This window comes from Orbicella franksi, chromosome 1 (genome assembly GCF_964199315.1).
Source record: "Orbicella franksi chromosome 1, jaOrbFran1.1, whole genome shotgun sequence".
Classification (NCBI taxonomy): Eukaryota; Metazoa; Cnidaria; class Anthozoa; order Scleractinia; family Merulinidae; genus Orbicella; species Orbicella franksi.
Window position 1 is genome coordinate 16,502,409 of NC_138145.1, and position 69,747 is coordinate 16,572,155.

At 39.4% G+C, this 69,747-nt stretch overlaps 7 protein-coding genes across 11 annotated transcripts in view; 4 read left to right on the forward strand and 3 right to left on the reverse strand.

Moving 5' to 3' along the window:
• The window catches only part of LOC145493334 (uncharacterized), an 18,029-nt gene extending 2,742 nt beyond the window's left edge, over positions 1-15,287 (reverse strand). Inside the window, exons 1-8 of one of the 2 annotated variants that reach the window (XM_081472786.1) lie at positions 15,253-15,287; positions 14,839-15,153; positions 10,499-10,580; positions 7,349-7,950; positions 2,787-3,044; positions 1,965-2,039; positions 1,229-1,303; positions 1-632 (exon numbers count right to left, since the gene is read on the reverse strand). The exon at positions 1-632 is cut by the window's left edge and continues 2,742 nt beyond it. In XM_081472786.1, coding sequence (XP_081328912.1) covers positions 1-632; positions 1,229-1,303; positions 1,965-2,039; positions 2,787-3,044; positions 7,349-7,950; positions 10,499-10,518 — 1,662 coding nt within the window. In that variant the 5' untranslated portion in view covers positions 10,519-10,580; positions 14,839-15,153; positions 15,253-15,287. Of the gene's footprint in view, positions 633-1,228; positions 1,304-1,964; positions 2,040-2,786; positions 3,045-7,348; positions 7,951-10,498; positions 11,787-14,838; positions 15,154-15,252 lie in introns of those variants that run through there. The other variant, XM_081472795.1, reaches the window with a different exon arrangement.
• Positions 15,288-15,935: 648 nt separating this feature from the next.
• Positions 15,936-21,847, reverse strand: LOC145493354 (WD repeat domain-containing protein 83-like). Its single transcript, XM_081472819.1, has 4 exons — positions 20,772-21,847; positions 18,523-18,701; positions 17,559-17,735; positions 15,936-17,168 (listed from the first exon to the last, which is right to left on the reverse strand). The coding sequence occupies exons 1-4, from the start codon at positions 21,075-21,077 to the stop codon at positions 16,910-16,912; spliced, it is 921 nt and encodes a 306-aa protein (XP_081328945.1). The 5' UTR covers positions 21,078-21,847; the 3' UTR covers positions 15,936-16,909.
• Positions 21,848-22,730: 883 nt separating this feature from the next.
• Positions 22,731-26,053, forward strand: LOC145483420 (uncharacterized). Its single transcript, XM_081461930.1, has 4 exons — positions 22,731-22,813; positions 23,608-23,669; positions 23,810-24,496; positions 25,676-26,053. Exons 2-4 carry the CDS (start codon positions 23,633-23,635, stop codon positions 25,957-25,959), a joined length of 1,008 nt encoding a protein of 335 aa, XP_081318056.1. The 5' UTR covers positions 22,731-22,813; positions 23,608-23,632; the 3' UTR covers positions 25,960-26,053.
• Positions 26,054-28,077: 2,024 nt separating this feature from the next.
• LOC145493365 (uncharacterized) lies at positions 28,078-34,864 on the forward strand. 2 transcript variants are annotated; one of them, XM_081472831.1, is made up of 8 exons: positions 28,078-28,141; positions 29,032-29,052; positions 29,783-29,899; positions 30,989-31,207; positions 32,240-32,359; positions 33,059-33,178; positions 33,589-33,948; positions 34,193-34,864. In XM_081472831.1, exons 1-8 carry the CDS (start codon positions 28,087-28,089, stop codon positions 34,468-34,470), a joined length of 1,290 nt encoding a protein of 429 aa, XP_081328957.1. In that variant the 5' UTR covers positions 28,078-28,086; the 3' UTR covers positions 34,471-34,864. The 2 variants fall into 2 exon arrangements, with proteins under 2 accessions (XP_081328957.1, XP_081328961.1); XM_081472835.1 differs by lacking the exon at positions 32,240-32,359.
• A 955-nt stretch (positions 34,865-35,819) lies between these two features.
• On the forward strand, positions 35,820-38,741 carry LOC145493400 (Golgi-associated plant pathogenesis-related protein 1-like). Its single transcript, XM_081472871.1, has 6 exons — positions 35,820-35,850; positions 36,666-36,741; positions 36,846-36,908; positions 37,355-37,638; positions 37,876-38,034; positions 38,658-38,741. Exons 1-6 carry the CDS (start codon positions 35,845-35,847, stop codon positions 38,724-38,726), a joined length of 657 nt encoding a protein of 218 aa, XP_081328997.1. The 5' UTR covers positions 35,820-35,844; the 3' UTR covers positions 38,727-38,741.
• An 805-nt stretch (positions 38,742-39,546) lies between these two features.
• On the reverse strand, positions 39,547-48,357 carry LOC145493381 (uncharacterized). Of its 3 annotated transcripts, XM_081472845.1 has the most exons (12): positions 48,240-48,357; positions 47,969-48,064; positions 46,350-46,798; positions 44,284-46,012; positions 43,900-44,013; positions 43,318-43,380; positions 42,794-42,913; positions 41,441-42,307; positions 41,054-41,107; positions 40,431-40,729; positions 40,097-40,240; positions 39,547-39,642 (listed from the first exon to the last, which is right to left on the reverse strand). In XM_081472845.1, the coding sequence occupies exons 2-12, from the start codon at positions 48,027-48,029 to the stop codon at positions 39,547-39,549; spliced, it is 3,996 nt and encodes a 1,331-aa protein (XP_081328971.1). In that variant the 5' UTR covers positions 48,030-48,064; positions 48,240-48,357. The 3 variants fall into 3 exon arrangements, with proteins under 3 accessions (XP_081328971.1, XP_081328984.1, XP_081328976.1); XM_081472858.1 differs by lacking the exon at positions 41,054-41,107; XM_081472850.1 differs by having other exon boundaries at positions 47,969-48,357.
• Positions 48,358-51,311: 2,954 nt separating this feature from the next.
• On the forward strand, positions 51,312-56,264 carry LOC145483430 (uncharacterized). The gene is made up of 5 exons (XM_081461940.1): positions 51,312-51,702; positions 52,449-52,613; positions 52,985-53,200; positions 53,807-54,690; positions 55,271-56,264. Exons 1-5 carry the CDS (start codon positions 51,609-51,611, stop codon positions 56,237-56,239), a joined length of 2,328 nt encoding a protein of 775 aa, XP_081318066.1. The 5' UTR covers positions 51,312-51,608; the 3' UTR covers positions 56,240-56,264.
• Positions 56,265-69,747: the final 13,483 nt, after the last annotated feature.

The window sequence follows — 69,747 nt, forward strand, 5'->3', positions numbered from 1 at the left end:
GTCAAGAAGTGTGTCACAGTATCGCCGTACCTCCGTTCCTGCCTCGTGTCGTGATGTTAACATCAGATAGGTATTGGAAAAGACCTTGCCTTTAATCAAGGGTAGGAAACCCTCCAACAGATCGTGACGCAATTCATCCAATCCATCAAGAACCAATAAGATTTTAGATTGATTACGACGAATAAACTCGAAGAAGTTCTCCTTCTCCTTCTTGTCTGCATCTTGTGGTAGCAGCTGATCATTGATAGCTTCCTCGATGTCAGCAGTCTTCATGTCACGGCACTTCAGAAGGAGAAGTATCTTCACTTCAGGAAACGAAGCTTCAGGTGGAATTCCCGCCACGGACCAGTCATATGCAAGCTTCTGACAATAAGTGGTTTTACCCATTCCAGGCTGCCCCTCAATCAGCACCACTCTTGGTTTGTCACATTCTTCATGGGGTGCGAAGACATCTGTCATATTTACGATGTTGTCCGTTTGCCTCGCGCGTTCCTTTTTCTTGCTGATTATCACCAGTCTTGTGAAGATGTTGGACAGTTCCAGTTGAAGCTCATCCTCGCACCATGGAAATGGACAAAGAACAGCACCTTTGTAGTCTCGTTTGATGAGCTCTACAAGTTTCTCTGGACAGGCTAGAAAAATAAATAATTGTGTCATAGAAAATCAAATACAGCTATCACAATGAATAAGATGTACACTAAGAGTAAGTACAAATACTTCGGTCTCAACCTTAGTTTGATATTAAATAATCATGATTCCTAACAAGGCCTGAAATTTAAAGCATCAAAGCTTTCGACCGTATCTTACGGTCCTCTTCAGCAAAGTGAGCTCCGCATTGTCACGTGGCTTCATGTATATTCAGTCACGTGACAACAAGTGGTTAATTCCTGATTCGGGGAGTATTATTTAGGAGGACAGCTAGGGATTCGTCCAAGGCAGCCTATGAGATCGTATCGCGTGAAAGTCCTTGAGAAGGAGACCGTAGACATCAATAGGAAAATCAAGGAGGTCATCCACATCTTGGAACGAGAATTGCTCTTATTTTTATCCAGAGAAAGCAGAACTTAAAGCACATCAAAGGGCTATTCAAGGCTTGCTTTCCTGCAACGTAAGATGGAAAATACCTGAAAAAAACACATGCCACTGCAAATCGTATTGACCTTATACTTTTTTCCGTTTACCTTGTTCCAATAAACCAATTGTAGTGCAGAATTGTGACAAAACTCACCAGTTAGCATGGGAGTGCCTTGACATGACGCAGTTTCACCGGATTTTCTCGATAATGTTAAGTCTTCCATTTGTTCTGTGAGATGTTACCCAGAAAAAAAAATAATTATTACAGAAAAAAACCTTACCAACCAACTCATCTGCATCAAATGTGAGCACATTTTAACAAATGTACGCATGTCCACGATTGCCGTGTAGTTTCTTGTAGATTAAAAGACCCAGTGCTCAACTCCAACACAGTTGAGGGAACAATTGCCAGTTGATGGTAAAATCCATTCACCAAGAATTGATTGAGTTGGCGGCTTTTGACGATTTAGTTTGTAAGCAACGGAGCACGTCTTCACTGTGACACACTAGCGGGTCAGAGTACTTTTAGTTGTCATCTTTTATTGCGTATTAATAATACTCTTTGAGTACATTACTGACTGTTTGTCAAAAATGACTCGGAATTTAAAGCCAAATTGTTCTGTGGTTGCACACCAATACTACAAAGAATGGTGGTAAAAATGTGGACTGGCATTTATCAGATCAGACTAAAGAACGTGCTAAAGAAAACGGAACCTCACCTTAATAAATTTTCTTGGTGGGGTAGGGTCGGGATGGGGTCGGTGTATGGGTGGGGTAAAAACGTGATCATGACCAGAGTATGTAAAATGTCTATTCCCCTCAAACAAATTTAAAATAATTCTCTTTCAATTTTACGAGGGAAAAAGTTCTCATTTAAATACTTTAATCACCTTGAAGATGATGCACTTTGTCTTCTGTGCTCTGCTTACTGCTCTCAAACTTCTCTATCCTCTGGTTTACAGCTCCTGTATTTAACATAAACGTTACAAAATGTAAACATGACATGAAAAAGAACACGTGCAAAAAAATATAACTCTGAGAGCAACTCATGAAACAACTAACAGTTTTTTTATATAAACAAGTACAAAATTACACTACTTTGTTTATTTGAAAAAAAAAATACAGCTGTTGCTGACAGAAATTAAATAAACAAACTAAGCTTTTCCAGGTATATTCATTTGTGCACAAGCCATGTTACCCCCTTTCGGCTGGCACAAGCGTTCTCAAAGGAAGAATTGTCCCACCTACACCCCTGGTATCAGGTTAAGCAGCTTCTTGTTTCATTTTGAGTCAGTTTTGCAAATTTGGGTTGGTTGTGTTGGTACTATTTTGTCTCTGAATCCAACTCATCCACCCATCCTGGGTGTTTATTTTTTAAATTATTGTAATGAGGATGGCAGAGAGGTTTATTGGGATTTTTTATTATTAATTGTTGTTTAGTAGTTCATCTTCCTAACTACACTTCACTCTGTACCAAAACAAAATTGTGTGTTGTTTTTATAGGATGTTTAGTTTGGTGAGGTATCTTTATTTATCAGTGTGTTCATACACGTTTGTGAGCATCTTCTGCATGCAGCATTTTGAACAGTTGTCATTTAAATACAAGTTGTTTCAAGTTCCTAGCTCCAGCCTTATTTACCGGCTTTATCCAACATAGTATATTTTAAAATATTTAATAAATAGTTATCATTACTTAAGATTTACTAAGTCACCTTCAAAATTATCCATTCTGTCTTCAAATAATCCACTACGATACTCTAAGGTCTGCTGACCAGTCTCCAGCATTTGCACCCTCTGTTCCACCTCTTCTAGAGTTGTTGCAAAATTTTTCAGTTCATCTTGGACCTTTCTCTTCTCATCTTCAAGTTCAATGGACATGTTCTCCACATTATCTTGTAGTGACTTAAGTTCTTGTTGAACCAGTTGTAACAGGGCTGGGTCTATAGGGGAATTCATGCAGAGATGTGTTCCTGCCAACAAGGAAATAAAGAAGATCACCGCCAATTTAATGATTACTAGATAACAATGGTAGTTTAGAGAGACAACTTTCTGTCGAAGGTATTATGACACAGTCACACCACACACCTGTGTTTTCTGCCCAGAAGGTATTTAAAATATTTTAGGGTAATAACCTCTTTGAATAGGTTTTTCTTTTCTGGAAGGAGGGGGAGTGGGGGGAGGGGGTAAATTGGGTGGCCGAAAAAATGGGTTGCACCTGCCATGATTAAAACTGATCCAAAAAACATCTTTGAGACCTAAGGGAGTTACCTGATCACCCCAAATGCCAAATGTAGTCACTCGTGGGAGGTGGTCACTTACAAGAGGTCAGACTGCACAGGGCCTAAATATGAGTCATAACCTGTAGCCCTTTCAGAGGCCTAATTGATACACAAATGCATATGTAAACCCAAAAAGGCTTTCAAAAAAACAGATTGTCTAAATCAGGTTCAGTAAACTCGATAAACTCAACATAACTTTATTTTGACAACAAGAGCTTTGCTACATGGCTATGTTGTAAACTGAACTGACGACAAGAGCATATGGTCATTCTTAACACTGATTGCCTGATTTTGACAATTGACATTATTTTCACACACATCTTGACTTATATAATAACTAATAAGAAAAGATTTCATTGCCTCCAGTGTGATTTCCAAATAGTGATACTAATTGAAGGCTTTCGTGCAAAAAGGGCATATGTACCATTTTGGGTCGATTTTTATTTTTTACAGGATCGAGCTAATTTTTGGCAGACTGACTTGTTTTGACATGAAAAGCATCGTTGCATAATTATTTTTGTTGATTTGCGCTTCATTTTCGAGAAATAATGTATGCAAAAAACTCAGTTTTCCAAGGGTATCTTTTGGAGATCTTTTGTTGAGCAAAAAACAAAAGAAACCTATGTTTTGCTAAACGATGAAGTCACCGAAGCGTGGTAGTTGCCGCTAGTTTTATTATTTATTTAATTATGCAATTCTCTTACAGTTGCTTCGTTAGGACAAGTGGATAAGGCGCTGAACAGGCCGCATCCGGGTTTCTTTTGTCGTGACACCAGTTCGATACGAGGTAGGTCGATTTTTTTCTGGTCTATTTCTCTACTTCTTTCAAAAATCAAAACATCTATTTAAAAAGGTCGTGCTGTCAAAGCTGTTAAACGTAACCATTTAAGTTCGCACTGCGTCAAAATCCACCTTGGAAGGATTCGCTCCAAAAGATGCCGCTTGGAAAACTGAGTTTTTTTGCAAACACTATTTCTCGAAAACGAAGTGCAGATCAACAAAAACAATTACGCAACGATGCTCTTCATGTCAAAACAAGTCAGTCTGCCAAAAATTAGCTCAATCCGGCAGAAAATAAAAATCGACCCAAAATGGTACATACGCCCTTTTTGCACGAAAGCCTTCAATTGCGGTCTTAATGAACCAAGAGACACCCAGAAACATTGAGTATGAGAAATAATTAATGCCCTCGTGTGAGGACAAACTTTATCTTCATATAGGAACTTGTAAGGCATCTTGTTACCCAGTTGCTGCCTATTGTAATGTCAATATCAAAAAGACAGTCATGAAAGCCCTTATGAAAGTCATGAGTTGTCTGCAAAAATTGGTTGTATATGAGAGGTGCCAACTATAGTGATTTTGACAAGAAAAAATTTGGTATTTTGGAAGAGCGGTTGCTTAAGAGAGGTGATCATTTAGATTAGAGAGGGTATTCAGGGAGGTTTCGTGACTACCAAATTATGGTTTCAAACTATATAAAATTATGTGTTAAATAATTTTAGAACTTTTACTCTTATTTATCAGTCATAGTGCAAATTGCCAGTTCTACTATCAGTTCATTTGCATGTATATGTATTTGTTGTAGCAGATGATTTAGATACATGTATCACATATTGCAGTCAAGGCAGTATTACAACCTTTTTGGTTTACACAGATATACAGTGACTGTACATGTAAAGCCCATAAGATAAATATCATTATAAATGCATGCATGCACATACATCCTTTATTTAACAATGTAGGCTACTAATACAGGCAGCTAAGCAGGAGAGCTGATGCAAACCTGCCACTAAGTTATCAAATAACAATATATATCATTAATAACTGCATTGTTAAATGGAGGTTGGGTGCTTGAGAAATCCAGGAGCTCATCCACCATTGGCAGCCAGCTCTGAGATGGAGACAGCTCCCACAGCAGGCTACTCCTGCCAACCCAGCCAAGGACCCTGACACAGAGGGGAAATACAGGCACCCATCACACTAATAAAACAGTAGAATGTGAAGGAGAGTATGCAGTGGTGGGGGAAGAGCCTAAATTGAAAAAAGTCCCCACATTTAAAGAAATGCTCGTGCTCAAGGAAACTCTCACTCCAAGCAAACCACTAAAAGGCACTTTGATCCAAGAGCATGTGGAATCTTGGTGCACATGCACATCTAAATACCACTGACTGCAAAGGTAAGGCTGGTAGTCTTTGTTGTTACTCCATGAAAATGCATTAAACTGTATCAAAAGTAAATAACTAACTAATTAAAAAGACTTACATTCACTCAAAAGAGTTAGATTAACATATTAATTTTACAATGAATGAGCTAAAAAAAGTTCTCCACCAAAAAATCAGTAGTTAAGCTTGGTCATTAATCACATTTCTCACACACGCTTAACTTTTTCTAACATGCAGTGGAATTCTGATTTTTCAAAACTCCGAGGGAAACAAACATAGGCACGCAAGGCGTGCAAGAGTTATTTTTTTGTGTGAAGTGTTGGAGATAGGAGCATTCATGGTACAGTAATGATTTGGTTAACTTGACATTTTTTCTTTGGTTGCGATGTTACATCGGTCATGGTAAGATCACTAAATAGTAAGCCATAAAATGTTTGACTGAACAAACTACAGTAATCTGACATGTCTCCAGATTAATGTAGATACCATCTTATTTTCTAACAGGTAATTTGATTCGTTCTTTGATACAACCCAGTGTGACACGCGCACATGCATAACTCCCTCACTCACCGATCACATAACCCTTCCAACCCCCAAGAGGAATTTTTGCTCAAAAATACTCAAGATAATTTAGGGACTTTTTCGCATTTTATACGAGACGTAAGTTTACCTTTTCACACAACACAACACAACACAACACCACTTCACCGAAAATAGAAAGAAAGAGAAAAAAACCTCTGACACTCTGACACTTTAACTTGGTGCCGCGCAGTCTTCAAAGAACATTTGAACAGTTTTCATACTTTTTACCTTAAGAAATATCGGACTGAAATGAGTATCATCAAATAAAACTATTAAACTGCTACTGCAGAGACGTAAAAACCGTCCAGAAATGAAAGCTTTTTTGTTTAATATGCTGGAAACAATAGCCGATAACTTGTCAGCTCTAATTGAATTTACTCCCATATAAAAAACAAAGGTGTTAAGTTACCATTTGTTACTAAAGATAGCAAACATCTCGTGGGAAAGAGTGGTGACAATTCGTCCGCTCTAATTGAATTTACTCCCTTGTGAAAAACAAGAGTGTCACATTGCACATTGTAACTAAAAAACAAAAAATATCTTGTTATATTTGCATGCAACAAGAACAAAACAATCGTTACCCGCACTTACTATTGTAAACGTTAGAACTGTTTCAAATCTAAAGTCTCGTCCCCTCTAAAACATGTCCTAAGGACTAGAAGCAACGATCCATGACCTCTAATTGAATTTACTCCTTGTGAAAAACAAAAGTATCAAGTTACCTTTAACTAAAAATAAAAATATCTCATTGCATTTGCATACTACGAACTCACGAACTGTTTCAAACCTCAAGGCTAATCTCGTTCATTTAACTAAAAGCCTCAGCCTAACACACAGAAAATGTCGAAGTAAACCCAATATATGAATACTTCCTCCTCTTTTATAGAAGAATGAATACGGCTGTTCTGAACTTTATTGGGATCAGATCTTCTCACATACCATTTACCTTTACAACAAGAAATTTGATTGACTGTTTATAGTAGATCCAATCTTATTGGTGTGACATACATACATCTCTCACTCACTCACTCACTCACTCACTCACCCATTGACCTGTAACATATCCGACACGCCGACTAAGAGGTATTTTTTTACAAAAAAATAACTCAAAAGTTAGTTTGAAAATTTGGGTAGTTTGAGAAATCGGGGAGAATTACAGTGTTCGATAGTGGAAGGGGACAACTTTTGGTTCAAGTTATTGGGTGGTTCAAGATATCAGGATTCACTGAGTGTACATTTTACCTACATTACCTCTAATTTCCCAGTCTTTTAGTTCCCCAAGAAGTTTTCCTTCATCTGCAGCTGGCAGGGCCATGACTCTCACTAGGTGTTCCATGTCAATAAAACTTTGTTGATACCTGACGTGATCCCATTTGCTGAAGACACAGTGTGCCCAATCATTCCTCCCCATTCTGACACCAGCTGCAGCAGTTTGTACAGGTGCCAAGAATGCAGGGACCCCACCAAGTAACGTCAACACAGCAGATGCATCACAGTGGTCATCAAAGGCATTGAAGTGGGCCATGTAGTTCTCAACATACAGCCTGGCAAAGTCGACATGAGACATCACTCGACAGTCAAACAGAGAATAATTGAATCTTCCACCAGGAAGTCTGGGATGAACATTATTTCCATTGATGTTCTCATATTTCAACATTTTTCTAGCTGGCCACCGTTGAAGACGTCCAGATGTGCTCTGTCCCTGAATATTGTGGCTGGTCTTGAGGTTGTTGTATTCAGTGTTGATGCCTTGTTCCACAAACGGACGTATCTGTGGTATGAGGATCTTGTTGAGTGCTATTCCAGCCACAAGCCATCGTTTCTGATTTTCAGTCACACCAAGATGGCTTGGCCTGAAGGTATAATGTTACACATTAGCCAGGGGAGTACAAAATTCCCAAAAGATGGCAGTTTCTCAATAATTTATTGCCATGCTGGTTGGAGAGAAGGAATATTACCTGATTACTTTCCAAGTAATTTCAAATGCAAATTACTTATAAAACTCTTTAGGGATGAGTTATTTAAACAAAGCGTAATTTAATTTAAGATTTGGTTTACTTGGCTAAATCAAGGTTGAGGTGACTTGGAGTCCTTTGTCTTCGGGTTACCAAGGTCAGATAGATAGATAGATAGATAAACTTTATTTAAACATGATAATAATTAAAGCTAAAAGCTTGTGGGGTTGTGTATTTAAATTTAACTTTGCTAAAAATTTGAAATTACGATTAAAATGTTTAGATTACAATTCCTAGATTTACAATAAATTAATTATTTAATTAATTGCTAACTAGAACTATTACTAAGTTAATCTACTATATGATTACAATAACTAACTAAAACTAATTGTATATAAAGTCACTATGTTTGTAGCGGGTTGTCGAAGCCGACAGGGCGGTAAAGTTAAAATCTTTAAAATAGGCTCTATTTACAGACTGCTTTCTAAGGTGGAAAAAGCTTGAAAAACTTTTATGTTGTTCGTGGTATAAAACTATGTTCCAAAGGACAGATCCCTTATATCTAAGTGAGTCTTTCATAAATCGCGAGTTAAATCGTGGTATAGAAGAAAGTACTTTCCCTCAGAGCGAATAGCCGTGGCTGGAGTTTTCAAGTATCGATTTCATCAGGGGCTCGGGCAGGCTGTCGTTGTTTGCCTTATAAAATAGTCTTAGGATGTCGAGCTTATAATACAGGGAAAAGGTAGACCACTGATCATATTTGAGCACGCCATTTGCCGACATGTCCTTGGGCAAGTTGAAAATGATTCTTGCCGCCCTACAATGTAGTCTTTCTATAGAATCAAGTATGTCGGAGTTACAACACAATCCCCACAAAACTAAACCATATTTTACAGATGGTAGTATTACTTTAAAATAAAAATCCTTTAGCACACCCTTTGGAAGAAATCTGGATCGTTTCAGTAAGTTCAGCTTATTAGCAAAACTTTTCTTGGTCTCAAGTGCCTGAGGTACCCAGCTTAGATTTCGATCGACAGTCATGCCTAGCAGGCGCGTTTTTGTAACGCATCTAAGAATTGAGGTTCCTAGTTGAATTGGTGCATGTGGTCCCATCGGGGTTCCTTTACTAAGTAGCATCACTTCACTCTTTCCTGGGTGAGGTGTTAAACAATTTGTTAGACACCACGTGTATACTTCCTTCAGGGTCTTGTTTAACTGCGCAATAGCAATGTCCATAGTTTCTCCTATACAATAAGCCGTTGTGTCACCCTCCTCTATTGTTTTTCCTGGTTTTCTTTACATGCAAGATAAGATTACCCTAGGAGGGGGGTAACCCTATTTTGCTTGCTTTAAGTGTTGCCCTTCTAGGTTAGGGTCAACATTTTATTCATTAATTAATTAAACCATGTAAAAGCCTATTTTTATGTTGCTTTGTTGTTCCTAGAAGTCAGTCAATTTGAAAGACCAGGTTGATAACATGTGGTCTTTTAATTCTTCGTATCAAATTGATTCGTGAACGATACATCACATTTCATCATGAAAAGAAGCATAAAATTAATATTTAAACACCGAAATGTATCCCTTAAAATATACTCAACCAACCTTGTGAAGAATCATTCTCCTTTGACCTCTTTTGTTTTGATGCTGGGGCGAAATATCCTAATAAGAATTGCCTTTTAGCAGCCATTATTATTCATGCTTAGACCCAGTTTCCTTTCAATTTCAGCTGAAGTGCATTTTTTCACCTCCAATTGTTTTTTCTTGTACCTTTCTTTTTCTTTACCTATAACATAAGACTTATTTTGCCTAATCTCTTGAAGAGAATCCTTAGCCGTGAGAAAATTATCTGATCTTAGTTATTTGTGTTCAGCTACCCGGACAACTACAAGCGGGTGGTCCGCTCATATTACAAGGGGTAGATCTACGTGCTATCCAGCTATTATTGAAACCCCTGGTCTGGGTAACAGTTTGGCAGCTGGAATAGAACATTCTCCTGACTAATTAATAGGCAAAAGTAAGTCTTGTCCAAAACAAAGGTTCGACAGATGAAGGTCCTTCTTGATCAGCCACACAATAAATCAAAAGATAAAAAAAAAACCAGGCTCCTCTTTGCCAAGGAAATGGCATGGACTGCTTCTCAAATATATCAGACACAACAAGATGAAATGCAAATTCAATGGTGTCAACTTAGTGGCTGATCTATCGAGCATATATACATGTGTACAGCTATGTCAGTAGAGATAAGTCCCAGAGATAACTGTACAAACCCAACACATGTAAAGGAAGCCCTAGAAGGGTAATCCCAGCTCCATGTTAAAACAGGCTTTATTGGAAATTAGATTACTGGTTTCAATTTCCATCATATGTACCTAAAAAAAATTGAAGTCTACTACATGATTTTCTAATAATAACGTTACAAGACAAACTGACCATTCCTTTAACTTACCCAGAGGAAGCTGTAGCCATCTCGTGAATTTTATAATGATGATGAATTACATGTCTTTGACCATCACATTAACTAGCAATGCCTAAATAACAAGATACATTAATTTTGTTATATGATATAAATGACAATCATCTTAAAGTTGATTTAACGTGATTTTTAACTACAGTTGGACCCCACTAATTTGAACGCATTTATTTCGAACTCCCTCAATTTCGAACAATTTTTTGTTTCCCCGACGAGTTCAAAATAGCAGGGTTCAACTGTAGATATACGTGTAATAAAACCAAACCAATTTAGTAGTCCCCTAGTCCAACAAAATTGACAAAAACAACACAACAAACCAATCCAACCTCAGAGCAATATACACATGACTTAAGCACAAAATATGGGAATAGACACGTAACCAAGTCACAATGGCTTTTAAGTTTGACATCTGATTGGTTCAGAAAGGCATGAGTTTTGAAACCAATCAAATAAAGAGCACAGCAATTACAATAAAGCATTTAACCTATGCAAATGCATGTACTTTCAACTCTTGATTGAAAACCACTCTTATCAAATACTTGCAGTCAACTCTCTCTCTTAAGTGACCACTCCATGCATGTGCAGCAAAAAGACTGGTGGTCTCAGTTTTGAGAAAAATATGGAAAATAAGCCAAAAACAGCCTGAGAATGGATCCACTGTAATACAGAATGGGTCCACTTATACAATTAACCTCTTACTTAAACCATGTGTGAGGGCCAATTACTCAGTAATATTGGCCTGAGGATGTGGCAGTACAGACTGAGCACAGTGAGGTTTGTACAACAATGACCGAGGGCCATTTGAATATTCCTAATTAGTACTGCACAAGCAAGCTTCAATAGGTTTACTTAGTTAGTAGTTTTTTATATGGCACTCTGGCCTTAAATTTACTGGTTTTCAAAAACATAAAATACAGAGCTAATGACGGCCTTTCTATAGGAACAGTCTGTATGGCAAAATCCCGATCAAGAAAGAACCAATCAGAACACTTGGATTTTCTACCTTGCTACTACCTTGCCATATAATAAAGCCAGGTATACCAATGCAAGCCTTATTAATTAAAATGAAGAAAATATACAAAGCTCCTTTGAGAAAATTGTATAAAACACATCACTGTCAGTAAAAGTTTTGTATCGCAATAACATGTATACACGGCTCTAAAAAAGTGCCATCCAGTTGTCTGGGACAAGATTGTAGATTCTCCTTCTGGGCAAGTAACCCTGCACTCTCACTTGCTCAATGCGCAAGGGATCAGGCAAGTCATCTGCCAACTAACCATATAATAAAGCCAGGTATACCAATGCAAGCCTTATTAATTAAAATGAAGAAAATATACAAAGCTCCTTTGAGAAAATTGTATAAAACACATCACTGTCAGTAAAAGTTTTGTATCGCAATAACATGTATACACGGCTCTAAAAAAGTGCCATCCAGTTGTCTGGGACAAGATTGTAGATTCTCCTTCTGGGCAAGTAACCCTGCACTCTCACTTGCTCAATGCGCAAGGGATCAGGCAAGTCATCTGCCAACTAACCATATAATAAAGTCAGGTATACCAATGCAAGCCTTATTAATTAAAATGAAGAAAATATACAAAGCTCCTTTGAGAAAATTGTATAAAACACATCATTGTCAGTAAAAGTTTTGTATCGCAATAACATGTATACACGGCTCTAAAAAAGTGCCATCCAGTTGTCTGGGACAAGATTGTAGATTCTCCTTCTGGGCAAGTAACCCTGCACTCTCACTTGCTCAATGCGCAAGGGATCAGGCAAGTCATCTGCCAACTAACCATATAATAAAGCCAGGTATACCAATGCAAGCCTTATTAATTAAAATGAAGAAAATATACAAAGCTCCTTTGAGAAAATTGTATAAAACACATCATTGTCAGTAAAAGTTTTGTATCGCAATAACATGTATACACGGCTCTAAAAAAGTGCCATCCAGTTGTCTGGGACAAGATTGTAGATTCTCCTTCTGGGCAAGTAACCCTGCACTCTCACTTGCTCAATGCGCAAGGGATCAGGCAAGTCATCTGCCAACTAACTCATCAAAACACCAAATAAGAGCAAAGTTTTAGAGCTACAATACTTGTTCCATTAGGGCAAGCTGGAATTTAATTTTTACTGCTGTCAGATAATGAGTTACCTGTGTCAGAAATGAAAAAAAAATTGGGTGTCACCAACTTCATTTCAGAGATAGAACGTGTAGAAAACTACCCTGATTTTGAAAAATTGGCGCACATAGTTCAGCATGGTCTACAGGAGTTTATAGTTTAAAAAAAGTGTTGCAGGTGAGTCAAGGGAGGCAAACGATCTTAGTCATATTTTGTAGATTGAATTCCAAATGTTGCCAAGGTTTTCACAAAACTTAACCCCTCAAGAGGCATTTGAAACCACCGCACAGATAAACGAAGAGCTAAAAAGAACAGAATTCCATGGTCCACTTTGCCAAAAATTCAAACTTATAATCGATAGTTTTGCTTCATATTTTCGGTAAATGTAGAAAATTAGTAGAAAAAATTATCCATCAAAAAAAAAAATAGGGGTCACCGAACGTCCAAGATCATTATTAAGTCCAGGCAAAGCTATAGCAATGGCCATCTGCCCTATCATTGTTCATTTTATTATGTGCACTCCATGCATGACGTGATGTGTGAATTTGCGTGTGCAGTAAGGACGCATAGAAACAATTAGCGCGAACATCCTTAAGAGAGTGGTCATTTAGAGATAGTTTCACTTTTTCACTCAAGTCCAAGTGCTTGATTTCATGTCAGAGTTTGTAGAATACAAAAACAATTCATTTTTTAGCCCCTCCCTCAACAAGTATAGGCCCACTTTTGTAATGGTAGGCTCACCCACAGATTTTTGTCAGGCATAAATGTACTATCTTGTCAGATCAATTATTGTGGATGATGTGGATTTGACAAAATATGTGACATGCAAGAGAACTTAAGAGACGTTTAGGATCGAAAGTTTAAAAAAATTTACATTGGAAAGCATCGGAAAAGTTGATTGATGCATTATGGCCTACATGTATTCCTTATTTTAGCCAACAGGGTCAGGAAAATTTGAATGATGTGGTGCCAGAACATCAGACAAAGAACAAAGTCAACAAAGAGAGGGATAACCTAAACATCATGCTCAAGAGACAAAACACTCAATCAAACTGATGTATAGTCTTCTGAAGAAAAGTGACACCAGTCTCTGACGAAACCAGATCGACACAAGTGAATTTGAACTGAACTAGAAAAACACATTAGGCAAATTACAGTGTCTCAACTTAACAGCAGGAACCATGCAGGCCTACATGTGACATTCTGACATGACATTTGCTATATACTACAATCAAACAGCTCTGCTCCACTTTAAACATTTTCTTAGAACTCAGACAAATTTCGATGTTTTAATATACACAGATAAGAGTTTTAAATAGCTCTATTTCATTGTACAAATGCATACAAAATTGCAACTCTTCCAGTGCAATATCCCAGTTCCCAAAGTTGGAAGTTTGTCTCGTAAAACTATTCAAAGTTTTTGTGAAGTATAATTTCATAAATTGCTTCCGTTGAATGACAGCAATCTGTCCTAAGCTACTTACAAAGGTTACAATTGATAGTCATTTCTTTCCTTTCCTGAACTGACAACAAATTCTAACAAGTTCTCTTCAAGAGTGATGAACATCTCATAAGTCAAGAGAAAATCAAAAAATACATCTAGTACTATAAGAAATGTAGAAGAGACTTGCACTACTTCTAAAAGTCTGAAAACAGAGTTTCGGCTTTTGAACTAAGTTTAACATGGGTTGTCGAAAATCGCATATTTTAGTCTCATTTGGTCTGTTTCAAGGGAAGCTCCACAATTTAACACAACAGAAAATGTTTTCTATATAAAGGACAGTCGGAAAGTTTACAGCCCTTAAAACGATAAGTTTGCAATTCAATTAAGCTTAAGCTTAATATATGAAATGAACTTCAAGAACTCCTAGTTGAAGTTCTGTTTACTTCCGGGACAATGGAGCTGAGGACTGAAGCGTATAATGGAACAGTATTTCGACCTTTTTGAGCATGGACTTACCAGTAGAAATATGCTTGCTTTAACTTATATTTCAAACCACAAACATTCAGAGAACGGAATTCTTGATTGTATCGAATCATTAAGTCGACACGGCCCTGATCAGCCCCTCTGGATTAAAAGTTAATCATTGTACAGTTTAATAATTGTAGAGCGATCCTTGTACCGAAGGGTCTCTTTAACCAACGAGTAAACAAGATCCCAAAAGCAGGATTCTTACCATGTCTGGAGACACTTACCGCTGAATTATTGCTCAAAACTGCATCAAATACCATCATCGTACGGAGTACGAGGGCCACGGATTTTCAACTTGCAATTTTCATTTCCTTGTAGTGTCACGTGACCCATTTTCTTCCCCAGGGTCCGCAGGCTCAGCAGGCGAATAGCGTCGATTAGTACGTTATGTAAGATAACGTATAATGTCCCGAGAATATGGCTGTAGCACTAGTATACCCCTGTATACCTCTTTATACCCTTGTATACTTTTGTATACCCTTGTATACCCCTGTATACCCCTGTATACCCTTGTATACCCTTGTATCACCTTGCTTACCCTCGTATACCTCTTTATACCCTTGTATACCCTTGCATACCCCTGTATACCCTTGCATACCCTTGTATACCTCTGTATACCCTTGCATACCACTGTATACCCCTGTATACCCTTGCATACCCTAATTTACCCCTGTATACCCCTGTATACCCTTGTATACCCTTGTATACCCCTGTGTACCCTTGTGTACCCCTGTATACCCTTGTATACCAGAGTACACAACGGTATACAGGGGTATACAATGGTATACGGGGGTATACAAGGGTGCACAAGGGTATATGTGCAAGGGTATGCAAGGGTATACAAAGGTATACAAGGGTATACAGGGGTATAAAGGGGTATACAAGGATATACAAGTGTATACAGGGGTATACAAGGGTTTACAGGGGTATGCAAGGGTATACATGGGTATACAAAGGTATACAAGGTTATACAGGGGTATACAAGAGTATGCAGGGGTATACAGGGGTATGCAAGGGTATACAAGGGTATACAGAGGTATACAGGGGTATACAAGGGTATACAAGGTGACACAAGGGTTTACAGGGGTATACAAGGGTATTCAAGGGTATACAGCTATATTTTCAGGACACTATACATAGTCTTACATGAAGTACATACCATGGGTGGTTTCATGGGTGGTATTGTTTTTCTGGCTAACGACCCTGACATGCATGGTCATGGGTTCAAATCCATTGATATCGGGAACTCGGGTTTGTTTTTAATTTGCGAAAGGGTGCAACATGCTTGACATTTTATCCTTCACAAAACACTAAACTTTCAACAAAGTGGTCAAGTTTAATTTTTTGGCCAACAATTAGTAACATCCCATATGCAAGGACCCCATATGATGAATGTCAAAGCATTGTTAGTCGTCAAACTTTGAAAATTAAACAGAGATAAAGTATGCCAGAAAGAACTCTGCATGGCAATCCGTTTGAGGAGAGACCAAATTAAATGGTTTTAATTATTGTCTCACATACAGGTATTATGATGGTAAAAATAAGTTTGTGTGATATATGTAATAAGTCTGTGCAGTAATTAAAAGACAAAATTATGTGATTTGTGGATTGACAAACAAACCTGTTACATTTAAAAGTGTGTGAAGAGTGAATTTTGTCAAAATCTGTGCATGAAACAGGATCTTAATCCCCCTACCCCTAACCCTGGCAGCCCCCACCCTAACCTGATATTCCACTATATCACTTCTATTTCAACTCTCCCGATTTCATCTAAGTGACACTGGCACTGATACAGTTATACAGTCTGCTGCTTTCACATGACACATCATATGTAAGTATTGTTTCCAGGACCAGCAACAAAATTCTCTATATAAATGGTTATACATTTTAACATTCTGTTTGGGAGAATTGTTTCTGAACACTACACATAATGTACTGGAAGAACATGCAGATATCAAAGATGCCAGACCAAAAAAAAACAATAAATCTGGGAAATCATCAAATTTATGGAGTGCAAAGGTATATTTTCAAAGGCAAAAGGGGGCTTTGAATTCCATTGAAAAATATATAAATAAACACCCATTGTTTTGTCATATCCAGGAGATTTGACCACCTGTCATTATCCACAAGCATTGCAGGTGTCAAACTGAATATATGGGCTGAAGACACCTTTTCCTTGCTTTGACTCCATTTTAAAATAGCTTATCATAATTTGTGGCAATGTACATGTACAATGTACAAATCAAGAAACTGAATGCTTGCAATCTTCTGTCAGTAAAGTGACATTAGTCTTCTCTATTCAGGCTCCCACTTTGAGTCACGCCAAACTTTGACTTTTCCATCTGAAGAAGCAGACAGAAGACAAATTTCTGTTGGGTGATAAGACAAAGAGTACACAACAGATTGATGAGCTTTCTCCAGGGTGTGGATTATCTTGGCTTCCACCAGATCCCAGAAACAGATTCTGCCATCCTCTGAGCCACTAACAACCTGAGCATCGCTGCTACTCAAACAGCTGTCTACTTTGTAGTCTTTGTTCACATGACCTGTAAATCTGAAATATAATTTGAAAAAGTTGTTAACATTCAATGATAACTACATGTATGTCAATTACTGCCAGAGGTTTCTGTATTAGCAAATTAAGCCAGAGGCAAAATTGTGTTGAGTTGGAATTTAAAAAGAAGAATTATACCATCCAGTTTAATTCAATAATTTATTTTCAAGAAGACCAAATAAATGTTTTGAATAGCCAGATCTGTAAGCCTTAATTTGATCTAGGGTTTAGGGTATGAGTGATGTAATTGAAATGCACTACACCACTTGGACTGGAGACACCACTGAAGGTACACGGTAACCTTAATCAATAGGTTTATGTTGGTTAGGCATGTGCTTACTAGAGTAATAAACATTTGTTATACCAAGAGGCACAGTTTATATAACTTACTCATTTAGTAATTCCCCAGTGTCTTTATCCAAAAGACGAATGGTATCATCTAATGTTGATGCCAGCACACACTGACCATCCCTGGTAAAGCTCACACTAGTCACTGGCTGGCCAATACAATCTGCTTGCAACTTACCCATGCGGATATCATAGTTACGGACCTTGCCATCGACAGAACTTTCCAGAGAAGGGTGAAACGAAAAGAGGAAAAATAACACCATGAAAGTTAGAACTATTGACAGAACTAAATCTTGTGATCTACTAAATCTTTTATTCTTCACTTCATTTTATCCACTAAAATCTGTGTTTCAGTCAGCATTATTCTCAAAACAAACACCATACACTGTTACTAAAAAGCTCCTTAAGGAAAAACCTCCTAAAAAAAGACCTCCAAAAGGAGAGACCACAAATGTGATTTGAAATAACATTTAATGATTGTTAAATTATAAATCCTGTAAATAGTGATCCCCTTAATATGTAATAACACCCAAACACCAAATTAACTGTGCATGGGTCTAAATAAAAACAATCTTGTTTTAGAGACCCCTAAATCTGGTAAAATAGAACCAGTAATCTCCTGAAAGTCATGACACTGTGGAGAACATCACAAAACTGGCCCACACTTTCATTGTTTCACAAAGATTTATATTGTCAACTGAAACAAACTTCCTTCTAGACAGATTCTAACCACCTTATTCTTTAATCTTACAAATATAAAATATACACAGTCATCTCTAACACTCAATACATCAGCAAACAAATATGTTATTTTCTGACTGGTCTTTAACTCATACTACATGTATACACCTCAATATATTCATACATAAACTCACACTTGAATCTTCTTATCACACCTCGCAGTTATATTAGCAAAACAAAGAGACACTGCATCATTTCATGCTATTGGAGAATCCATGACAACCTGTAGGTGAATGTAATAACCCTCAATATATCCAAAACATACCCAGAGAGAATTTCATGCTGAGAGACAGCCAGTGAAGACACACTGTCCTTAGCATCATCAAGGATCTGTATGGGTTCAAGACTGCGAGATCTACAATCCCAGCAGCGCACTGTGGCGTCATATGAACCAGATATTGTAACGGTGCTGTCTGGCTGGTTGAACTTTACACAGTTTACTCTCTGAAAGTTGACAAATAATGATTTACAGTTATTTGGGAGAGTGGTTTCTCCAGAAGATGTCCATATACAGTTTCAGTTTCAGTTTTTTTATTATTGCACACTATTTACAGAAAAACAAATTAACATAAGATGGTTTAAAATGATATAGGAAAAATAAATACAGATAGAAATTAACTAGAAGAAACAATATTTAATTGTGTACAGTGACCAAATCAGCCAAACTGTCTGATAATAAAAGGAGACTACTTTATGGTAAAAGGTTGGCACATAAAATATAAATTGGCTGCATTAACAGCCTTATGCAACATCTTTTCAGCAGACAACTGAACTTTTGTCTTAACCTGTCTAGATAAAATAGTAATATTGGCACTGGACACTGTCACTAGACAATGACTATCAGTCAGAATAACCATCACTCAAATTCTCCATTATGTGCACTTTGAACTGTGACAACAAAAAGTAGTCATATAAAAACTTGGCATTGTGAACTGAAGGCAATGGGCCAAACTACAGGCACAGATTTTGAGGACTTGAGGAGGTATAATTTTAGTGAAAAACACAGAAGAAATTCTCTAGTGGAGTCAAAAGACCATTGGTGAGCAGATAGAATTCTTTGGTGAAGCAAACTGAGTGGAGGGGGACAGGGGAGTGGGAGACTGGGAGAATAGGGGGTGGGAGGCAGGAGAGGAAAGGGTGAGAGGAGTGACTTCTGAGAGGGTGGGAATAGGGAGAAAAAAGCAAATATAAATGCCAATTTTTGTCACTTGTTAAGCATTAAAATACTTTCAAAAACAAGAACCCAAAATGTTTTAAGCTTGTATTCAGCATATTTTGAAACTTCTGGACCAATGAGCAAACAAAAATTCTCCCCTGAGCTAAAAAACTAAGGCCTACTTCTGGTAAAATTGGAAACCCTCTTATGGTAGTTATGTCATAGGTCATGAAATGTCGTCGCTTAAGCTTGCAAAAGATGCCAGTAAGATGAGCAAGGCTGAAAACAAAGGAACAAAATGAAAAAGAAACACATATGTGAGTCTCCTTTAATATTTACAGGGGATTGGAGCAGGATGGATAAGGGCAGGAGTAGGGACATGAAGGTGTGGAAAGTAGGAAAGCAGGGTACAGGAAGCAGACGGTTCTGACCCCCTTGTCCCTCCCCCAGTCCCTTCTTTCCCCTCCCCATTGAGTGCAGATGCCAAAGTTCTTTTAAGGTCATTCCTCACATTTGCATTGCGCATCCTTACTGCGCATAATTTATGGCATCATTAACGCACACTTGTGCACGCGCATATTGAAAACATGACAGATTTGCCTTGATATTGAGCTCTGTCAGCTGAAAATTGGCTCTAGCTCACCAATGAGCACAGGCACCCCAATTTTTTTTCCAGTCATTGTAATCAACTAATCATAAGCTTTGCGTGAGAAAAGACTGATCTAATTTCCATTGCTGAAAATTGAATAAAATTAATAAGAAAAATAGCAGATACACTGTGGTCTTTTCTATTTTGCAGTCAGTAACCACGTCAAGAAATTTGGTTCAAATTTTTAATCAAGGATATATATTTAGCTTTCTGCCTGAATCAAACTTAAAATGTTTATTTGTGTCCGACACAACGTATTGACTGTAGTTTAATGCGTGTTCTTATGAGTCTGGGTTCACAAAGGTTTTACAATTACTGGGAATGCGTTCTCATAATAAACTTTAAATAATACCAAAATGGGGCATTTTCAATGCCTCACTGCTCCTTAATGAGCACAGGCACCCCCCTTTTTAATTTCAAAATTGAAGTTATCATATGACAAATATTCAGTGGACAAACTTTGAACAAAAATCTATTGTCACTTTTATTTCAGAGGAATTACCTTAATTAGTCTTTGAGGGGTTTTCAATAATGATGTTCCTCAACATAAAGGCGGGTAGGGACTGTGTCAATACAAATGTTCATGTACCAGTCATTAGGCGTGTCAGTGCTAAGGGCACATGTGGTCTGAGATCTACTCTGTTTGCTTTCCCTGAGACCCTTGAGATAGTCTACGTATGTTTCTGGTCGTAGCCACATGTACACTTACACTGGTGTGTCCTCTGAAGCGGCGTATAATCTGTCCAGTTGCTACGTCCCATTGCACTACAGTCTTATCACCTCCACAGCTAACCACCCTACTGTTATCACTGGATCCTACAGCATCCAGCACCTCATACCCGTGTCCACTGTACGTCTTTAGCAATGTGCCTTTGTGAGGGTTCCAAAGCTTCAGCAGTTTATCGCTTCCACATGTAAGGCAGTAGTTGCCATCATAATTGAATCTGGCCGCCCGAACAGCTCCTTGATGACCTTCTAGATTTCTTGTTTCCTTGCATGGAAGGGGTAAGTCCATTTCTCTACTACTCACTGGTCATTTTCACCCGTCGATTCGTACGTTCTTTCAACGAACTCATCCGCCATATTGTTTTGCTTGGTAACCTTTCCTTCCCATTTGTTCTTGTTCCCAGGACTCCATGTTGGTCAAGCGCAGCTAAGTTGTAATCAAAGGTGGTTTTGTGCTATCTTGGTGAACAAGTATTACCTGGCAGTTCATTTTTTCTGCAGTATAACTTGGTTTTGACAATGTTATTGTTTGTCTGATTTTCTGACTTCCGCTCTGATCATAAATCAAAATTGCATTTGCCAATAATGATAGTTTTCAATCAGCCATAGGTGTAACCTGTGGTCTCCGAGGAAGAGAAAAGAAAAACAAGGCGGCGCGAGAGAGGGAAAGAAGGAGACTCTCACGTCCGCAGAGCTGCGAAAACTCGACGGGAGCTTGGTGATGGAATACCGATCAATATGCATGGTGGCAAAGCGGATTACCTTCCCCACCTACCCCACAGTCCATTATGTTCAATCAGTAAGGCATTCCATTTGCAAGATACATGACCATGTTCTTTTCATTCACAAACAAACGTCTGATCTGATCTGAAGCCTATCTACTCCATTTCGTCTGTCCCTAGCAAGGTATCCCATCTCGGTCCAGGACCATTTCCTTTTCATAATGTGTTGTTGCACAGGTGCTTGTCGTGTGATCTCCCACAAGGTAGAATAACTGATGGTAGAGTGGATCTTAGAGTAACTTCAACTGTTTAACTATTCTGGGAACGACTCGCAACTATAAACTCATATATACTTCCACGATTCGAAAATCGACGAAGAGAAGATAACAGACGAACCTTAAGTAAGTATCGTTAATTTATTTTATTGAAATTATACTTGGCTCTAATACCTTGTTTGGGTAGCTTAATTCTTATTAGAAATCTTAATATCTTGATAACCTCTAACAATAGAAACAGAGAATGATAATCCTGTAGTAATAACGACCACATTATAATGAACAGTGGCCAAGTTATGTAACGGAGAAATCTACTGGAGATTTCATCGACGAAAAATGTCTGAACCCTTAATGGAAAGCATTATCAATTCGCACAGTGACATTTCCATGGCGTATAGAGAGGCTGGATCAACAGGTGTTACTATGGAGGGCGAGGTCTTGTTCACGAACCTGAAAATATCGAATTCTTTGATTTCAGTCCTACGCAATGCAGCTAGACCAGGACACGAGAGAAAAAAGTACTGACATTGAAAGAAGAACACGAGAACACGAAAAGCAGGTCCTTACGCTTAACTCATTTTTTGTCGATTAACGGTTGCAAAATCTTCGGGTCCAAAGGTAATTGACAGGTGTCAAAAGACCATCCATGAACTTGACAAATGTCATTTATTTTTCATATTCTAGTCAAAGAAGTAAGTTTGCAGACCGTTCAAAATTCAGCGGGAATTAAAACAAAATGCGCTATAACTTTATTTGATTAAACACCAGCCTAGATACTGTGTTTGTTCTTATTCAAGTGTACAAAGTATACCATTATCCAACTAAAACCGTGTAATTTCATTTTTTATTTTCAGGAAATCCAAACTCTGTGATGCAATCGATGGGTTGATCAAATTAGTCATTCAATCGTGAGTCAAAATGACCTCAAGTTTTGGCGATTTTCGTAATAAACCTGAGTGAAATCTAATAGGAGCAGATATCACTACCATCAAAGAAAGCTATCTTGACCGCATCACACGACAATTCAGGTACCGTTTATTGCTTATTGTTTTATACTTTCAAGCTTGCCTACAGCTACTTCCTTAAATGCGATGTTTTCTTTGAGACAAAGCGTACGATCCCTCAGACAAAGCAAACAGTAATATCATTGTGTTGTCTAAAACAAACAACAATGCATAAAGATATTTCATCTTACCTAACTAAGAAGCTTAACGTAAATTCAGTTCCGTGACAGCCATATGAGAACCCATTTCCTTATGTTTTATCATTCTGTGGATTCTTATTTAAGCTTAAACTGAATAAGATATCTTACTAAACTCAGTGGCACCTGCTCTGAGATAAAACTAGCTTCAATTTCATTAAGTGAAGTGGAGAAATTAAGGTTTCATTTATCTCGTTTCAATTCAATGAGATTTTCAACGTATTACGTAAGTCCATAGAAAGCATAGAAAATCGCAGATTTTGGCCTGAACCATTAAGTCACCACGGTTTCTCCAGTGCAAAATATGACCAAACCTTAAAGAAGAATAGAATGAACTTTATTCATGTTTATTTAAGTGTCGGAGTATTTAACTTAACAAATTGTGAGCACTCCCTGCTGCTACACTCGCAGGCCGGCCTCTGGAGCAGCAAGAACCAGTCACGGTCTCTTAGTGTCAGCTCCTTCAGCTATATACGTATTGTAATCATTTCAGAAATATTTTCTTCAATCTAAAACGTTACTATTCACCAGAAGAACGATAATTTTGTCTTCGATATATTGTCTTGAGCTATACGTTTCTGCTCAAATGCGTAACTAACAATGCCTACAATTTTTCTTTAGAGGTGATACTCGGTGAGATAGTAACATGAAGGCTATACTCTGGTTGGCAGCCATTTTACTCGGTAAATACAAAGTTTATTAGCTATGTTAATAGTTTTTGAATTAACCGCGGTATGTTGAGAAAAATACCTGGATGTAGGACGAAAGGCTTTTTGGTTTCCCTCCGAGTCATTAGGTATTTACTCTTTTTATTACTTTGCAGTGGCTGTGGCTGATATCTCGGCTAAAAGCATAAAACACCCAAAACAACATAAGTCAGAGAAGAAGCGCCATCACGACGAAGGCCATCGCCGACAACCACCTGCGGTGGCTCCTACTGCCGCTCCTGCACCTCCAGGTCCCACTATCGGACCACCCGCTGCTCCAGGCGCCACACCTGCAGTAGCACCAGCTGCTGCTGCCCCAGCACCTGCTGCACCAGCCCCTGCTCCTGCTGCACCAACACCTGCAGTTGCACCAGTTGCATCTACTGCAGCCCCAGCACCCGGACAGGTGCCAGCAGTAGGAGAACCAACCACTGCGGCACCTGCCCCTGCCGCTGCACCTGCAGTTGCCGCTGGAGCAACACCTGTTGTAGCACCAGGTACATCTACTGCCGCACCTGCCCCTGCTGCTGCTCCTGCCCCGGCTGCTGCACCCGCAGCTGCCGCTGGAGCAGCACCTACTGTAGGACCAGGTGCGTCTACCGCGGCACCTGCTGCCGCCGCCGCCGCCGCCGCTCCTACTCCAGCTGCTGCTCCTGGACAGGCACCAGTGGCAGGAGTAGCTACTACTGCAGCACCACCAGCAGTTGGTGCTACAACGGCCGCCCCAACACAACCTGCTGTCGAAGCCGCCACCGCCGCGGGTGCACCAGCTGCAGCCCAACCTACCACTGCTGCGCCTACTGGTAAGCTGATAATTTGATAAGCTGATATTTCAATTTTCACCGGATATTTTAATCTTTATAATTCCGCTGTGTAGAAGCTCTTTTCAGGAAGCTGGTGTCAATTATGTCAACACTGATAGATTATTTTCTCCAGGTTGAGACTATGTTTTTGAAATTGTAATATTTCTGTTTTTCAGCTCGTTGGCTATATTTTAATGTATCGAAAACCTGTTAACCCGACCCTAACACTAAGTAAAAAACTCAATACAAAACGAATCATCATTGCTACCGTCTAAACCGTGGTAGTTCTGGAAATTTATAAAGACATCATGGGAATTTCACCGAGATTGTGTTTTTCGTTACGTCTCCTTCCTGGGAGGACCCTCTATAAACATGACAGGACGTTATCTCTCTTCCTTTTAAAGAATAAACTTTGTCGGTAGGCACCGCTCAGGGTAGTGCTTGAACCTAACTGACTGCTGTTAGAGTCACGCTCTCATCGCGATAGCTTTTGGCGTCATCGGATGAATTTTCTTTTCTATTTTTCCGGCAAGCACCCTGCTACTTTTTTTATGGGAGGATTCTCCTCTCCTATTGTTATTGATATTGTACGGAGAAACAAATGTTGATCACTTGGGATTCTTTCAAGTCGCAGTCGTAGTTTAAGTGGGCGTTAGGTCTTGTGGCCTGCAAACCCAGCCAGTCATTAGATTGTGAACAAGCTTTCCTTTCCCTCCCCTTCCCCTCTCTTTGTTAGGCAGCCTTATAAATGCTTAGCCTGTTCATGGGTTTAGCAGAGATTCAAGCCAATGGTGATTTTGGTGACGTTTTTGTTCTCCACTATTTGAAAACGTGATAAGATTCAGTTGCTAGTATACATAATGACGTGCCTAATATCTGTTTAACAATTAAACCTCTGAAAACAATCACATATCAAATAGTGATTGCAAAACAAGGACCATTAACCAATCAAAGCCTGAAGATAATTTGTGACTGGTAAGCGTGGGGAAGGTTAAGTAAGCCAATAGCGTTAAAGGTCAGTTTAGTTCTGTACCCAATTCGCTAAAAAGAGAATATCTTCACTCTCATAGGGAAACCATGTTTACGACGTTTTTCGTCCGATTTTATAATTTTCTACCGTCAATCGTCAGCTTCTCTATGAACAAAAGATAGCTGACTTTTTTTGTTGTATTATTACAGTTCCGCCCGAAATCACACCAAGCCCTGTTCCCGCCAAAGACAAAGTGAATGATAAGACCGAGGAAAAGACGCACGCTAAAACACAGGACAAGAACAAGGATAAACACGAACACAAGGAGGACGAATCTGAGGAGATAGAACCTGAAAATAATGCTGAGGATGAATCTGAGAAGAAAGTAAAGGACAAATCTGAGAGTAAATCAAAAAATAAATCTGCGGAGAAGGAAAAAGACAAACCTGAGGAGAAGAAAAAAGACAAGACTGTTAAGAAGAGTCGTCATTGATAGGACAAATATTTAGTAATATCCAAATCAATGATCCTGGCTTGGACTTTAGAACAAAACCACTAATAAATATAATTTTGTCTGTTTTGGCGTATATTTTGTGACTGTTCTTTTCTGAATCACCAAACTGATCGAAAGAGAAGTAAACCTTTCATGATCGATTGGAAAAGAGTGACTTACGAATGCATCTTTTATTTTTACACATAGCATTTATTTACATAATGCAAGAGGCGCTAGTTGGGACAGCAAAAATACGAAGACAAAGATCATTGCATCGCGTAGTAAAGAAATGGTATAAATTAACACCACGAGTTCTTTTTCCAGTAAAAAACACATAAGTATATGGCAAACTAGTCCAATATGAAAAGGAAAACTCTGATTGGCTCCTTGAGCTTGAATTAAACATGTTTAACTTACACGAAAGAGACCTGTAAAAAGTGAATAAATGCTTTACAAGAAATAACAAGAAAACCTGCGGTGATAAACATGAAGATAAAACGAATTGTTGGAAAACAAAAATTTTCTTTTATTACTTGACGTTTCGTATGTTTCAACATATCTCTTTAGAATGCTTTAGAATGCTCAGCTTTGGCGCAGGCGCGTTTACCGAGAAAGGATCGCGGGAGAGTCATCGTAATGAATACTCTATTAAACGTCCGTATTGGGAAATATTGGTTTCGTTCTTTTTTATGCAAGCTCCTGGCGCGTTCCATAAACTAGGCTTGAATACCAGCTGCTGTTCGGGAAAGGAGCCCGCGCTCCTCTCCCGAAGGGATTTCTCGGAGAGGAACGTAGACCGGACTCGATAGAGCGGCGGAAATCGAGCTTATTCATGAACCGAATTGGACGTAATTTAATCCTTGCTCCTTTTCTAGAGACAAAGCGTAACTTGACTGCTGGAATTTTGCTAGAGTTTTGTCGCGTGAAAAGCCGAACTCAGAACAACTTACAGGTAACTGTCGAGAAACCCACATCCAAAGTAGCAACTGAAGCACTTGACCGAGACAAATTGTCATGAAGCGCGCACAAGCTAGGCTTGGTGTTGATCAGCTCAGTTTGTTTGTGATTGGTTAACAGAGCTCCATGTTAACTGTCATTGGCCAGAGCGCATCACGGCACATTTTTGTATGACAACAAATGTAAGATCATTTCGTCGACAGTGAATCGAAAGCTGCACTGATCAGTAAGCTATCCTCCCTCATTTTCGTCTCTAAAATAGAATAATTACGTACAAAAACAACGAGACTAGTCGATCATCGGGATGCAATTGAGGACCTCAAGTTTAACAAGTTGTGCATAAAGAGGAGTGATCCTCACTGGAAGTTATAATAACGATATTTTGTGAAAGCTCTCTGTGACCTCTCAAGAACTTTCAAGTTTGTAGATTTCCCACTTTTGAAATATGTTTACCGAGTCAACCTTACTACGTTTAACAGTGGTTGAAATCTTTAAGCAACCTACTTTGTTTAACGTCCGTTCACCCAGCATAAGAGAGAAGGTATATGGCTATTCCCTCTGGATGGGATGTTAGTCCATGGCAGGTCACTCCACAGTCAGGGCAGTTTAAACCACTTAGACCTTCAAAGCCGACTTACAAGCTTCTTTAAACTGTACAGTTCCACAACGTTACTTTTAAGGTTGAAACAGAAAATATAGGCCCACAAACAACCCGTTCACTCATGTACATAATATGACAAGGCAGCAATTTCCAACCCTGAGTTTTTCTTGTGTTCAGATTGTCTTCTGACAGAGTCGGTCACACGGACCACCAATCACGCTGCTCCAAGAGCAAGGAAATTCTGACCAAGTCTCTCGCTCTTTTGATTATCGGATGCGAGGAGAATAAATCCCTTTCGACGAGCACGTCTTCTGTGGCTGTAAACAATCAAGTAGCCTATCAACATCAGACTCGTGGAATGACAAAATTCGACAACTGGAATCAAGGTATCACCTCGAAACTGTAAAATAGTTTCTCCTTTTTTTGTTCTAATTAATCCAACCTGTAAGCCGACACCGTGTGTTTTTCTTCACGACTATCTAGCGAACTCTCTCGTTTACCACGCAGTTATTTTTGTTTTGGTTATTGTCTTTTTGTTCACAGAAGCGCGAGAAGTGTTCCAAACAAACATGAAATACGCGTGTGCAGTTTGTGTTATTTTATGTTCGTTTCTTGCCCTAGTAGGTAAGCTGTTACATGTGATCATGAATGTATCTTTGTGTTTAAATATTGATTGTTGTTGGGTCAAAATACAATGGTAGATGACTGCTTCACCACAAGATACATTTTGTGTAATGAAAAGGAATGAATATAAGTGTAAACGTGTTTGGTTCTTTTACTGATTGCTCGAAATGCTTTGTTTTTAAATGACCTGTGCGTCTGATCCAATGATAGGGACGGGATTCCGGTGAAAAGTAAGTTAAAAAACCTGTTTTGATAGTGGTGTGACAATTCTTTCGACGCCACTTTTTCAGTATTTTCGTCCTCATTTTTAATTGTCCGGGTATCGTAAAAACGCAATTACATGCCCTGATCTTCTACAAATTGAGAGTAGATTTTATACGAAAAAAACCTGGAAGACGGTGAAGGTGTGTAGGAGGAGGAGACGTAGAAGGGAAGGATCTATATCTGGTAGTTATGAACAGCCTGTTGGGAAAAATGGCATGTAGTATCACCTTAAAATAAATTGATATGGTAAAATAGTATGTGATACTGCCATTCCTTTTTTATGTGTCATTTTATTATATTTTTGAAGTTGACAACGCATAATATTGTGTGGCAATTATTCTTAACTGTCCGATTGGATCAAATAATAAAGATAATCCACGATCGTAAGTTGGAAAGTCCAAAATTACAATTTGTCCTGCCAGTTGCTTAAATTTTGTTCTAAATAAGTTGAGAAAATGTGATAGGATGTATTCAATTTTACGACAGGCTCCCCACTTAAAGAGACTCATTTGCAAGGACACACGTGCACATACAAGAAAAAACTATTCGTTGAGTATCATAAGTACTAACTTTGTGATTTATAATGTTGCTTTTTTTTTTTATTTATCATATATTTCTTGTTTTAGATTGCCGTGCAGCACCCAGAGGTAAGGAGTAGGGAGATTGTAAGAAAAATTACTGCAAGTAAAAAACTGTACATGTAATCAACTAAACCCAAAATATTCAACAATGATAATGCTTCCCCAAGTGAAGGAATAGGGGGCCTAAACCTGAGATACTACTCCATCGCAGATTATCCCTCCCAACCCCTGAATTTTGTCAATGCGCCCCAATACATGACGATACCCCTAAACCTGGGCGGAGAAAGTCATTATGTGAGTGGGTATCTTGCCCCAGAACACAGAGGAAAGAAAATCAGCCAAGCTCGAATTCGGATTCCAATATAGCAACCGCGCCTCCGCTCATAGAGTCATGAAAAAGCCCGCCTGAACCAAACCCTTCTGTTAAAAGTAGTAAAACAAACAAAACAGAGCCCAAGCAAAAACTCAGGTAACCGGTGAAGGTCGGGGAACATTGCATAGGCTAAGCTCGTAGGCTAAGTTCCTATTCAAAGGAAAATGAATAACAATATTTAGAGAGCAAGCCACATCAGCCTTAGCTGGTTTTTATGCGGGTCCTCTGTCCTGGTCGAGTTGAAATTTGGAGATGTTAGTTTTTGTAATGGGAGGAAAACCGGAGAACCCCGAGAAAAACCATCGGAGCAAGGCAAGAGCCAACAACAAACTAAACTCACACGACGATTTGTAAAACTATGACACGACAAGCTGTAAAAAGTAGTTGAAACTGCATTCTCTTTCTTTGCTCTATGTGGCATAGATTGCCGTGACAAGTTTCGTAACTGTGACACGTGGAAAAGATCCGGCTTTTGTGGAGCCAACTCACATGCGTTCTACCTGAGGAATGGCTGTGCCAGAACTTGTGGGTTCTGTAAAAGTAAGTAATAACTACATGTATTAGCGGACACATTTTACGCCGCCATTTTTAGCTGAACAGATTTTGCAGTGGATAGAGATCGCAACAGAAATTATTAAAACTTCTTTGATTAAAAAATATCCTGAAAATTAACTGCCCAGGATGTTTGCCATTGTAATCCTGGCCATGTTGACAGTACTATGAGAAATATCATCGAAAACAGCATTGTACAGTCAAACCTCTCCTTACGGGCACCTCCATAATGCGGACACCTATAGTGAAGGACAGTTAACTTAGTTCCAACGTAACCACAGAATCAGTGGCGGATCCAGACCTTGAGCTAAGAGGGGAGTCCGGTTTCGTTTTGCTTGCCCTGTCGGCTTTTGTTCCTTCTGTGATTTGTTTTTTGTTACCCAAAATAAGGAGGGGGCGGACCCCGGACCCCTCCCCTGGATCCGCCACTGAGAATTCATATAATCTCTTCCTCTGTAATACTGCCACCATCGATCATAATAAGGACACTCAGATCTGCCCCTTCAGTGTCCAAATTAGAGAGTTTCAACTGTACCAGTGTAACATAGATTGACTCCGGAACGGCAACTTTGTTTTTTCATAGTCGATACAACGGCAAGTTTTCTTTTTCTATTAACTGAGTTAAATCGGTTCCAGTTGAGAAGCAGTGGCACGTTTTTATGCGATTTGACAATATAGGGCAGAAACGTCATTAGTTAGTGCACGGTAATGTATGTTTTCTTTTTTGCTTCTAATGTTAAGGCTAAGGTAGAAATAGCTTAAGCCTGCATACGAGCCAAGTGGCCCACCAGACCACGGTTTCTGTAGCATGAAGCGACTAGGATTTCTAACACCCCTGGATGCGATGCTAGTCCATCGCAGGTTCACCCCTAGCATTTAGTCCTCCGATACCCATTTGTACACCTGGATGGAGAGAGGCACTGAGAGAGTAAAGTGTCGCCCAAGAACACAACACAATGTCCCCGGCTAAGGCTCGAACCCAGACTGCTCGATCCGGAGACAAGCCCACTAACCATTAGGCCACCGTGCTTCCACTAAGGCAGAAAGCTTAAGTGAAAAACCATTTACATTTTCCAGGTAACGCTCCACTGGATACCAATCTACATTCTGTTCAAGATGCTCTCTACGCAACACATAAAACCGGTCAGAAAGCGCATAACGGAGTTGTTACATTATCACATAAACAGAGTACCGCTCCTTCACTGGGTGCCCTGGAGCATCAAAAGCTTCATGCTCTACCACCAAAGATAGCCAAGCATCTGAGGACCTCAGACGAATCTGGAGAGGAAAAGCCAGGTGAACTATCGGAAAAACGAACTTGGAAAAGTGTCAGCTAAATACTTACAAAAGAGAACATTTTGTCGTTAGGGTGTCTGAAATTCTTTTGTTTTTCTACTCACATCACACGCGTTGTTAAAAGCCGTCTAGTTGATCATCAATCAATGTTTCTTAAGTTTGTCACTTAGTTTTAAAACCACAGTCGCGGACCCTGTGTGAATTACAGGCCTTCAATTCGGTTAGTCTCAATTGTTACAGAGTTTCAGTTTGTTAAACTTATTAGTTTGACTAAGTACGTGGCCTGCCAGAACCTGTTTTCCTGACTGCAACTAAGGAGGGCTACTTGCGCAAAACAACCCGTTCTCTTACCTGCTAGAACCTGTTTTTCTAACTTCAAATAACAAGGGCTGCTCGCTGCCAATCATTAAGTAACGATAGTGGTCAAACGTTATCTCTCCCGGTTTGAAAAATCAATAAATTGTTTGTTTTATTTTATTTTTTTTTTGCCGTTCTCTAATTCTTAAAGAGAAATCAAATTTTCATGTCGGGACTAAAGAAGTCAGTCCTTTAAGCCATGTTAATATGTTTTGCTGAACTAAATCAAACTATAGCTAGTATCTGTTAGCGATAGGAAAACTCTGGGGCACCACGGTATGCAATGTGCTGAAAAGGATCGTTTCTGAGTTGCCTTTTGCCTTTGTTTTTAGATGAGTCCGGGAGCAAACCTTTTCCTTTTCAATAGTCATTGTCAAGAGCCTGAAATGCTTTGCGCTGGAGTCGTTTTAAACGTTACGTTAAAAAACAACTCTGCAACAAGATGCACATTTTCGCGCCAAACGGAGACTATTGTTTATATATTTTCGTGCGAAATGGAGGCTATTCGTTTATTTAGTCTAAGGATCTCTATAACTCATTAACAATTCAACTTTTACTGTTTACCACTCACTTTTACCGTCTTTATCTGCTCGTTGTTTATTTGTTGTAGTTATTTAACATGATAACGTTTGCATGCGTTCATTGGTTGCTTGTTTTCTTGCACACGTTGTAAAGAATGCAAAGATAGGTTTGTGACTCAGACCTGTAAGAACTGGAAGGATGGTGACATTTGCATGGATGATCGTTACAGGAAATACTTGACTTACGGCTGCGCCATGACATGTCGCTTCTGCAGTAAGTAAAGTGTTCTTGTTCTAAAGCGGTTTTCAACCTACTGTCAAAACCAGTGATATGACACTGATTTGGTTTTGCTGTACTACGCTCCCTGATTGGTTAAAAATCTCTCGCCGCCTATTCAACAAATCAGATGCGAATGCAAAACCACCGCCCTTGCGCTACCTTGGACCAAAATTATAAGCAAAACTGCCTAAAAATATTAGATCTGCAAAAACTTTGAACAACTTTAAAAGTACTATTAGAAAGTTTAACGTTAGCTCTCTGCTGGACGACGGATGTATGCGTTGTTCTTGCTGTTCATCTATGTAGTTAGTTGTTAAATAACTATTAGGTGATATTATGATAGTATTTTTTTAAATTCAATTTTAATATTTTAATATTTTCTTAATTTTACTCAATCTTAGCTGAATACATTTTACTTTATATTTTAGTCTCCCCAATTAGTAGAGCACTTGTGCTCAGCCATTAAGACTGAGACTTAAATAAAGTTGTCATTCATTCATTCATTCACTCACACCTGTATCCAGTTTCCTTCATATCCTTCGTATTCATTGTTTTTACTCTAATACAATTAATGAGATTAAAATGACTAATAATTGATTAAAATACATGTAGCCAAGATAAGACGTTTTATTTATGTCACTTTTGTCAAACAAACCTCGCTCAAGCCGTGATACTGAATTACTTCCATGGCAGATTGTCGCGATACATACAGGGAAAACCCGTATTGTGAAGAGTGGAAAACACGAGGATTCTGTGAGACGTACAAAGAGCAGCTGGAGACCTACTGTCCCAAGACTTGCGGTTTCTGCATCAGTAAGTATTGACTCTTAACAACCAGTAAGGGAGAAAACTTCTTACTTGACTGAATGATAAGAGGACAGGAATGATTTTTCAGTTACCCGAATACAGTTAAACTATATCGGTAAGGAACTGGAGGACAACATTTTCAAATTATGACCTTTGATTGTGTTGTGTGGGACCAAGTCTGTGCGTTTTGGTGAGCGTTAATTATGTTTTTGCTGAGTAACTTGCAATTCAATTTACAGCTTTGAAAGTAATCATTTCAAGGCAAAGAAAATCTAACAGTTTTTTATCAAAAAGAATAGTAAACATAGTGGTCAAATTACTTAATCCAGCTCTCATGACGAACTAAGCAGAAATATAATTTCCCAAACAAATGGTAATTGATTGAACAATAATATAAATTCTTATTTCATATGAAGACGCAGAATACGTGGAGACTCCGACCGAGAATGTAACAACAACACCTTCCCAGAATTCTACAGCTACGCCTGCACCGTCCCAGAATTCTACTGCTCAGCCAACACCGTCCCAGAATTCCACAGCTAACCCTACACCTTCTCAGAACTCGACAGCTAAACCTCCAGGCCCTCAGGACAGTGGAGCAGCTGGTCATGTTGTTCCACTCACTGGCGGTCGACCAAGACAATTTGCCGAAACTGGAAACACGAATTCGAAAAGAGGTTTGCCGTTAGTCCCGGAGAGGAATTCGCCATTGTGGTCTGTTAATGCTGATACTCGGTTGACTTTGCCACAGCCTCAGCAGTATGATGACATGGGAGGTAAGACGCAGCTGTCTCCTTGGTGGAACATTTTAATCTTGTAGATTCTAAACATGTGTAAACCCAACAGTTCAGGAAACAGCTCAACTTCTCCCTCCCCACCATAATTTAAGAAAGTTACTTGCTCTTTCTGCAATGTAAACGTAACTTACTGCTTTGAGAACGAACAACCCTTGAAAGATCATCTTTCAAGTTATTCCGTTAATGGCTAATTAATTCTACTTTAACGTTTTACTCGTGTAAGGTGCGGTGAGGCGTCCTCTTGAAGACGGTACTTACTTCACTCCCGCCAAAACCAACGAGAAGTTTGATTACTACACCGAGCACTACTCACCAGATCCCTACGTAGCGGCCGCGCAGAGAGAAGAATGGATGAGTTCAAACAATGGTGGCTCTCCATCACCAAGGCTTAGCCGGAAATCAAAGAAACCGGAAGTAAAGGAAGAAAAGGAAGTCGTTGAAGTGTTAAAGAAATCTGACGTAAAGCAAAGCAAGCATAAGCACAAGAATCCGAAACATTAAATGAAATGAAGTTCGGATCCATCCACTGGATTTCAACTTTACTGTTGTATTTCATCCGAGACAATTATTAGAGCAAGTCTTAGCTAGTGGAATCACTTGAGAACTTGATGATTAAGGGGGTGGCGACTGGCTACCGTAAACCCTGGTTGAAGAAAGAATCTCGCTTTTGAGATGTAGTCTAGTATGATTGGGGTCAACTTTACAACTACTACGCTCCTGACGCACCAGATGCGACAAGCTGCCAATTCTTTAAATTGTGACTCTTTTCAGAAGGATTCAAGACCAACGAAACCGTAAAAGAAACCATCCCAAAAAATAAATATTCTGGAAATACTCGATCTTGAGTCATTTCTTATTATCACAGACAATATTTCCTTATCAAAAACCAATAGAAAAGTAGATCGTTTCAATCTAAATTGTCGATAAACCTAAACTAACCTTAATGTGTCATAATTTGTTTTCACTCATCTATGTGATCTTTATCAACAGCAGGCTCGTTCCTCTTGGTCGGCGATTCGCTCAGTTCGGTGGAATGAGCACAGCTACGTCCACAGTTCTTAGACCTTATTATTTAATGTTCTGATGACTGAGCTTACAATTTTCAACCGTTTTTCAAAATATGAGCGTAGTGAAACCATCAGAACATCCTGAAGGGCACGTTAGTCGAAGTCGTTAGTCGTTAGCCGTACGGTATCGATTTTTCAGGCAAGGCACCATACGTTCAATTAACCGATGTCGCTTATTTACAAGAAACAACCAAGTATGCTACTAACAATTGTAACATGACTAGGAGTTGCGTAGCTCGAAAATAGTCTTTCTGAACTTCCCAAAATTTGCGATAATTTTGAAGAAAAACTATTGATTAGCGGAGATCTTCTTACACCTGCTAAAGCGGTTGATCAGTAGCTTCTGGTGGCAAATGTGTGTTTTTAAAAATGCGTTATCTTCACAGGAACCTGAGGTTGTGTAAAACTGTGTTCGTTTTATGCTATGCTTCTGTCAGTTGTCTTCATGATGATTCATTATACATCTAAATGCTCATGGATTTCTATGATTTAATCGGACACTTTCAACCTTTTGTGGTAGTTGTGCAGACGAAGTCAAATATAATTCACAGAAAATTGCACTTTTAATGTGTTTTGGGCTCAGTTTCGTAAGAGTTCATTTGCAACGGAAAACAATTTCATTCTAATTTATAACGTTTTTACGCTGTTTTTACACGTGAAATGTTCCTACTTTTGATGCATTCGTTTCCTTATTTTTGGACCACCTTTCTCCCGCTCGATGCTAATGAATTCATAAAATATTAATCGGTTCCCCTTCCTCAGAGAAACCTGAGGCCAATTCAAAGAAAACAGTTTGTTTATTCATCGAATGCAGGTAAAAGCCCTGTTTTTTCCATTTGTAGTTATTGTTATTCACAAAGGGATCACATACGCTAACAACTTAAAACTTAACCGCTCTCAAAAGCGCGTATAACAGCCTAAAAGGGTAAGTGGTCTTAATTATTATCACAGTTAGGGATCATAAACTGTTAAGCCAAGCCCGATAATTAGCAACAGGTAATCAAGTGGCGAACAAGTTGACACCAGATTGATAACTGGTTCTACAGTCCTTTCTGCCCTTGTCGTCTCCCCCAAGAAACGATTGCTCTCATTTAACAATATAAACTGCTTCCGAGTTAAAATCAAGGAAAATCCTGTGTTTATTGCCCGTCATTGATTTTCTACCAGTGATTGTTTTATTGACAGTATGGCAAAATTTTAAGATTATGGGCGGAAAACTAGAATGCCCGTGAAACTTATGTTAACAGCATATATCTGCGTGTCGCCTAAGTATGTTGCCGTTATCAAACGTTGGTTTTGTTCTGCTGCAAGCAAGCAAATCGTCTAGAGAAAAGAAAAAAGAAATGGCCGCGCGGAAACTGGAGCTGAGACAGGAGATGTACAGAGAAGGACTGTGGACACAGCTAGTTGTATTCTCGTGGCCAATTCTTCTCGTGTTGTCGTGCGTGTTTTATTCCTCTCTCTCGGTGTTCCATTAAGAAATGACTATCTTGAGGAAAAATAAAGCCCTGTGAATGCGGTTATACTCTCCTTGTGCCATTTTCTCCTCAGTATTTAGGGTCATTTAAGCATGTGCATTGTCAATGACCGAAGAGCTGATTAAGTTGAAAACTTAATTTTCTTCAACAGTTTTCTGTCTTCCATGAGCCCGTGATGATCTTTTCCACATTACTGTTCACGTGCTGCGCATTACTTTCAAGAATAGGTAAGGAACACACTATTTCAGTTGTTCACTCTTTACGTTTACAAGACTGAACGTCTAACGTACATTTTACTTCCGTTGGCGTTTGACTCCATTTTGTTTCCTAGATGGTACGCCGTTTCATGGACGAAGCAAGCTCCTCCGTCGGTCATTTATCGGAGAAACCAAAGGTATTTAGCTTCCATCGCAGCCGCTATTTTTATCGTCACGCAACACAGTGACGATCCAAATGTCGGTTTCGAAATTACGAGCAAATATTATTACGTAACATAAAGCAATGACAATTCAAGTGGCTTCAAAGCCAGTTACACGGTGTATCTCCACCGCGCTTAATCACGTGGTGGCAACAGGAAACTATGGCGTCTCGCGTGTTACAGATGTCGTCATGCAGTCGAACCTCAAACATACGGCCACTTCGAGGCAAACTTAATCGAGCATTCTACACAGGAGGCTATTGAAAAGAAGTTTCAATAAGAGTTTATCATGTTGATCAGCGCTCGTCGAGATAAAGCAATTGGCTGTTATAAGTAGAAGGCTGTAACTGTCAAATGGGTTTTAAACACCATGTTGAGGCTTGATTACCCTCAACCCTTATACGTTCACTATACTTTCCAAGGTTGTGATCGAGATTGCCAGAAAGAATGCATTGCTGTCCACAACAAATACCGAGCTAACCATGACGCACCTCCGCTGGTTTTTGATCAGAAGTTGGCGGATGAAGCACAAGCGTTGATTGACAAGGGTGTCTTCAAGCATTCTGATTGGGTGGAGCTGAAAAATAACGGCGCTGCATTTGCTTGGGGTTCTCTTTTCCCAACATTCACTGCGGTCATCAAAAATTGGCACGACGAAGGAGCTTATTACGACTATCAGACTGGAGCACCAAAGAAGCAATCACAGGTATAACAGAATAAAAACAGTAATTAAACAAACAAAGTTGAGTTGATCGATGTTTATGTTTAGACAAAAATTGACTTGCTTAAGGGAATAATGTTGTTTATAGTGGTCAATGCGGTTAGCCACACTCAGCTAGTTCACAGGCATGCCAATTAAACTGAACAAAAAAAATGCTTCAACTAAAAATAATAGGCTTAAAAATCCCAATTTTTGTTAGTTATTAACAATATATCATTTCAGGTGGTGGATCATTTTATGCAGATGGTGTATAAGAAAGCTCGCAAGATCGGCTGCGCACGAGGTGGATTGTACGGTGAACCTTGGTACGTGGTTCATTACGACAAAGCCCCAACTCCCGGACAGCCAAGCATTACAATGAATATCAACAAACCGAAACAGGTAACAGAGTAATAGAAACATCAACGGTTGTTGATAACATGTTTTGGTTCGATTGTATAAACGTAGCTCCATTTAGTGCAAAAATAGGCTCGGATGTTTGTCCGCGGACATTCGGCTGTTCCGAGAGGCGAACAGTCTTCTGAGAGCGTAGCTCGAGGAAAATTGTGAACTATATTTTCGCACTAAATTGAGGCCATTGTGTTAGTATCCTTCAAAATTTTTCGCAACACGCACAATTTTGAAAATTGGGGAATTTCCGAATATGATTCGGATATTTCCCAGTTTTTGCTGGGACATCTTCAGTCACGTTACGCAACCTCAGACCAATATGGCGCTAGCGAAATATTTGCTGATAAGACCGTATATTTTAAACTACAAGAGAGAATAGTTAAGGTTCTTATTGTATTGTTTTATACAGTTAAGAACTTTAAAGTAAAGTACGGACACAGTTTAACGTTTCATACGGCTGATGTTTTAAGTATTAAACTTTCTTGAATTGCAAATAGAATTGCTCTGCCGCGTAAGATTCGAACACAAAATAGTAAGTCATCTAAGTAACTAATCCCTCAATCCCGTCTTATGAACTTTCTGTTTTATTTATTTCAATTGTTTTCATACAACAGGATGACAGTGAATGGTTCAAAGATGGTTCACCGTTTTCTGAAGAGCTGAAAAACATGCAGGAAGTTTAGAATCAAATTGCACCATGTGGAAAAGAAGCAAGCAAGTTGTATCACTTGCAGTCAGAGTCTACACCAGCGTATTTCAAATATAACCCAAAAGCAAGAGAATGTATAGCCGCTCATCTCTGTTGAAATTAATATACTGTAATTACACTTTGAAATAAAATTATTTTCTAACTCAGTTAAGATGTGCAATATCTTTCTTTATGTCAGACAAAGTCATTGAAGTACTTTCCCGCGCAATCTTGTTAAGCAACGTAACCGCCTCAAACATCCTACTGATTACCCGCAGCAATCATTACATCCAAATGGGTGAAAGAAGTAAATCCTTAGGTATCAAGAAATGGTCCACTGTACCGGCTCAACATTTCCCATTGAATATCACACAATAGTGCTTTTGTTAGCAGTAGTGTTGAGGGACTTTTGCCAAAGCTAAGCGCAAAAGCTCGTAATCATCCGAAAGCATTGTGCGCACAACAAAGTAGCTGCACTAGGGAAGTGGGTAGTGATAATTTGCAATGGTAATATCGTTTTCCACTAGTGCACCCCAAGGAAAAATTAAAAAAACGATTTTCCCCATGATTTTTCAAGTGATGATTAAATTTCTTGGAAGAGTGACATGGGCACGATTTCCAACGCTCTCTCGAGTTCGGTCACGCCGGTTTCAGGAGCGCGGAGCGCGGCATCTTTTTGAAACAGCAGCCAGTAATCGAGCCCACGTCATATTCAATCGACAGTCTGACGTACAAACTACTTTCGACATCACACTAGAATGTTTTCATGTTTTAGCAGCGCTACACATCTTGTTATATACAATTCAGGTTTTGGATCAGAGTATTCGATGTTCGATGTTCTGAGGAATGAAGTTCTTAGTCTGCATCTCTTTCCAATATGGCGAACTGTCCATGAACCACATCAGATCCGGCTAGTGAATAAAGAAATATTATTTTCTTGTGTTAGTGATTGGAACGAGCCTTTCCACACTACAGCAACCAAACTTTTTATGTTAGTTCAAAGATACATGTAAAAACCTAGAAGTACCATGTCTATTACTCTGCTTTTCAATGTCATATCGAGACTTTGTTTCCTTCTGAAGATATTTGTTTCTTATTACTCGACGCTTATAATCTTTTGAGGTAAGTTAAAAGTCCTCGGGTCATACATTATATTAAATTGTAGCAGTTTATAGTGAAAAAGTGAAATGTTTTACAGAGAAGTCACACACGGTGATTTTATGTGGCCCTGATGAAGAAAGCAAATTTCACTGTCTGGTTTGCCGAATCACTATAAAAGATAGTTTCAAACATTTTGGCTTTTTTAGTCTGTCTACTGAGTTTCAAGGTCGCCCCCTCCCCTAAGGTTGAAAAACTGCAGTGTACCTCTTTTGGTTCACCCACGTTGGACTTGTCATAACCTGGTACACCCGCTATGACTCCTGGTGTATCCATTTGTGCAATGTAATATGGTTCTCCATTGATAAAAGTTTTGCCGCAACCGAGCAAATGTGCGCCCTTCCAAACCACCTGCAAATAGAAAAACTTAAAATGAACTTGCATGGCTGACCGCAAACTTTCTTTAACTAAGGACGCCCTGGAAAGTTGAAACAAGAGCTACTTTATTTCCAAGCGAGTGACAGTGATTGCATCCAACTGTGACAATTTATACTAGAACTAAAAAAAAAATGGGTAGGGAGAACCTTGTTTCTAACCAGACCTGAGTGAAGTGATTGACCTTCATGTCTCCATTGCCAGTGCCAGTTGACCAATCATAATCTCTCTCCTCGTCATGCCAGGCTTTTACGGCCGCAGTGAACGTCGGGTAAAGGCTACCGAGCGCAATTGACTCCCCACCCTGCCCACCTGCCCAGGGAGAATGTTTAAACACTTTCTTATCCGCCCACCGCTGTGCCTGGTCTGCTAATTCCTGGTCCAGTAGTAGGGGCGATGCGCCGTGATTCAAACGGTACCTGTTATGAGCCGCCAGACATTCCCGCTGACATGAAGTGTCGCAACCTCAAAAGAATAAAACAGACGCTGTAAACCAAATTTAACAGCACAATAAAAAATAATACAAAATGTCATAGAATAAATTTATGACTGTGTGAGTACTTTGCCATTGAAGAATTACTAGCTTCTTTTAGCTTTCAATCAAAGCCTCCTAAGCCCGGCAACTCGTGTATGCCACTTGAATAGAAATAGCAGTATGCTGATTTATTCTACACAAGGTCTCCTATTGAAGTGCCTTGCGTGTTGTAAAAAGACTCGCCCATCTCAAGAGTAAAACGATAAAATTAGTGAACACTTTGTTCAGTTACTTTCTTAACAATCAGTCCTTACCAGTTGTTGATACAGGCTTTTGTGCAGCGTTGCTCGCAGAGGAAATATCAAGCACTAAGTGAAATAAGTAAGAACTTTAACATGGTAACATAGTATGCCATATAGAGGAAGTCAAGCGTCCTCAACCGCATGCTGTTGCCAGAGCTTATTTTTGGATTTAAACTGAAAATAACTGACACCATCAGGAATTGTATTGTGCGTTATTATAAACTAACATCGAAACAAATCACTTTACTCTGCGTATAATGTTCCTCTAGATCAGCCCTCTTTTTGAGAACTGGACGAATCATTATGAAATCTTGTCCGAGAAATATTCTTCCAAAAAGATTGAAGAAGGAAACTTATAGTGAAGCTGAAAACACAAAAATACCTATAGTGGTTTCTCACCTTGGTTGCTTATGGTCTCTCTAGTTTTTGCTTGTTGTGTTTTGACCTTTTCTTTGCAGAGTCGTTCTTTGCATCCTGCGCTACTTTTTGCCACGGCACTTATCTGTAAAGGAACTTGCAGTCTGTGTTGTAGAGCGGTTATACCATCCTGAATCATTTTGTCTTCTTCTGAAACGAGTTTTTGGCTCGCGACCTTCTCGTTGTTAGAATATGCGGCCAATTGAGGGCTTGATGCACTTAAAGAAGTCGCAACATTTTGAATTGGTGCTTTTATAAAGTTGTTGATATTTTTGGTTACGCCCTGGAAACTGAGTGCTTTAAGACCTGGTAAAGCAGTTTTGTTATTTTTGATAATCGTAAAAGCACTTGATTTAAGTATTGTATGGTTGAGATTCTTAGAGCTAGCAACTCCTTGGTTTTCATCCTGGTTCTTTGTAGGCAAACTCACATTGTTATGAAGTGGTCTTTCGCCATCAAAAGTTTGGGTTGATGAGCCATTTGCTTTTGTTGCATTCTTTACACTGTTGAGGTCCGCGTTTGTACTAAATATTGACCCTCCAAATGGTTTGAAAACCTTGACACTCGACGATGTTGGAAGGTTGTGAATGTTCTGTAGAAGTGACACCTTTGGTTTTAATGGTGAAATGTTAATCGTTTGTACGCCCCAAGACGGATTAAATTTGGCTGGATTATTTAGTTTGAAGCTTAGATTAGGCATCGGCAGTGTTGATGTAAATGGTTTTGACAGCATCGGAACTTGTACTTCATCGTTGTTCTTATCGTCTAATTCTGGCCCAGCATGCGATGTTTCCGGCGAAGGTTGGAGTGTCGCAGAATACCTCGACTTTGCTTTCCTTGTCCCTGGAACTAAAAAGAAGTCCCGAACATCGATTAGGACTATCCGCACCACATCAAAAGTGTTTGAAATAAGTTCTAAATACTTTTTTAGACTTAATGCCACGTAAACTAGAATAAGCTGCGGCTGTGTTAGCCACCTTGACCACTAAATTGCAACCATAACTATATTGAGGTCACAGTGGTTTTTGTGTCGGTCTCGAAACCCAAACACTGTTATTCTCGAGCTACTTTATCTCTTATGTTGCCTCTCTCTGATCTACCAAGTAGTACGTGGTATCCCTTTCAATTTGTCCCCATCAAGTGTACCCATCACGGACGCACCAGCTATAAGTAGGACCATTTACGTCCACTCCCTATCGCAGTCAATCTGCTAGGAAACGTGGCTTATACATTATGGATTGGCAAACCCACGATTGACTTATCTCCCATCTCTTAACCTCCTAATACTACACAGGCCGAATACAAGCACCGGTTTGTGCAAGGCACCTCACTCACCACAGAAACCGCATGTTTTTCTACAGACTACTTGCATTTCCTTTTGTCTTTTTTCACAATAGCCTTGAGCCTGCCATCTTGGACAACTAAATTCATAACTAGGTGCGTCTTCGCAGGGTTCTGGAAAGAAAGGAGAAAACATTCGCAAAGGAGGACATGTTAGTCGTGGATGAAAAGATGGTGGTAGACAACGAACAGTCCTTCTTTACCATAAGGAATTGTTGATGAATGAACATCTTTTAAAATCCAGTTTAGTGGCTGTCTTCAGTTTGCTTTAGTATTCTTTTCTTTTCCCGAAAGCTCACCCTTGAGTTGGTTTCTCTTATGGGTCTTTGAGGTATCAGTACAGGGAAAGATTGAAAGGTGCTACGTTTGAATCTCAATCTTATCTTGCTTCTTTTTTTGGCTGATTATGGTATTCAGAGCTTTGCTACCTTGAAAAACTCAGTACTGTAATATCTAAACTAAACGGTAACTCGCCACGACTTTATAAATCGTGACGTAGCTCCTTTAAATGAACTTACCATCTCGGGATAAAATGTGAGTCTGCATATGATTTGCACTTTGTTTGATGACGGAAGGAAGACCTAAAGCCGGAAAGTTATGAAACTCAATGTTACACGTCAGTTCTAGAAACTCGTAGACCATTTCCTCGTTTCTGTTAGTGTATTAGGTAAAAGTACTTATACGAAATTGATATATTTTGATATTCAAGCAAAGCAACCTCCCAGAGAGAATCAGGATCGAGCAAAAATATTGTTAACAACGCCTATTAATCTCAACAATGTAGCCAATTTAGGGTTTAGTGAGACCAGCTTGAACAATCTCTCCTTTCTCAAGCGAGAACCCCCAAACCGTCAAAATTATGCGTGTTCGTTCAATTCGTGCGATGATTTTAGTCGCAAAACGCGCAATCACCAAACATCGGTGCAACAAAAATTATCCAACAAGCATCTTACAAGGCACAATCAGCATCCAGGTCTTCGCTGGCTAAGCTGATAATCTATTTTAACACGACACTCTGTCGACGATTGACAATCAGGACCACATATCATAAAGATGTGAAGCCAAGAAATTTTCTATCTTTTCTACCAACAGACCCTTACCGCAATATCCGCAGGTAGCTTTGCAGTGTCTTTTCATAAACTCTGCGTACGCTATACCTTTGCAGTGTCCATGGTGAGCCCACAGACGGCACTGTAAAGTGTCATCGTGGCATTCTAAAATAAAAGAGCAAAAACCTCTATGACTCCTTCTACCCAAGTCATTTTCAGCCAAAGAACAAAGATAGAAGAACAAAGGAATTTTGTTTACCAAGTTGAACTTGAAAATAATATCACTGCATGACAATTATTTTTTCCTTAAAACTTTTAGGTTTTATCTCTTTTTGTAATTTTGATCGCTTGGATACTGAATTCGATTTATTTTATCGCCAATTTCTTCTTATTTTATTACTGTATTCTCAGAGTTTGTCTATGTATTTAAGGTACCTTCATCGTTCATTTTATGTGCCATATCATCGGTCGAGGCCAGTGTTGACTGAGACCCAGGTACCTGAGCATTCGATGACGTCCCTTTTGATTTCATGTCACTAACATGAAAAACAAGCTTAATGGGACGACTGCTAGTACTCGGCAACGTAATCAGAGCTGGTGAAGACACGTGATGCACATCAGCTGTAGCAGAATCGCTAGCTGTGATGGTGTTCCCAATGGGGGATTGAATAGCAGCATTCGTCCCAATTGCTTGTCCATTTGGCGACAAGCCGTTCGATACAAGAGTCGAATCTTCATGTTTTAGACCTCCAGAAGTAGCATTTACTGAAAGTTGATTCAATGCTTGTGATTCGGACTGCTGTGACTGTACATTTGCAGCTTCCAACTGAGAGACATGTGGGGTTTTCAACTCAGGAGTTATAGACGCTCCTGGCACTATCATGTCTGTAAGTGTAAGTCGTGACTGTGAATTTGGCATCATAGCTGTTCTGTCAATCTCTTGCTGACTAGGCTTTGCTCCATTTTGAGAACTCAATGCCGTTGAACTGGAATTCAGGTTTTCGCCTATCATTCCATCGTGAAAGCTTGTGTTGTTCAAGTCTGTTGCAACTACGCTACCTGTTGAGTCTAATTGTTGGATTGTGATAATTTGATTTGCCATTTGTTCGCTTTGCGACGGTGAATTAGTTGATTTTTCCATATCTTCAGTTGGTTTATCTTCTTTCTGTTCATCAATTCCTTGGTGAATGTTCAACGGTGACTGATTGTTCACTCCATTGCCAGGAAGAGAAGAACTCGATATATCTTCAGATGAACCGTTTATTGCAATGAATTTTCTTGTATCATTTGGATTGTTACTGAGTGCTATGCCTGTTGCATAAAATGAATCAGGCTTTTTTCGTTGCTGCTTTTCAGTGCTGGTAGTACTCGCGAGAGATTGATTTGAATTTGCAAAGAGTTGTGAAGAGTTCTTTGTTATGTCATTTGACAGTCCGATAATTGGTCCATTTAAAGTTGCAGATGGCGCACCTTCAGACATGTTACTTCCTGAAGATTCTTCGTCTTCTTCCGCTTCATGATTCTGTATCATGTCATCTTCCTGTTTCATCAGAGACTGGATGTTAGCGGCCTGTTCCCTCTCGTCACCTTCGCTAAGCTCCTCGCCGTCGTTTGCCTCCGAAGGAAGAGTTGCATGGTCATCGACTTCATCCTTTGTCAACATGTCGTCGTCCTGAATCACCTGCGACTGGAACCTCGTCGCGTCTTTTCTATCTTCCTCATCCTCTTCCCCAACTGGATAGGACGATACTGCGTTATTGGGTGACATTTGGTTTGTGTTGGCCTTATCCCTACCCAGCTGTATGAGGGTTTCTGCACCTTTCTGCCAGTTAGCATTCTCCTCAGCTCCAGACACTACGTGGTAACTGGCTGTTTCTTTGTTTTCGTCTAGCACAACGTTGTTAAGGCTATCATTATACAGGTATTGTTTCAGCAGAGCATTGTTGTTTAAAACTCTTTGTTCCTCTCGTACTTCATTTAAATCACGGAAACTAGTTGGTTTACTTTGTTCACTTCGAGTCTTTCCTGTACTTAGTGCTACTGGTGCTAAAGGTTCCACATGGGTCCTAGCGGAGGAATCTTCGTCCTGTGCTTTCAAAGAAACCAGGTAGGTGGAGTTGGATTTAGAGGAGTGTCTCGCGGGCTCAAACCAGTGTAGATCCTCCTGAAAAGGATAATATTAAAGAAACTTTGTTAGAAACTTTAATTGGGTAGTTTTTTAAGAAGTTGTCAATCTTGTGATTATGCTGTGGTAATGTTTGCGTTTTTTTCGTTTAAAAAATTCTATGCTGGACAAGACCAGGACGAGTGGAGCAAACGGTCATGGAACCCTTGTCAAAGCGCCACGGGAAGTTATCTTTTACCAGCTAGTTTTCCACAGCGAGATCGAAAGCCGCTTTGCATCCTAAACTACACCAAGTTTATGAGCACACGTGCAATCTCTATTATATCACGATACATGAAAGTACCACGACATTGTGTTGTCACTCTTTCCAACCTACCTTCTCCGGAAATCCAATACTTGCTGTACTAGTCTGCGTATTAGGACTGACAACACCATCGGAATCCATCCACACTACGTAATATTTTGAGCCGAAGATTTCGCTTTGTCCGCAGCCGGCCTTCCTAGCTTTTTTCCATACGATTTGTGTGAAATCGTGGAGAGTTTTTCCCGTCTTTGATCTCCCTGAACCAAAGTCAAAATCTCTCTCCTTGTCATGCCAATGTTTTATCACAGTTGTAAAGTTCTGAAGCTCATCCTTGACATCCCATTCGATCAGCTGCCCGTATTTCCCGCGGAATTTCATATCGTATCCAAATCTTCCACCGTCCGCCCATTTCTGGGCCTTATTAGCAAGAAAATGGGAGAACGTGACTTTCTTTGCGTGATGGTTCAAACGATATTTGTTAATGACTTCAATGCACTCTTTTTGGCAAACTGGATCACAACCTGTGGAAAAGAGCTTTAATTTATTTCGAAGAGCATTCCAATATTTAAGACGCTGCTACACAAGATATTTTCTCGCAAAATCCTCTTTTGGTTCGCACAAACTTCTATCATTAACGTGATTACTGTGATTTCCTCGTTATAAAGACTTAAGCGCCATTTGAAACTACATTTGTGTTCAATCGTTGCAGATGGAGCGGTGTCTCAGGCTGAATCAGGAAAACCACTCAGAAAGTGCACAAAAAACTTCACCTGGCCTGTTATAAGAATGGGAAAAGTACCAGATGGTCTTATTATTGAGTGGGCTGCTTATAAAATGCTTTCCTATAATGTCAGGCTTTTTAATAGTTCATTAGAAAATAGTAGATTATTAATTATACTAAGTGTCCCCAATTAGTAGAGGTTTTTTTTCCCCCATCGGCTAGATATAAAGACAATTTTATGTTTTATGTTTCAGAGGTATTAAAGACCCTTTGTAAAGGAGAAAACGACCACAAGTTGATCCAAATGGCCCGTATTCTAATATCAAAACAAAGAATTAACCCTTAAACGGCGTATAGAGGTCGATCATTTACAAGATAGGTAGTGTGTATCCATTACCCATTGATTGTAATTATCACAATCAGCAACTGTAATTGGTGGAAAACAGTCTAAGCGCTTGAAAAGGGGGTGTCATAACAATCAGTTTTGTCCTCAATTCTTCATTAAACAATTAACTCGTTGGTGTTTATCAGTTGCTTGTCAAGTTCTTTCGGAGTCTTTCCTTATGATCTTCCAAGCAAAAGCAGGAACACGTGAGCCATGCCCCGAATAAATTCAGTCTGGGTCATTTGTTCACATTTCCTGTCCTTCGACCATTTCGCCACTATAATTAACAAAACCTCAAGTTCCCCCTAAACTTGTTGATTATTGTTAATCCTTTAAGAGACTCAGGCACCACACTATTGTTCTATCACTTACAGGTGAGTTCCTCACCTAATGAGTCTAACAATCCAAGAATGGATGAAGCTGGTACACCGTAATTAAATCTAATGCGGCCATGACTCGTTCTACCTTGTTGTTTGGCTTCCCCACTGCCTTTGTAATAACGAGTTAAATTAAAACAAAACAGTAAAGAATAAGAGCCATAACAAGGATTCTATTTTGTTATGAATAGCAATTTGTCACAGTTACCTGCCGTGCACTGCTTTATCAACAGAAAAATTAAGGTGGAAGCGAAGATTGTTAAAATCATGTCTCCTTGTAAACCATCCAGCTAACATTCTAAACCTGTGCATAGAAACGAGGGGAATTAGGAAAATATTATTATAGAAATCTTTCAATTTCGTTAATTTTTCTTGGTCTGCAAGTAAATGTTATGGATTTAGAGAACAAACATTTCTCAGTAATTATAACCAGTTAGTTGAAAATGTTTTGACTGCATCACCAGACACCTAAGTCTTACCATCATTTCGTTTGTTTCTTTAACATTCTGTGTCCGGTACAGTATTTTGCCTTCTAGCGAAGCGAAGACATCATTTTTCACTGATTATGAAAACTTTAACCCAGTTTAACTTAATAAAACTGAAAATATCTTTTTACACTTCAGGAAAAACTTCACTTTTCAGGTCAGTGAATGTCAGTCATTATTAATTTACAAATAACAGGTCAGGCCCTGAAAGGGTTTCATAGCTGTGTTAATAAGCCAGTCACTAACTAGGTGATAAGTGCTAGGTTTCCGAACTGATAGGTCTTTTCACGCTATTATAATTCACGCTTAAATTATTATCGCTTCATTAAGAAATACCGTTCACAGCAAATAGTTTTGGAGGTAGTGGCTGATTACTCAGTCCCTACCAACTAAAGGATAAGCAAAAAAGACAAATAAGTTTTCCCCTCTCTCTTCAGTCGGATTTATTTTTTACAGCTCAGCGCAAATGGAAGATTAGTTCCACTTCACGTTTGACGGATCGGCGTGCTCCTTGCGATTTCTCTTTAAACGAAACGCTGTTTTGTGACAGGTCGAATTTATCCATATAAAAAACAATGCACTTTTTTTCTTTTGGCTCCCACGCGCCAATCATGCAAACCAGCTGATTTTTGTAGTCTATATTAGTACATTTTTTATAACAGTTCGTAACTGACAATGATCCGCATGTAAATAAAGATAAGCAAAACAAAGATATTGTAGCAGCATATGTATCATGTAATGCATGACTACTTACAAGTTTTCTGTAGAGAGAATTCCGTACCTTATAATGAACAATTATTCCACGAGCGCGCGTTGGATATGATCTGATAGATAGCTAACGAGGCGCGTAGCGCCGAATTGGCTACAATCATCTCATATCCAACAAACGCCAGTGGAATAATTGTTTTATTAAAAACACCCCCAAAATATACAAAACTAAAATAAAAATAAATACGCCCCAAAAAGTCATGCGTACGCTTACCATATTTGTGGTTCATAACCCATTATGACTAAGCCAATGAAAACTCTTGAATTGCATTATCCAATGATCCAGTTTTTAATAATTAGTAAATAAACCCCTTCTGGCCCCTGGTATGTCAGCTGATAATGTCCGCGGCTGAGATATTGTCCGAAAAATGAATATTTGGCCGAGAAGCGAAGCTTCGAGGGCAAATGTGAAATTTTGAGGTCAATCTCTCAGCCAAGGACATTATCAGCCCACATACCAGAGAGCCAGAAAGGGGTTCATTTATTTTATAACCCTCCCATTAATTTTCTGGATATTTTGTTGACTCTTTTGTACTTATCAGAACAGCATTGGCGACCAAATTTTTTTAATGTCATTATCTGTGGATTCCACGAAAAAAGTTTGTTTTTCGTCCATGAAAAAATAACGAAGATGAAAAGGTGAAATTCTAGAGCTGGATTTATTCTTTTTAGCTTTGTTTCTTTTCGAGGGAAACAGTCACAGGGCAATTATCGACGCAGGCGGAGGTTATTGCGTGATAACTGCCCAGTAATTTTGCACCAAGCGACGTAAAGTAGCCAATAGAATCGCGCGAAAATTAACCAAGGGTTATAACGACCTATAACCGACGTAAAACTCTTGACTAGCCCTCCCCTTGGTTACCCCTCTTTCGTGTAGGGGCTACATAGCATCAATTCTTTTCGTCTTTAATTGGGAAGGGGTGAGAGTGGTAATAATCTGGAGATCGAGAATGGATATGCTAATGATGATTCTAGCAATAGCTTTAATACGTAATTGGCATGAATTTCTCTCGCTACGCAGCCTGTTATTTATTCATTTTTATATTGTTCACCGATAAAAGGTAAACGTTCTTGCATATTTCAACTGTCATTCTGTTGTTCAATAAAAGGTATCTATTGGCTATGGGCCAATGTTAGAAATGATCCCTCTTCTTGGAATCAATGCGCAATAACTTCGTTTCTCGACAGCCCCTCCCCTTTCTTAAGTGTTTTGATTGTATACGTTCTTTATTCTTTTGCGTCTAGTTCGAGAAACGGCGTTGAAACAACTCGCCAAAAGGCAACAGCAGGCCTGAGCAGTACAATTAGCACAAAAGCTTTACGGCTAATCGACCGACCCCTAATTTACATTTCATTTGCATAATTTGACCACCCACAACAACTCATAACTTAAAATCGGAATTCACGAGTTAAAAAGAGTAAGAAGCAGCGGCCAAATTGAATAACCAGGGCATCAAAAGCAAAAGCGAAATCTCATCATTCACTTGCAACAACTGGGGAAAAGAACTCGGTCCGCAGGCCTTGCAGCACCAACAACTGACTACACGTGCATTGCACCGTTGTCTTACTGGGAAGGGGCAAGGTCATGATGGCCTTACAGAACCGAACCCATAATGATCCAATCACAAATACGAACTTTAGAGAAAACAGGGTTTGTTGTGAGATGTCCTGTCGTCTTCGGCAATTGCTCTAACCAAGAGAGTATCTGCATGTGGCCTCGATTAGTTGCTGGAATGGCGAATTAATAAAGATACAGCTAACAGAAACTTCTTCTGAGGAGAAGAGTGGAGTGAGGTTTACATACTGAAATGCCTTCGGCGTCGTAACCAAAGATAACTTTCAACTGCTCGCTAGGGTCACGAGAAGGTTGTGAGCGAAGAAGATAAACAGACTCTTAAGTGTTATCGATCTCCATTAATTTCAATGATACTTTACCGAAGAAACATAAATTACCAGTACAAGGGCGCAGCTTCTTCACTCAGTCGCGGTCAGGTAAAATTGAACTATAACAGGGTATGCAAGACTTCTTCTGCGTCTTTCAAACCATGTGTATTAAAAATTCTATCTAAACAGAAATCTACTGGCGTTCTTACAGCTATTTGTATTTCAATAGTTTGTGACATTTCGTATTGGAGACCTGCTGCACGGAGTCGTTTTAAAGGTGAACCATGTTCAATGGGCGTAGACTTGTCGAGTGGTCACAGCCCTCTTTTTGACCAACCAATGAGTTCATTTCTCGTGACATTTGACTTTCCTTTCGAGAACATTAAACAAGTGATTCTAATGGGGTTTGCGAGGAATCAATTTTTAATTGAAGCACCAAAGAAATCGTCTGCTCTTGCGATAATTTAGATGCTTTTTCTTTGCGGAATTCACTTAATTTGTAGAGGTGACATTGTATTCTCCTTGTGTACGTCGAACAGAAAATATAAAGCCACATTTTAACACGAGCACTATGGAGTACTCGAAAGAGTCGAATTTCACTTTTGGAAGAGATAAAACTCGTTGAAATTACAAGAGAAACTATCGCCATTCTAAGGTATCCTCGAAGATTGAAGACACGCGTAAGGTGATGTGGAGCCTGTGAAAAGAATTATGGCGCTGCTGGCACTGTTAGGGAGTTTTCAATGGCAAAGATGGATCTCTTTTCTCGTTCTTGCTTGTGCCGTCCTCGCCTACAGGAAATTAGGTAATTGTCCTAATACGCTTCACTTCTGTGACAGTCTAATGCGTAGAGGCCCCCTTGTACAGTCAAACCTTTCATAATTGTTAACCTCGTTCCAGGTCAATTAATTTTACTATATTCCAACCCCATGTCACTTGACCCTCTTTTTGTCACTTAAGAATTATTTTACTTGTATTTGGTTTGCTGTTTAACTAGGTGGTCGCTTGCAAAGTTTTAGGACTTTAAGACATTTCACCTTTTCCCTGTCAAGTTCGAGATATTATTCCTTATCCTTCATTTCATACTTTATTTTTATGTTAATTGTGAGAATCTGTCTTTATTTTAGAACAATATTCTCAAACCAAAGTTTCCCTCTATTTCTTGGTTGTACCTTAAAGAAAATTAGGTTACACCAGAAGTTAATTTTCTATGCTATTATAAACCTCTGATAACACTAAAATGTAACACTGTACTGAGATAATCGAAATATGGAAGGCAAGTGTCTCGCAAATGACATTGGATTAACTCAATGAGTAGAGAAATAAACAAGAACGATCGACCCAATTAAACATAAAAATATGATTCATATCATTTTGTTGCGCCTTTTCTAAACGAGAAAATTGAGACAGATTTAATAAACGGATGTATGCAGGCGCCCCCACTGTTGGGTAACCATGTTTGTTTCCCTCCCTTCTGGTTGTTCGCTTTATGATCTTGCTGGTGCCTATTAACTTCACAATAAGGCTACATTTTTCTCACTTTATGCGTAGAAGATATTCCAGGAAACACAAGGCAGTTCATTTCTAAAATAAACCACAATTGCCGAGACTTCAAGGGAGTTCTCAATAGATGTCACGTGTGGAAAGATATGGGTTTCTGCTTCAAATATCGTCGACAAATGCAGCACGTGTGCAACAGAACCTGCCAGTACTGCAGTGAGTATTCTTTTGCCACACTGTCCTTGATGAGTAAATTTTTCAGTATAGGTTGATTGGTCACTGATGTAACAATGGAAAGTGGTGTAAAATTGGGAGAGGGAAATGCTTTGACTAATAATTTTACAGTTTGTGTCATTCATCGACTAAGCGTTTAGAACGTGCGCTTTCGTGCTTACTGAATTTATTCATTTGCTTATTTGCTGATTTGCCTACTTAGTCATTTATTTATTTGTTTGTTTATTTACTATTTCTTCGCCGTAGAAGAAAAGTATATACGATAGCAGAATTGCAAAACAAGTTATACGTTCTCTCAACAACTAAAGTGGAACTTGGCATTTTGTTGTAAAAAAAATTCTGTTTGTTATTAGTTCCAGGTCAGAAGCAATGGCAAGTTATAGACATAAAGGGAGTCTGGGGTGAAGTAAGAAAACCAGGCGTTGCGCATGGCATGTCGTCAGCGGTGCAGCCCAAGGTTAAGGCTCTAGCTGTACAAATTTTGGGAAAAGAAAGAGCGCCACAAGTCGACGATGCAGCCAGTGCTATAGCAACGCAGCTGGAAGATGGAATTGATCGCGGAATCTCAGGTTTTAACCATAATCTCAGCGAACCTTGCTCTAACAAGAATAAAATACAGACATACATCCTTTATGTCTTGCCTCAAAGGACAATTTTTAAGAAGATCATCCCTAAATAAAAAAGGACCCTGGCTTTTATAGGAGAGACACCTAACCACATTTTTTTTTATTAGCTTTGCCTTCATGATACAAGAAAAAAACATTACAATCAATATGTAGAGGTTTGGCAGGGACATCGTAACAGCTAAGTAGCCAATTACTGCGGGCCCAGAAATAAAATATATGTAAAAAGAAAGAAAGAAAAACCACATTACATGCAGCACATTATTGGTACGTCTAGAAATCTTGTGGAGTTGCAATTCAAACAGACGGTTTTAAACGTTCGAGGATTGTCCGGATTGAAGTTCATTCTGACATCATCACTTGATGACATCAACATCGTGATCACGGGTGCAAAATTGTAGATCTTGTTGGAAAAGTTGATTCAGAGTTAACATTCCGCGACATGTTTTAAAATCTAAGCTATTTTTTTCTTTACCCCGTATTTTATCAATTCACTTGTCTTTCTCTTTCTTTATTTATCATTTATTATTTGTTTATTTATGTTTCTTTTAGCCTCGCCAAAAGTTGTAAGCCAGCTTAACAAGTTTCACATAGGCCTTCAAAATGCATTAGCACCCAATGAAACTAAGGCAGCAACAAGTGACGAAGCAAAAGGGAAAATGTCCACATCCCAACCTGTTTCGCCAACAGACCAAGGAGAACAAAAACCACCCCCAACTAAGGGTCCCTCGATTAGTGGCATAACACAGGTAAGCGCAGAGAGTAAAGAAGAGCATCCTGTTGTCGTTTTAATGGGATATGAGCTCGGCGAGAAGTCAAGTCAGAAAGTCAATGACGTTCTGAAGAACACTGACTCTTTTCAGCGCATTGATCCAGGAGCAACGAATAATGTAGGTCCGGAAGGCGGGTTCACTAATAATAGACTGCTAGCGTTAAGAGAAAACAGCGTTCCTTACGTCAAGGCTGCTCAGGAACGCAACGTAACTAGCAGGATTCTCAGTGAAGAAAACGTCCCTGAGTCAGACCTACAGGAGATCTCGACACTGCTAGACAATGCAGCATCCTCTAGCGAGGGCTTGCGTAATAATCAATACATGCATGAAGAGACGAATGAACGTAATGCCGATACAAATGCTTTGCAGTTCAAGACTGATGCACCAAGTTTAGACACTCAGGCGATGAACGCTTTACAAAGCAACGTTACGCACGACGAAGGAACAGGAAATCCTGACACCGTCTTGCCTGTTAGCTCTGACGAGACAGTGAATCAACAAACTTTTGACCAACTGACTAAGCATGCTCAACAAGACACGCCAGTGGTAAATACAACAAGCACGGCTGATACTGTATTAAAGCCTCATAGCTTAGAAGGCATGCCATCAGATATATCAGGAATGCTTAACAAGCATGGAGATATCAATAACCCCATTGTGCAGGTTAGTGCATGTTAACAAAATGATTCAAATGTGGATAGAATGTCTGATTGACATCTGCCGGTGACACAAACGCATGATTCAATACCGGTAATTCGACGGAATAAAAAACACAGGCGAACCCAAATCTCGCTCTTTGCCTCAGGTATGTGCCCAGTACTTCACCTTGATTGCTCTACACTACATTTGTCGAGTTCAATTGCACCTGCCGAGTATAAAAGCAAAGAACAGCATCTTTTTCATCATCAGAATACACGCATGTATCCCTTCCCTGAGCCTGAAATAGCTGTTGAATAGAAGACGTATCGTCTCACATGGCATCAGACAGACGCGTCAATTGAGTGCTGGACAATTTGAGTGCTCGAATAGGATAAGTCCGGGTTTTTGACTGCATAATTTTAGCAGCTGGAAACCCATAACTCTGCATTGCAGACGGAAATTTACTGGCGGTACGTAAAGTATGCGCAGCAGGCTAGGGACCTATTGGAAGCTCTGGGTTAGATTTGGCACAATCGGCACCAGGTATGGATAAGATAACCAGCAAAAAAATAATCATTTTCAAATTTTTCGTTTTCCTCACCAGATGAACAGACCGCTTCCAAAGCACGCTTTCCCGGGTTCCTCAGGGAAGCAAGTAACGCTTACAATCAATGAAAAACCTGGCACTGGGGAGGCTGTTTTTAAAGTTCAAAATTCCCCTCATACAACTGGATTAAGTTACGAGACTGAAGGAAACTCGGGAAATTTGCTTCCGTCATCTTATCTCCTCCAATCGGAAAGCGAAGAGGCAAGGGCTAAGTCAGATGAGGAAGAAACAAAAATCAGAGAAGCCACTAACGCCATTAAAAATGTGATAAAATTGTTTGGGCAAGACAACCGTCGTGGTCGTACTAGACTTATTCAACAGGCAACGCAGGATTTTCGGGGCGATTCCAAGTCACTGGAAGACAGTCGTGAATTAAGTGAGTACGAAGCACAGGTTGCACAAGCGCAAAACCAGGAACGTGCAAAAGCCAGCGCACAGACCCTTTCGCAACAGAGTGGACAGGAGTTCAGTCCTAATGAAGTGGAACCTGGACTTCGCCCGCCAAACTACGCGGTCGTCAGCACGAGCGATTCCAAGGAGTGGAAGAACCTAGCTCGTGTGCTCGCTACGCAACTGAAACGTGTACTGAATCATATGGAGGACCGTGAGATGGAGAACCGACATGAAAAGGAAAAGATACAAGAGGAAATGATGCTCATGGCCCAACAACAGATCATGGGGAGAGATGAAGATGAAGACCCGGATAACGAAAACGATGAGGATGACGAGGACGACGACGAAATGAACAACAGAGAGAAAAGGCGCCATTCTGTGCTCAACCCTTACGTGAAACAACGCTCTGAAAATTCCACAAAGAACACAAAATTAACAGACAAGAAATTGTCCAAGACAAATCCCAGCAGGAAATTTACCGAACATAATTTGGTTCACAGAGCTGTGAAAAAGTTACCACGATTAGAAAAGCTCCATAAATCTAAGAGACATCAAAGCCGACTGGTTAAGTGACAGAAATCGCTAAGGTGAAACCTTCAAGACGTTTTCTCTTGCCTTATAATCTGTTGTTTATCTTTTTTCTCAAACTCATTAATAATTCAACAAGTTCAAAAAAAAAAAGGAAATTATGACGGTAAGGGTGTTTGGATATCTGATCTTAATTAGCATATATTTTTACGATTTTATTTCTCCGTTCTCTCCTTAGTTTTAGTTTCGATTGGGAAGATATATCAAACGCTCAAGACAGTGGCTTGACCAAATTTCCAAATCCCTCGAAGCTCGTCGAAAACACTCCGCTACGCGTCGTATTTCAACTCTCTTCTCGGTGTTTGAAAATGTGGTCAAACACGATCTTTCGTGCTTGATATATTACTTGAACTGAGTAGGAAAACCTTTCGGGGCTGAGCTTTAAGGAGCTCAGTTACGGTATTTTGAGTCATTTTGGCCGCGTAACAGAATTGCCTTTAAATTGAAGAAACCCGCGGAAAATGATAGTTTACTAAGATGGAAAAACACTAAAGAGATAATAATGAACCACTAAGAAACAAGGATGGAGAAGATTAACATGGATTACAAACGACGAACTTGAAAAATTTAGAGTGAACTTTTCAAAATGCGGAAACCATGACATAGCTCCTTTAAAAAGCTTCTTTTAGTTGATGTACATCAGGGTAACAGAGAATGACATGTTTTCATCTCGAGGATTATTCAATCCGCGAATATATATAATGGGCATAAATAGCCTGACGATCTGTAAGTTTCTCTCTTTCGTGATGTGTTATCCCATTGGTATCATTGAAAACTCTCTGATGCTAAAGGTGTGAACTATGTCTCGAACTTTTTAAGTCCCTCGAACGGATTCAGTTCTCACGTTCACTTTGGTCAGCTGTACCTTGATAGTTTTCACACGGTCCCGATACCGGAATTATACCCAAGCGCCACTCAAGTTGCACCAAATATGTTTTCTTGTCCGGACTGTTTCACTGACGTTCTACGCAAAACAGCATAATGTCACAGTTTACCGATAAAAGCGCATTTAAACGCCTGGGACCTGTTTCTCGAAAGCCCCGGAAAGCTTCGGGCCCGAAAAGCCATTTTTAGTTAATCGTTATTTAAAGACAGAGAGGTATACACACTTGAAACTTCTTGTACGGAAAGGAACATCTGTTAATACTACGATTATGTGAAAAGAACAGCTCTGTAATCATGAGGTTTGAGATTTTGCTCCGGCTTTCCGGGTGCGAAAACCTTTCGGGACCTTCGAGAAACGGGCCCAAGAAGTGAAAAATACTCGGATAGTTTTTGATTTCAGCCCATGGTCTGTGTGCATCCTCCGCTGCACAAAAAGAGCGGGTAAGCCTTCCACCAACCGAGCCATTGGGTACTTGGGGTATGTATTTTCAAAATGATTTCATTTATCTTTATATCACCTATTGTAACTCTACATGGTCGTCTACATACGTAACTAACTTAAATAGAATTTATTGTTTGCAAAAACGGCCTGTGCGAGCTATTACCAATTCAGATTATAGAGCACATTCTCCTTTATTCTCCAAATTAGGAATTTTAGACATTTATCAAATCAACACGTTTCAAATAGCTAAATTTATGCACTGTTATTATAACAACCTGTTGCCTCCATTGTTTTTCAACTTGTTTTTTGTTAATTGTCAAATTCATGACTATAGCACCAGAACAGCCAATAATTATCGCGTGCAACATTGCCGGACTAATCTAAAAAAGTTCACAATTTTTTACCAAGGTCCAAAGATCTGGAATTCCCTTCCTCAGTACAATCACTTCATTGTCAAGTGTTCCCAATTTTAAGAAAAAAACTGCTAGAGTTTTTAGTAAAATAATTACTGAACTGGCAAAGCCGCACGCTGTTGCACTATTTATGTAACCGTATTGTTACGTACGAGGTGGCCTCAACTAAAAGCCTGATGGTTTCTAGAGGTCACCTCGCCTCACATTAAAATATTTATAAATACTGTACATTAAGTAAAAAGGCAAATAAACAGAATGAATGAATGAATGAATGAATGAATGAAACAGAATGAATGAATTTCATAAATCTGAATCACCAGTGATTTTTGTTGTACTAAGTTAATCTTTTTAAAACTTCTACGAAAGTTTATGTGCAAAATAATGTGTATTCCTAGATTATATTTAGTTTAAGACAACAAGTCCAAGTTATTACAGTGGTAGAATTAAGTAATCCATCTGTTATAGTTAAATTAGTTCATTAATATATGGGACTCTTCTTAGAAAAGCTCAATAGAGTTTGCAAGGCCTCCAGCCATTACATTGTTCATATTGTTATCATCTGTAGTAGATTTATGTCAATTTGTGTAAATAAATTATAACGGTCAAATTAAATAAAAGTTCTAATACCTGACGGGGAATCTTTGGCTCAGGGTAATAGCGAATAGTGAGCAAGTGCAGCAAGGCCTCTAGAGAAGGTAACCAGTCATGTCGCTCAAGAGTCATGTCGCCCGAGGTCACCTCGCCCGAGACTACAGCCAGGTTTCCAGAAAGTTTAAGTCGTGTCGGTCGAAATGTTGCGTGATTTCGCCTACTGGAAATTATGGTCCGCAGTTCGAACGTTTCAGTGTAAACGTTTGTTTGAAACAGATCTATTAAGTATTTATAAATTGATTCGAATACGGTGAGATAATAGTACGCTGGGCAAAACTGTTCTGGATCGACGTCTTATGGCCAAGAATTAAAACAAACGAAGTGACAAACATAATTTTGTGATTGTCTTAAACTTAACTAAATTCCACACATGGAAATATATTTTTATATGGATTACGCAAGAAAGGCCTGCGTCACACCTTGTCCAAATTTGGTAACTAAGTCACAAAGTATGCAAAATCACTTGATTTCTGAGGGAAAGAGTCACATTGGGAGTGTTGTTTTGCGAAGAAACTCCTTACGTGCTAGTGGATTTTTTGGTCAAGATTTTGACAAGAAATACGATACTGTCTTCAGAAACTGTCTTGCCACAAGATCGGTCTTTCACCTGTTTTGAAGATGGCTGCCGTTAGCCCGCGCTTCGTACGAGCCACAATTCCACAAAATACTGGTGTGTTAAAGCGTTGTCGGCCAAAAACCTCAGACACTGCTATTTGTGCTTTTAGGAACGTTTCCGGACCTGTCTCTGGGTTCATCTACCAGGAGCATGCCATTTTCTCGCGTTTTCTTGCTTAACAGCTTGAAATAACTTTGTTTGCTTTGCCTTGTGGCCCTTCAGTGGTAGCATCACAACTTGAATATTTGATTATCTAAACCGCTGATGTATCACAGGATTATAGTACTGTTTAGATGGATTATTGCTTCTTCCTCAGGTCATCCTGTCAAATTCATGGAAAAAAATCCATAAACACTTAACGATGTTCTTCGCACAAAAACACTGGTCTAACACTGCGATGTTTATGTAAACCATAACTATTAATGTCGCAATTTTCCGTACTTTTGTGATTCAGTCCGCAAATCTAGATAAGCAGTGAATCAAGTTTTCGTCGAGGGATCAATATGAAAAAAACTTTCCATGTGTGGAATTTAACAAGGTTTAAGACAATCAAAAAATTATTTGCATCGCTTTGCTTGTTTTAATGTTTTCTCGCAAAACGTCGATCCAGAACAGTTTTGTCCAGCGTACTATATTATGTTTCTTTTTAAATATGCCTAAGAAAGTCCTAAAATCGTGCAAAACCTGAGATCTTGTTTGAGGCATACTCTTCTCAGTTCGCGAAGAGTTTTGCCTTTAGGTTTCATCGATTTAAGATGACGACATGGCAACAAGGGCGCCTTGTCAAGTGCGACTTATATTTTACTAGTTGCAGGTTTTTCCTTGCTTTGTTTTATGCCGGCTTTCCTCGTCATTTGTTACCGTTCACTTCGCCAGTTAGTTTGTTTCGCTTGTCTTCCTGTTGTGCACCCTGGCCTCTCGCTATCTCGCTGCCTCTCTTAGTTGTTTTCACTGTTTCCCTTTCTATATTTTTCGTTTTGCTTCTTTCGTTGCTGCATATTTGCCGTTTGCGTACTTTTCTTACCGTCCCGGCAGATTTTGTATTTCGTTTTATATCCCGCTCGTTATCTTTCACGTGCTTGTACACGGCTTTGTTACGTTCCGCCCGGAATGTGGGCTGAAAAGCGAAGGAGATTTTATTACACTTTACTTCCGAGAGTGCCATTAGCAGGGCTGAGAAGCCAAGAAGGTCTTTTAACTTGGGCTGAGTAGCTAAAAAGGTCTTTTACACTGTATTTCCCAAAGTATTAGTTGAGCTGAAAAACCAAGGAGACCTGTTAAGTTGGGCTGAGAAGCCAAGAAGATTTTATTACAATTTCTTTCCCTGATGTGTGTTGCCAGGGCTGACAAGCTAAGAAGGTCTCTTAAATTGGGCTGAGAAGCTGAAAAGGTCTTTTTAAATTGCATTGCTCAGAGTATGAGTTGGGCTGGGAAGCCGAGAAGACCCGTTAAGTTGGGCTGACAAGCCAATGACGCCTTATTATTTTGTATGCTGGGTTGAGAAGCCAAGAAGATTTTTATTACATTTTATTCCCCGATGTGCGTTAGCAGGGCTGAGAAGCCAGGAAGGCTTTGTTATGTTTATATTTCCCAGTGTGTTATATAAACCCTTTTGTTTCATTATTAATCTTTTATATGTTTACTGGGCTAAGGTCCTAAATTTCTTTCTTCTGCCCTTGGTAGCCTGAAAGGGTGTCTAATGCCCTAGCCGGATTAATGGCGCTCAGGCTACCATCCCTTGGGTGGTTTCTTTTTATTATTCTTTTTCTCTTCCTTGCCCTTTTGTTTTATTATGTTCTCCCAAAGGATGGCAGCCTATTATTCCTTATCCTCGATTTGTACTCATGATATTGTTTTCTTAGTCCCCCTTTATTTTATTATACCCTGTGTGTTATAAACCCTTTTGTTTTATTATTTATCCTTTACGGTTTACTGGGCTTGGGTCCTAAATTTCTTTGTTTTTTTTCTCCCCATGGTAGCCTGAAAAGGTGTCTAATGCCCTAGCCGGATTATTGGTGCTCAGGCTACCATTACTTGGGTGGTTTCTTTTTGTTTTTGTTTTTCTCTTCCTTGCTTTCGGTTTTATGTTTTATTATTTCGTTGTTCCTGTTTGTTCCCCCAAGGGATGGCAGCCTGTTATTCCTTATCCTCGGTTTGTACTCATGGTATTATTTTCTTAGTTCCCCTTTCCTTAATTTTTTTTTTTTCCTTACTGTTGTGATGATGTTGAATACCTTGGGGTATACAAATGTATAAGGGCCTTTTGAGTTTTGGATTAAATTGGTTTTGGTTTGTTTAGTGAGTTTGAGTCTTTGAGGTTTGGCTTGTCTTACGTTATGGCGTTTGTTTAGGTGGGTGTTGTACGTTTGCACATTTCGTTTGACCTTCCGCGGTCGCCATTTTTCTCCAAATCTTATACGAGCAAGAAATGGACTGCTGTGAATAGTAGCTATCCGCACTCGATCTAACGGCGCTGAGTCGCGTAAAGCAGGCTGCACTTTCGTCTTCAGGCGAGAAGAGAAATACGTTGAGCAAGGCGACGAGAAGTTCACAATGTGAAGAGGCCCAATCGAGAATGAGTAAATCCATCGGAGCAATGCAGCTCATGTAGTGGAGGTTTGCCATTTCTTGTACTTCATGTAGTATGCACGAAACGTCAATCTTTTTTTTTGAAATTCAGTTGTTGTATAACAAGTATAGCCAGAAGTCAATATGGTAACTCGTATAACTAGAATAACCCGTAAGCCACACATGTCAACCATCATCCACTGGGAAATCGACGGCTTTGCTCATAGAGCACTTTGATTGTATCAAGAATAAATTAATCTTCCATGATTGTCTTCGTAGCATTTTACCACATCGATGTAATGTTTTGAGTTCAGTAAAATCGTGCCACCTTTGCTGTGTCTTGTTCCATGACTACAAAAAATCTTTCTGCCCCACTCTGCTTCCCAAAAAGCTTTTGTTTTTTACATCACTGTATGTGTCTTGCAGAAAATAGAAATGTGCTTTTTGGCTCTATTATGAATGATTTGAAATGTGTTTAAATCATTCATAATAAAAAAAGAATTTCAAATTCCTACTTGTATTCTTTAGCATTTGTTATATCATTATTTATAGAGGTGTGAGAATACTTGATATTTGCATGTAAATGTTGGGCATAACATTTTGTCTCTTAATATATGCTAACTTTGTGTCAAATATGGAGCGTTGTAGCATTGGGAGAAAAAAAATCTTAAAGTGATAAAAAACACGAACAAGAATAAAATCGAAACGATGAATGACGAATACTAACAGAAAATATTCCGACTAACTAAACATAGAACTAAGGTTCATTTTGACCTGATCAAGCTAATTCTCTCTCACAGAAATAAGAAGAGAGCACTTTACTGAGACAATGACTTTTTAACCCTTTTCCCCCTCCCCAAAAAATTCCTCAGAATTAAATGTTCGAGTTGCGTTTTCTACAGCAACCCCAATTGCCTTATCGACCGATCATTTTTGGCAGTGCGTCAGATCATATCTGAATCTGGCTGTCGTAGGAAAGGTTTGAAAGAATGCCGTCCCAAACGGCTGAAACGTAGAGTTTGGTGTCATTTTATGCCGCTCGAGAAGATAGTTGTGTAAGTAATATATCAAACACGAGAGAGTGTTTCATCGGAATATTCAAACACCGTGAAGAGAGTTGAAAATACGACGCGCAGCGGAGTATTTTTGACAAAATTCTGAATCGAAACAAAAACTAAGGAGTAAACGGAGAAGTAAATCGACAAAATATGAATTAAGACCGGGTATCCAAACCCCTTCACGGTTATGATTCTTTGTTGTAACTTCATGAATTATTAATGAAAGATTACAAAAGAAAAAAGTTTGTGTACCACATAATGAAGGTCGTAATAAAGACCTAACTTAATTCAAAAGCCACGTTTTGTCATTCACAGACATAAAAACGTTGCCGTACAGAAGGGGATTTGGAGGGGTAAAGGTTTGACACAAATACTTCCTGTATATCAAAGCATGGCAAAGGTGGCGTAGACGTCTTCTCAATTCGATTCGTGTACAAGATCTCTGTCAACTTAGCCTGTGAACAGGCTCCCGATTGTGTTATAGGGGAAGGAAAAAACCGGTAGGTGGAAATCGCGGAGAGTGGTCCGGAGAGAAAAAAATCCCACCCCGGTAGGCTCGCTTCGCTCGCCCTATTTTATTTTATTTTTTTTCACGCTCGTCGGTAGCCTGTTCACAGACGATGCCAACTCTCCCAGATTATCCAGGAGCTAGTTCCTGGATACAAACCAAATCTTCCGTGATCCGGTCTCCTACACAGGCTGAGGTCACCTCTTATATTTTGACCAATAATTGTCGTTTTCGGGGGAAAATTTTTGGAATATTTGCCGATGCATTTCTGTGGTTGAGTCGGCAAAGTTCTCCTTTTAATTTCAACGACGCTTTTAAGGTCGACAAAGTAAAACTGGCGATATACTTGAAGCGCGTGATTGGTGAAAAAAATTCTCTGTGATGCGTGATTTAACAGAAAAATTCAGCGTGATGGGGGATTGGCACCTCCCCCCCACCCCCTCCTTTTTCCACCCTCTAAAAAGTACGCCCGTCCGCCATGCCGGTCACGCGAGTCTCCAATTTCTAAGACTGCTAAGATATGGTGCCCGCCAGGAACTCCGCTATTATTCAGACTACTCACGCTGCGAATGTAATGGATACAAATTTGATTTCTATCATGACGTAAGCGACGCATACCGTGATATGTTATTCCATGGGTACCCAGACGACGATCGAATAGTATCCCATGATACATCTGGTTTAGGCTTATATTATCACTGCGTACATGACGTCATCATTCATTCCACGCTCTCGGGATGAAGCCATGGCGTGCTTTCACACACTGGATTCCGTGGCTTCTGCTTTTAAGAGTACCGAGTTAGTTTATATTCAATGCGTTTCAGAGGAGAATTTTGCCGTTACAGTGAAGGGTTTTACTTGTGTTTCGTTGGTCTGTCGAGAAATACATATAAGCTATGTGGAAAGCATGGACGAACGAAGAAGAGCTCTCGTTCCTGTGGTTGTTGTGAATTCGCCTACGGACGAATTATTCGCTGGGGTAAGAAGCCCTGTGCTGATACGAATAAGTTACAACAGTTACATTCTCCGAAGAGAAGTTCAGGGGTTTTCTGATTTTTCTTTTGACATTTCTTGTCCGCTTCTTAGCAGGCTTGTTCCGTGTTGTGCCGTTTGCTGCATGACATCTCTTGATTACGGCTCCATTGAACTATTGAAATTTACGAAGTTAAACACTCCGTTATGAAGGCTAGTTATCACTGCTGAGCATTTTGCAGTTTCGGAAAGAATAGTAACCAAAACACCTTCGAAAATAATCATTTTGACTCTAAAAGATGACCAAGCACGGGAATAAAGCGCCAAACGAACACACGCAACACTGGTAATTGCACTAGTATGTTACGAAATTTCAGTCCTCTTCGATCGCTTGAAAGGTCATAAAAATGTGGGTACTTCTCGGTACTTCTTTGCCAAAAATCATTATTATGTCTATATTTTGTGGCGTGATGCCCAAAAATCGAAGACATCAACATACTGTGCAAAGAAAAGCGAATATTCACGACCTTGTTGCGGGTCAACGAACACTTTGTGATGCGAATAGTCACAGAACACGATCAACGACAAGAACACTATAATAAGGCCGTGCTCTTAAACACTTACAAATCATTATAATCGCGTCAAAGATTTAAAGAATGCACTTTTCTAACCTTTTACTGCAATAAAAATAAGAAATAGACCGCGGAGAAAACCACGTTATTTCACGCTGAAATCCATGATAACTTCGATGTTGTGTCACGTACGTAGAAAATTGCATCATGGGATACTATCCGATCGTCGTCTGATGGGTACCGAATTGCCCTATTCCAAAGGTGCCAGCTGTATCTTATAAGAACCTTACCAGATCAGTTCTCACATTCAGTTCTCTCAGCTGTACCTTGATAGTTTTTGCAAGTGCCAGCACCGAAATTTTCTATAAACATCGAATCTTCTATCAGTTGATGGGTCACCTTACACCCAAGCCCCACTGCAGATTTCAGAATTCACCATATTCGGGTACATCTAAAAGTCTTCTGACTGTTGATTATACCACGCATTTGTTGACTCTGCTTCTTAAATTCAATAATCCGGGTTGCAAATTACACCACGAAAACAGGAGGAATGTGGTTTGATGAGCTAATGAAGCTTCAACAGCTATGGCCTTGTGTTTTTCAGTCTACGTTAAATTTGCCACGTTCTTCATTCTTTTGATAGATCATTTAATTATCTCCAGTTGTTCATATTTAGGGCAGTAAAAGTTATACGTGTTGTTCAATAGCCCGAGGTCAACACATTTTCTCCCCCTGTTGAATGTCTTTCGGTGAGCACGAAATGACAGTAATGTGATGTCAGATATCCTTACTTTTGAGTTCATAAAAATTACCTCTTATGACCATATTTCCTTGGTTTCAAGAGATCAGTTTCCTTATCACGAAGAACAGAACGGTTCAGACATCTGAGATTGTGTTCCTTCAGCAACAGCACCGAAAGTAATCATCTTCCGTGTGCGAATGAGCTCGTCACGTATCATCACAGCAGGAATATATTAGAACCTTAGCTTGAACCGTCTAATAGGAGTAGGACCTGTAAGCCAAAGAAAAAAGTATAAATTTGTTGGCGCTGTTTGTTTAATATCAAAGCAAGGACGCATTTCGATCACTCTTTTTGTCGAACCGCAGAGTTTCATTTGTTGCGTACATCTACACCAGATATGAACTTTCTGATGTACTTGGAGAACAACATGAAATTGTTTACGTTTTTGGCAACTTGCTACAGCGCGAATTTGTGAACTGGTCGGATTTCTCTGGGGCACAAACAACTTGCATTTGAAAGCAAAAAAGGGTAAATCTGCCAGATCAGTCATGTCTCCATGAAAACGGGTTACTCCGAAATTTTGCATTTTTAAAGTAGATACCCTCCTGGTAGAAAGATTCCCCATTTTAAAGATTACCCTTACCCGTTCCCTGTTCCCCGTTCCCATTCTCATTTTCCGATTCCATGTTCCGATTCCATATTCCCTGTTTTAAAGATAGCCATTTTGGGAGGAATGCATCCACTTTGAGCGAATTTATAGGGTATGCAGATCTGATGGATTTTCGTGAAATTTCGCCAGAACAGGGATAATGACAAACGAAAGGGTGTCGAAAAATTTGGATATTTAACATATTTTTCCCGTGGCGTCCATTTACGGAACCCGTCTTGTATATTTTTAGCTACTCCAACTTTGCGGATGTGGACATCTGGATAACCGATCAGAATTTCGAAAAAGCCCGACACACTTTCGTTGACTGATGCCTTGTGAACAAGACTGTGCAGCCATTTTGCTCGTGCGGCGGCATCCGAGAGCCGATAAATTCAATAGAAGAACCTCGGTCGTTTTACGCCTTACCGGCTCCTGACACTTCCTAAAAGAAAAAATCGCTTAAAGTGTATTTTTATCGTAAACTACATTTATTAAGCTTTCTTCTGATATATAGTTTGTTAGGGTTTTATTGAAACTGGCGCGCGTACGAATTTTTTCCCCAAGGACACCCGCGAAGGTGGGAAGTAACCTTAAGGACTGTTTTTACGATTTTCTGTCTCTTATTTCGTAAAAAAAGAGCTCAGTCGCACCAACTGTAGAAAACGTTCTTTGTTCCCGAACAGTAACGACCTCCCGAGAGTGTCTAGCCCCAAGGGCTAAGAAAGAACGAGGCCCTTAAAAACGGGAATCTTTAAAATGGGGAATCTTTAAAAGCAGGAATCTTTAAAAGCAGGAATCTTTAAAATGGGGAATCTTTAAAAGCAGGAATCTTTAAAATGGGGAATCTTTAACAGCGGGAATCTTTAAAATGGGGAATCTTTAAAAGCGGGATTCTTTAAAAGCGGGAATCTTTAAAATGGGGAATTTTTAAAAGCGGGAATCTTTAAAACGGGGAATCTTTTTTAAGCGGTAATCTTTAAAAGCGAGTGATTTCTTGACAACCACTGTTTCGCCCTTCCGTCCTTGTTCCTGGTTTTTGCGATAAAAACGGCTCAAAACGACCCTTGCCCTATCACATCTTGTTCGCCGAGATCATTTCACTTAAACTGTGGAAGACCTTCAAAGCGACCGATTCTTTCTTCTTTTAAGGAATTACAGTGAATGCAATGGTCACTTTGAAATTGCCTTCGCATGACCGCATGGCGTAGAAAGAGGTATCATGAAGCACACAATGACAAATTATACGCGAAATTATACGCGAAATTCGCCGCCACATCGTTCGGACATCGAATTACGGCATTGCTGGTGTTCAGTGTCACGTCGTCCAAAATAAATCAAAATCAAAATCAAAACAGTTCAATAGATAAAGTCCAGAAACTTGAAAAGAAAGAAGGTAAATATGCAAAGACTCTCGCCAAGATTCAGGTCACAGCAATGTTTCTTACGCAAGATATGGGGAGAAATTGTTTACCGAAATTTATAGGGATTTTTATGGAGACGCCATGCTGGTGCCCATCCGAATGGCGGTCGGAAACCAACAGAAACATTTGTCACTGAGTTTTGCTACAAAAGCGTGAATTTATCTCTCCAGGAACTCAAAAACATTTTAAAAATAATAGTTTTTCTAATACATGAACCAGGGCTGTCATTAAGGGCCGTAACCCGTAACACCTGTTACGGCTGAGTTCACTCGATGTTACGGGTGAAGATGTCGATTGATGGTACGAACATGCTACACTTACCTAATTTATTTTTAAACATTTACCTGTTGAAATAAACATAACTGTTTCATGGTGTCTTGCCTCCTTGGTTCTACTATTTATATTTTACTCTGGAGATGAACTTTCAGTTTGCTTAATCGCCCTGAATTACATTTAAACGCCATTTTAAGCAGCAAAACTTATTACGCAATGCGCTGCTCCTACCTTTTGAGAAATTCCGCCGACCGATGTAGAGTGTTGGCCAGGCTGATCGATCGTGTTTGGTCCCGCGCGTGTGTAGAGAAAGTTATGTTTTAATATGAATAAGAGAAAAGAACCCACGTCAAAACAGCCTGGGATCGACAGATTTTTTTTCTAAATCCCAACGGACCGATGGAAATGAGGAAGCTCGCAAAACAGCCGGTCGAGGCGGTCGACAAATACCAGCGATCACAGCTTCAAGTACTGCAAGTACTTCAGCAGCACGTGGGCAACCTGTAGAACCGAGTATTATGCTACAAAGAGTGGAAGAAAAATTTCCCGAGTCTAGAAATGGTAAAGCATTTCATTCTTATTACCACTGTAACGAAAAGAGCTGTTCAATGTCTGATCCAGCTTATTTGAGCTCCTCTAACGGTAAGATAGCTCGGTAATGTACAGATGTTATTATAATTTTTATTTCCGGTTTCACTCCCGTTTTTTGTATTTGACCATAATAACGAATTATTATAACTGTTAGCAAACATCAAACCATATTGCTGATTATGGACTGTCATTTTTTTTTTTTTAAACAAGGAACACTCAATTCTGTTGGAGATATTTTATAACTTTATTCATTTGATCTCTGTAAATTAAGATGCATGAATTTGAAATTATGCACTGTGAAAAACAAACAGTACTAAAATAAGGACCACTTGCATAGGTTAGTGCGACAACCGTTATTTCACTATTTGCTGATGATGTACTATAACATATTATCACTCTGTTTTATCAGCGTTTTTGATTAGGACAGTTGCCATTTTCATGCCCTAGAAAGCAGGAAAATGCATTTCCAGGAGTTTCATGTTCAAAAAATTTCTGCGGGGGCATGCCCCCAGACCCCCCTTGATGCTCAGGTTCTTTCGAGCCTTCGGAACGTGGCCGTCGGCCACGTATTTTACCGCTACGGGTGATAACTTACATGCAACGGCTGCTTCAAAACTCAATGACAGCCCTGCATGAACTGTTCAGATAGCCAAATTCCCCGAAATAAGTCACTTTTTTAACCAACATGATAGCGCTCTTGCCCGTCATGTAAATGCCGCGTCACGCAAAAGCGTAGAAATTCAAGCGTAGTCTATTACAAAACCAATAACCACTTGGAACGAAAATTTGTATGAATATCAGTTTTCAGCTGCTCTTATACATCATGGAAGTAAAATCTCAGGAGGATCAATAGTTTTGTAGTTTGAATTTCAGCGACGTCAACCAAAACTGTGTTTTCCTTGCCATATACTTGTCGTTAAGTCGTAAGTCCTGCCATTAGCAAATGATAAGGCTAGGACAAATATCTATCGCTGCGAAACTCAATTTAAAGACGTCACAGTCCGAAGTTAAGATGAATCCAGGCGGTTCGATTCTTCGGTCGGTGTAGCGGATCTCAAAGAGTGAGAGTCGAGATTTGAACCGCTCCACTATCCCCCTAAACCGATGTGCTTTAATAGCGTGCAATATCATT

Bases quoted from the DNA above. Each gene is read 5' to 3' on its own strand.
- LOC145493381 (XM_081472845.1), bottom strand. From the start codon at position 48,029: ATGATTTTAACAATCTTCGCTTCCACCTTAATTTTTCTGTTGATAAAG. The intron at 44,014-44,283 runs GTACCTTAAATA...CTTTTATTTTAG, and splicing joins ACATAAAATGAACGATGAAG to AATGCCACGATGACACTTTA. The intron at 41,108-41,440 runs GTGAGAAACCAC...TATTTCACTTAG, and splicing joins AGAGACCATAAGCAACCAAG to TGCTTGATATTTCCTCTGCG.
- LOC145493365 (XM_081472831.1), top strand. From the start codon at position 28,087: ATGAAATACGCGTGTGCAGTTTGTGTTATTTTATGTTCGTTTCTTGCC. The intron at 28,142-29,031 runs GTAAGCTGTTAC...TTCTTGTTTTAG, and splicing joins TTCGTTTCTTGCCCTAGTAG to ATTGCCGTGCAGCACCCAGA. The intron at 29,053-29,782 runs GTAAGGAGTAGG...TATGTGGCATAG, and splicing joins TTGCCGTGCAGCACCCAGAG to ATTGCCGTGACAAGTTTCGT.
- LOC145493354 (XM_081472819.1), bottom strand. From the start codon at position 21,077: ATGGACTTACCCCTTCCATGCAAGGAAACAAGAAATCTAGAAGGTCAT. The intron at 18,702-20,771 runs GTAAGTGTACAT...GTCAACTTTCAG, and splicing joins GCTTCAGAGGACACACCAGT to AGAGTAAACTGTGTAAAGTT. The intron at 17,736-18,522 runs GTATGTTTTGGA...TTCTCTGGAAAG, and splicing joins CAGCATGAAATTCTCTCTGG to TTCTGTCGATGGCAAGGTCC.
- LOC145483430 (XM_081461940.1), top strand. From the start codon at position 51,609: ATGGCGCTGCTGGCACTGTTAGGGAGTTTTCAATGGCAAAGATGGATC. The intron at 51,703-52,448 runs GTAATTGTCCTA...CTTTATGCGTAG, and splicing joins CCTCGCCTACAGGAAATTAG to AAGATATTCCAGGAAACACA. The intron at 53,201-53,806 runs GTTTTAACCATA...TGTTTCTTTTAG, and splicing joins AATTGATCGCGGAATCTCAG to CCTCGCCAAAAGTTGTAAGC.
- LOC145483420 (XM_081461930.1), top strand. From the start codon at position 23,633: ATGAAGGCTATACTCTGGTTGGCAGCCATTTTACTCG. The intron at 23,670-23,809 runs GTAAATACAAAG...ATTACTTTGCAG, and splicing joins GTTGGCAGCCATTTTACTCG to TGGCTGTGGCTGATATCTCG. The intron at 24,497-25,675 runs GTAAGCTGATAA...GTATTATTACAG, and splicing joins TACCACTGCTGCGCCTACTG to TTCCGCCCGAAATCACACCA.
- LOC145493400 (XM_081472871.1), top strand. The intron at 36,909-37,354 runs GTATTTAGCTTC...ATACTTTCCAAG, and splicing joins ATTTATCGGAGAAACCAAAG to GTTGTGATCGAGATTGCCAG. The intron at 37,639-37,875 runs GTATAACAGAAT...ATATCATTTCAG, and splicing joins CACCAAAGAAGCAATCACAG to GTGGTGGATCATTTTATGCA.